The sequence below is a fragment of the Monodon monoceros genome, unplaced genomic scaffold (genome assembly GCF_005190385.1).
Source record: "Monodon monoceros isolate NGI ecotype Baffin Bay Population unplaced genomic scaffold, NGI_Narwhal_1 Super_Scaffold_11, whole genome shotgun sequence".
Taxonomy (NCBI): domain Eukaryota; kingdom Metazoa; phylum Chordata; class Mammalia; order Artiodactyla; family Monodontidae; genus Monodon; species Monodon monoceros.
Window position 1 is genome coordinate 105,409,444 of NW_021703767.1, and position 72,089 is coordinate 105,481,532.

General features: G+C 36.7%; 2 protein-coding genes across 3 annotated transcripts in view; both read right to left on the reverse strand.

Annotated features, from left to right (window-relative positions):
* Window positions 1-240: 240 nt before the first annotated feature.
* MLF1 (myeloid leukemia factor 1) lies at window positions 241-35,409 on the reverse strand. The gene is given in 8 exon segments (XM_029214845.1): window positions 241-540; window positions 2,082-2,220; window positions 3,802-3,961; window positions 5,988-6,116; window positions 7,211-7,294; window positions 16,988-17,135; window positions 35,181-35,316; window positions 35,319-35,409. Coding segments are annotated over 8 exon segments (993 nt in total). The 3' UTR covers window positions 241-434.
* Window positions 35,410-56,344: 20,935 nt separating this feature from the next.
* RSRC1 (arginine and serine rich coiled-coil 1) overlaps window positions 56,345-72,089 on the reverse strand; it is a 452,043-nt gene continuing 436,298 nt past the window's right edge. For both annotated transcript variants that reach the window (XM_029214049.1, XM_029214050.1), the window contains exons 8-10: window positions 63,983-64,089; window positions 57,646-57,798; window positions 56,345-57,000 (exon numbers count right to left, since the gene is read on the reverse strand). In XM_029214049.1, the coding sequence (XP_029069882.1) occupies window positions 56,908-57,000; window positions 57,646-57,798; window positions 63,983-64,089 (353 nt within the window). In that variant the 3' untranslated portion in view covers window positions 56,345-56,907. The remainder of the gene's footprint in view (window positions 57,001-57,645; window positions 57,799-63,982; window positions 64,090-72,089) is intronic.

Consider the following 72,089-nt stretch of genomic DNA (forward strand, 5'->3'; position numbering starts at 1 on the left):
TATAAAATTTGAGCTAAATAATTTTAACCTTTGTTAACATCACCTTATTATAGTGTTAGTAAAAACTGAGACTATTTTTTTACAGTTTATTCTTTTAACTAATTTTATATGATAGAACAGCTAACTGTACATTCAATCTTGAATATATAGGGGAATACAGAGCCAATAGGAAAATAATTGTGAAAGCAAAATCAGCATGTGTTATGTTTTAAAGAGTGTTATAGAATGTTTAACAGCTTGCACTATTGAACATTAAAGTTTTATTCCTAAAGTAGGGACAACATAAAGCTAGCACTTCCAAGGAAATCCAGAAGAAAGTTGCTAAGAACACAGTGTTGATTTAATAACAAGCAATTGGTCTTAGGTGTATTACTCAGCACCATTACTTTCTCTGTTCAAACAACCAAAACTAAGCAAATCAAGTGCAATGCTATTTATTTTTTGTTGATTTTCACAGGTGATCCTTTGATGTTGAGTTTGTCCACATAAACATTTGATCTTCTTCCACGTTCAATGGCTGGACTTTGATGCAGTTTCTCCCTGAGAAATATACATGTGAACATTAATACCATTTTTTAAATGGTCATTAAAAAAATCAATACAAACATGATACAGACCACTGTAATTTAAGGTGAGTTTTATCTTAAAGGTTCCTTAATAGCTTTGAAAAACATATGGCAGAGTATTTCACTTAACATTTAAGAAAGCAACAGCTGCTTTCCTGAGATAGATTTAACTGTTTACCGTTGAACCATGCTGTCCAACATGGTAGCCACTAGCCACATCGTTTACATTTAAATTAATTAAAATAAAATAAAATTTAAAAATTCAGTTCCTCAGCTGCATTGTTTACATTCCAAGTGTGATTCAATAGCCACATGGGGCTACCGGCTACCATATTGGACAGTACAGATGCCTAACATTTTCATCATTGCAAAAAATCATTTCAGAAAGTTCTATTGGACAGTGCTGGTTTACAGAAAATGCCACTGATAGGCCATAAATTTATAGATCATCTATAAAGAGCATGCTTTTCTCTAACTGGGACCTGGATTTCATAGTCAAACTTAGCACTGTTAGGTTTTTATCAATAAACTTTTCAAAGTGAGACAAATATTATCTAAAATTAATATGAGAGCAAGATTTATAAAGGAAACATTGGGGCTCTAAATTCCTAAACAAGTATTTTAAAATAAAAGATGCTAGCACATGAAATTCTGCACAAGTCTTCTAATTTACTTGGTACCCACTTGTCGACCGCTGGTTCTGGGAAGGCTTCCACCTTCTGCAGCAATTCTCCACTCTCTTAGAGCCTAGAACAGATTTCTGTTTTCAGGCCAGCTGAGCCCTCTCTCTCTCGAGTCTAATTTTCAATAGGATTTAGGTAGTGTTTTCAATTGTTCCCCCAGAGTATCAAATAAAATTGTAACTCTAGAATATATACTAAATGTGTCAAAATCTCTATAATCTCTATAAAAGTGTGGTATTAGCACGTTCATATTTTGCAGCTATTCCAAACGGTAATTCCAAAGGAGGCTAAAGTTTTTGCAAAACTCTTCCAAAATATTTGATATCTAATACGGATACTGTTACATATTATACAAGGGTCTAAAAACCTTTTTACCATTAAATGCTCAATTTTGACTTGTTAGGGAAGTTTTGTTCAGCCTTTTAGCTACAGTTCCTCTCCCCTTACCATATCCCTAAACACCAGTATCTTTACCTGGTACAAAATGTATGACTCCTACTCTATCCAGATGAAAATCTGTTTCACAAGAATAACTAGATTATAGTATATTGCTTTACCTTAGGAGGATTTTAGCCCCATTGTCTAAAGCATAATTTGCTAGTGAGGTACTAGTCATATAATCCTAAAATACTATTGGTTTTCAGATACAAATTTAAATTTGTGTTGGAATACTCAGAAATAATATAAAGTTATTACATCTTTCACAAAAGATATTATTGATACAAACAACTTGGATGTTAATCAAAACTTCCCGATAACAGAGGTAAAATTACATAACTTCTCTTCTAATTTGTCTTTAAAAAACACAGCTTAGTTTAGAAATAACTTTTACCTTCTTTTAAGTTCTCGGGATCCTGAATTCTCATGACCAACGCTTCGCATCCTAGAGTTTTCTAGATTGTGCCATTGTCCCCTTGGTTGGTACTTCAGAACCTCATTTTGCCACTCATCATCAAAAGCATGAGCATCACCTACATCCAATATCAAAATAAAGGGGTAAGTATTAAGGTATCAGCTGTCAGTAATTGCCTTGCTCCCCACACATTTCACTCTAGCCCGGTGTTTCCATCAGCCTAACCTTAAAGTAGAAGCAGGAAACTGCTTCAAATAAAAAGGTCTTTGACTCAGAGTAATATTTCCTTTTCTCTTTGTTCCTCTCCTATTCCTGTTGATAATTTGGTTATGGATGATCTGGTTTTTCACACACCTGCCTGGATATCACATTACTTATCCAATGGACCCCATGACCCAGCGACACTAACAGGCTTTCTTCCTGGGTCATCTCATGGTGATGCTACTCTTCCTCTTACTGGGAGGACACTCCTCCTGTGCCTAGCACTTCCTGTCCTCAGTTTGGCCTCACAAGCTTCTTTTTCAATTTCCTGAGACAGATTACTCATCTGACAGTTCATGTTGTTATGAAGAAGGTAATCTCAATTCCATAATAACAAAAAGTAAATGATAATACGTGTTCTTTCAGATTGCCTTTATAATAATGTGTTACTTTACTAAAATTTTCTTCAGTATGTTCATTATTGTGAAGTACTCTGTATATATTTAAATATGGCCAAATTACAAAGGTTAAAATTAAAGAGAGGTTAAGATATTGTGGCTTCCATCTCATTGCATAAGAATAATTTTATCCAGCTCCAAGAGAATTTCTTTTTCTAAAATCATATAATTTAAACCCTTTACTATGATAAAACATTTTTATTCAAAATACTTTCTAAAAACAGGAAATGAATACAGCTTAAAAACTATAATGAAAAAAGTTAGGAAGTCTTAAATGAGTTGAAGAATGAATATAAAATCTAAGAAATGGAAAGATTTGCTTGATATATATGTGATTTATTATCTAACAACACCAGAAATTTAAATCTTATCTATACAAAAGCCTAAGTGCTCCACAATACAGAATAGTTGAAATAAATTATGGCCAATTCATGATAAAACTTTTAGGTAACCATCTAGGATGTTTCTGAAAAGTAACATCATAGGTGACTCTTCACAATTATAGTGGGGAATTAAAATAAGCACAATATAAACTATATAGATAGTAAAATACAAATTTTGAAAAACAGTATGTGTGATTGTATGTTTATATATATCAATACATAAAACTATTAGGAAGAAATACACTAAAACATTAATAGTAGTTATTTGGGGTTGGAGTTATGAATAATTTTAATTTTCTTTATACTTTTTTATACTTTTCGAATGTACTTCTTTGATATCAGAAATAAATAAAAACTCGATTTCCTACTGATAGTCTTACTAAAAAACAATTCAAAAGATTCCATTTTCCAAGTATAAAATAAAAAAATAAATGATACTCAACATTAACAAAAATCACTATAAAAAACAGATCTACAATGAAACACTGAAACCACAATTTTATTACTATTTTGATAACATATTCTTTACATTTACAATTCATAAACTGTGTGAAACATCATATAAAATGTTTCTATAAAAAATATTCACCAAGTTCTATGGGTACAGCTGCTATTTTAACTTTGAGAGGAAGAATGCTATTTTCTCTGATAACTTACTTTCATTCATATTGATGAACTCTTGATTGACCTCTTCATCTCCAGTCTTCTTGTTCTTTGACTTTTTAATGACATGAGCTCGGTCACGGAGGTGATGACCAACAGCCATTTTTTCTAGTCCACTCTCAGAATCTCTCAGTGCTCTCCTAGTTTCCTTTACCTGTGAAAATGATGAAAATAAAAATTATTATTTAAATAAATATAGACTATAAACTCCTCAGAACCTGTTTACCTATAGAGGTAAGAATATAAATCTACTGCTCTAAAAATAATGGGTACTCAGTTCCACTACCAACTTGTAGTAAAATTATGGTAATAGTTCTCTGATATTTCCTGAACGGCTTACAATTAAAATGTCTAGGACAAACAGAACCAATATAATTATTAAAACAAAGGATAACTTAATTATATTAAACTTAGTGCCTTCAACACTGTCCTTGACAATTAATAGATGGGAGTACATACTAGCATTCCTACAAGAAAGGGCAACTAATTATTCAGCACTCGTGAAATGACTTATATATTCTATTTTCATTTAAGTCACCCATTAGACAGGCAAACCCAAATTTTCTTTACTATAAGTACTAACAAGGAAGTGGAGAAATGGGAACTCATACCAAAGTCTGTGGGAGCTAATCGTCTCAATCACTGTGTGATAATAACTTGGTGATTTCTAGGTAAGGATGAAGACACACGTCTCCTCCGATCCAACAATAGCATTCCTAGCTCTTTTGCACGAGCAGACAGGTATAAAGATGAATAGGTGAAAAATTATAAACACCTAATATCTATCAATAGAAAAATAGATTAAAAAACTGTGGTATAGGGCTTCCCTGGTGGCGCAGTCGTTGGGAGTCCGCCTGCTGATGCAGGGGACACGGGTTCATGCCCCGATCCGGGAGGATCCCACATGCCGCGGAGCGGCTGGGCCCGTGAGCCACGGCCGCTGAGCCTGCGTGTCCGGAGCCTGTGCTCCACAACGGGAGAGGCCACAACAGTGAGAGGCCCGCGTACCGCAAACAAAACAAAACAAAACAAAAAAAACTGTGGTATATTCATATTTTAGACATTTATATAGAAGTTAAAATAAGAAATCAGAGCTACACATATCAACTTGAATAAATCTCAGAAGCAATTACTGAGCAAAGTCAAGCTGCAGAGGACACGTGCAGTATGAAACCATTTATACAAAGTTTAGAAACCTGTAAAATAATTCACTGTATTGTATATGAAGCATACATAAGTAATAAAATTATAAAAGCATGCATGAAAATGATAAATTCCAGGTACAGGCATACCTTAGAGATACTGCGGGATCTGTTCTGGACCACCGCAATGAAGGGAATATTGCAATAAAGTGAGTCACATGATTCTTTTGGTTTCTCAGTGCACATAAAAGTTATGTTTATACTATACTGTAGTTATTAAGTGTGCAGTAGCATTATGTCTAAAAATGCAATGTACATACCTTAATTTAATAACACTGTATTGCTAAAAATTGCTATCATCTGACAACACAGGGTTGCCACAAACCTTTAGTTTGTTAAAAACACAATTTATCTGTGAAGTGCAATAAAGTGAAGCCCAATAAAACGAGGTATGCCTGTATAAGAAAATGGTTGTCTTTGGGGGACAGAGAAAGGGAAAAGGAGGAGGAGGGAGGAGTATATTGGAAGCTTTAACTGAATCTGTAACATCTTTGCTTAAAAAGGAAGCAAAACAAGAGACAACTTAAATAGAGAAAAGTGTTAATGATTTGACTAAACTGGATTGAAGGAGTATGGGGTACTTATATTATTCTCTATGTCCTTTCTGTATACTTGAAATATTTTATAAGTTAAAAAATTCATTTACTTCAAATAGAAACTAAAAGTAGACATTTATTTCATGAAACAAAGACTTCTTATAGTGTCTACTTACTTTGTCAACATGTAAAGCTAATAAACATCCATGGATATTAACATGAAAAAAGGCACCTGGGGCAGGGATGGAGGTAGGTGGGGGAGACAAAGAATGCCTCAAAATAAATACATAAATACAGTTAGTTTTATTGCTTTTCACACTGACCTGTGTTTTCTCCCCCCATCCCTTCCCCTGACCAGTACCAGGTCAAATTTTAATAGTTAAAATTTGATATAGGTGATCTATGATTCCACAACTTTATGAAGTTCCAAGAAAATACTTACTCCTCCTGGAGCCCTGCGGGTTTGAGTTGAGGCCTGGAAAACCTTTGGTGGTTCATCTCCTACTTTGGAATAAGTCATAACTGAGGAAGAACTAAACGAATGTCCATTTGGATCCGTTGAAAGGTGACCCTAGAGGTAAATATAAATTGTAAATCCAGTGAGTTCAGTCAAATACAAAGAAATAATGTCAAAGGATTCAAATTAAGTAACAACACTAGCTAGAAGTTCTACTAAAGATAGTATATATGATCAGTATGATGTCCAAATGGTACCCCCATGAAGGCACTAACCTCCTTCCATTTTAGGTACCAATTCACACTCTCCTTGTAAGGAATAATAAATAATAAGTGATTCATTTAGAAATTCTCAAATCTTTGAGGTCAAAGGCTTGTGGCTTAAATTTATAGATGCCGTACCCTGAAGCATGTAATACTTTTATAGTCAGTGGTTGACTTTTGTGTGCAATTTTGCCAATGTTGAGCCAATCAGCCATATGCCAAGAAGTTTTATACCTTCTGTGGGTACCAACTGCTACATTTCTAAAATCATTAATAATGTCCTAGATTTGGACATTCTGAAATGATCCTTAGATTTCAAACTGGATGACTAAAATAATATGGGTGGTCTTCATACTGAATCGAGTTATTTTGATTAATATCATGAGTAGAAAAGTAAGAGTATTAGTACTAGTTTATAAGTGTTTGGACTGTATGAATCTAATCCAGTACCTAAACATCATTCCTGAAATTTCTATTTTCAGAGTTATTTTTTAACACTAAAACTTAATTTCTTAGATGCTACAAATCTTTTTAAGTAGACAAGTTATACATAATAAAAAAATCTAAATTCATATAAAACATTCATTTACAATAGTGATCTTCAGCAGAATAAATGTTTTTGAAGTTGAATGTTTTTATTTTGAAAGTTTAATTAACGCTGCTTTTCAAACTTGCAGGTTCTGAGATCATTTTAGTAGGTTGTGACCAGGGTTTTTAAAATATGAAGTAAAATAGAAAATATCAGCACATGCTGTAAACAGTATGATTATTTTCTCATGAAATTTTTATTTCAGGTGTAAAATATATACAGTACACAAGTACTGTCATGATGTAAGATATATTTTTCAATCACTGTGGACCATGGTTAGAAAAAGGCTGAAAGCCACTATAATATAGGATACCAATAACTGAAAATAACATTCTCATCAATCTTCTAGTACTTACAAAGTTTCTTTGTAATTCCTGCATGCTGTTTCGCATATTTAACATCATTCGGTCCATTGCCTGAAAAGGGTTGACATCTGTACACTATAGGATATTAGGAAGTATGTTATTAACTATAAGCACAACACAAAGGAAGCAAATCAACATTCCCAAAACAGCTGAAATTTTTTTTTTTGATTTTTGCTGTGGGGTCTCATGCAGTGATCGACCAGGCAAAGATAATTATAAGGACTATATAATGAAAGTGATTTGTTAAAGAAGAATTTGAAGCATACACAATCCTAAACAGCCAACATACAAATGGTTAGGGAGTTGTAACACTATAAATACATGCATACATACATGTGTATATATCCACACATATATACATGCAAGAACATATAAATACACACACATAAAATTCAACTTGCTCATAACATAATCTGGTTAATATTTAAATACTGAGCGGTGTATCCTTGGCTGTGGGACAGCTCTAGCATAGACTAGTCTTCCAATTTTTCCTTCTTCCTTCTGGATATCCTACCAGGCAAATAAATAAAACCCAAGTATAAGATGACAGTGTTCCTTCCAGCAGTCCAACATGGGTGATAGAAGCTGCCTCTGGAGTAATCAGTCCTCCTTTCCATCAGACTTGGACCCAAGTGATATACGTTGATTCACTCCACTAACAGTCCTTGGATTTGCTGCCTACCACTCCAGCTCAGTAGGGCATACACTTGAAGCATGAGGTATGCTCATTTATTTATTTATTTATTTAATTTATTTATTTTAATAGACCTTTATTGGAGTATAATTGTTTCACAATACTGTGTTAGTTTCTGTTGTCCAACAAAGTGAATCAGCCATATGCATACACATATCCCCACATCCCCTCCCTCTTGAGCCTCCCTCCCACCCTCCCTATCCCACCCCTCTAGGTGGTCACAAAGCACTGAGCTGACCTCCCTGTGCTATGCTGCTGCTTCCCACTAGCTATGTATTTTATTTACATTTGGTCGTGTACAAATGTCGATGCTACTCTCACTTCGCTCCAGCTTCCCCCTCCCACCTCGTGTCCTCAAGTCCATTCTCTATGTCTACGTCTTTATTCCTGCCCTGCCACTAGGTTCATCAGTACTATTTTTTTTTTTTAGATTCCATATATATGTGTTAGCATACCGTATTTGTTTTTCTCTTTGTGACTTCACTCTGTATGACAGACTCTAGGTCCATCCACCTCACTACAAGTAACTCAATTTTGTTTCTTTTTATGGCTGAGTAATATTCCATTGTATATATGTGCCACATCTTCTTTATCCATTCATCTATCGATGGACGTTTAGGTTGCTTCCATGTCCTGGCTATTGTAAATAGTACTGCAATGAACGTTGTGGTACATGTCTCTTTTTGAATTATGGTTTTCTCAGGGTATATGCCCACGAGTGGGATTGCTGGGTCATATGGGGGTTCTATTTTTAGTTTTTTAAGGAACCTCCATACTGTTCTCCATAGTGGTTGTATCAATTTACATTCCCACCAACAGTGCAGGAGGGTTCCCTTTTCACCACACCCTTTCCAGCATTTATTGTTTCTAGATTTTTTGATAATGGCTATTCTGATCAGTGTGAGGTGATACCTCATTGCAGTTTTGATTTGCATTTCTCTAATAATTAGGTGATGTTGAGCAACTTTTCATGTGACTCTTGGCCATCTGTATGTCTTCTTTGGTGAAATGTCTATTTAGGTCTTCCGCCCATTTTTTAATTGGATTGTTTGTTTTTTGATATGGAGTTCCATGAGCTGTTTGTATATTTTGGAGATTAATCCTTTGTTGTTTCATTTGCAAATATTTTCTCCCATTCTGAGGGTTGTCTTTTGGTCTTGTTTATGGTTTCCTTTGCTGTGCAAAAGCTTTTATGTTTAATTAGGTACCATTTGTTTATTTTTGTTTTTATTTTCATTACTCTAGGAGGTGGGTCAGAAGAGACCTTGCTGTGGTTTATGTCAAACCACATATATGGTTTGTGTTTTCCTATGTTTTCCTCTAAGAGTTTTATAGTGTTTGGTCTTACATTTAGGTCTTTAATCCATTTGAAGTTTATTTTTGTGTATGGTGTTAGGGAATGTTCTAATTTCATTCTTTTACATGTAGCTGTCCAGTTTTCCCAGCACCACTTATTGAAGAGACTGTCTTTTCTCCATTGTATGTTCTTGCCTTCTTTGTCATAAATTAGGTGACCATATGTGCATGGGTTTACCTCTGAGCTTTCTATCCTGTACCATTGATCTATATTTCTGTTTTTGTGCCAGTACCATACTATCTTGATTACTGTAGCTTTGTAGTATAGTTTGAAGCTGGGGAGCCTGATGCCTCCAGAGGTATGCTCCTTTAGAAGAACAGTTAAGAATTCCTCCAGAACCGTAGTTTCTTAGCCAGGAGTGATTTTGATCCCAGGGGGACATTTGGCAATAATTATACTCATTTTTGTTTGCCACAGCTGGGGAGGGTATATGACCGGCATCTAGTGGTAGAGGCAAGGGATTCTGCTAAACATCCTACAAAGCATAGGACAGCTCCCAAGAACAAGAATTATCCAGCCCAACATGAAAGTAGTGGTGTCAAGCCTGCAAAACTCTGCTCTAGAAAGATCTGCTATTGATTTTGGGTTTCATCACTGGAACAATCACCAGGAATCAAAAAGTGAAGCACATATTCTAGTGTGTCACCCAAAGCATCATCTACTATTATAAGGAGTGTTTAGTTCAAGGAACTCCCCTGCTCAAGCAGGAGGAGTGTTTTGAATCCTGTAAGGCACTGTTATTCAATGCTGGTATTTCAGCCCTTCTGGATACTCTTTTGCTTTGTGCCAAGCTGGGACTCAGTAAAGAATCATCAAAGGCCTGTTTATGTCTCTGCCTTCTACTGGGTTTTTATTGCTAGTTACAATAGGAAATAGATGAAAAAAGCAAATTCCTTTTTAGAATCTGCACTTAGCACAGTAGGGAACAACAAAGACACATTTAGGAGATACTGATTCATCTTTAGGATGCAAAGGAGTACAATAGAATTAATCTGCATTTCAGAGATTCAACACAATTAGGAAATGTTGTGAATTTTTTGCTTCAACATTAGGTTGAGAATCAAGGCTGTATAAGAGAGAACAATTCAAGAGAGACAGAAGGGCTGGCCTAAGGAAGGAGAGGAGGAGGAGGAGGAGGAGAAAAAGATCCGATGTTTGGGGTATATTCTGTCTCTTATCAATTCACTATCAAATCAGCCATCGAAAGATGTATCTGTACTTGCTATGGGGTGGCCCAACGCCTTGACAAAAAAGTGGAGCTACAAATTAGAGCGGAGATTCCAGTGGGCTTTTGAGGCCTTCAGGAACTCTGTACAGCTGCTCTTCTCTGCCTAGAATGTTTTCTCCCGACTCTCAGTATAGTTTCTTCTAATCATTCAAGTATCACCTCCTTAAGAAGCCCACCTGTCTAATCTCCGCCTCACATCCACCTGTCACTATATCATTACTCCATCTCCTTCAGAGTACTTTGACGATCTGAAATTATTTTGTTGTTTATTGTCTGTCTTCCCACTCTGTAAAAATAATCTCTGTGAAGGCAGGGCTATATTCTCTGTCTTACTCACTACTAATTCCCAATACTTTAAAAACAACTCCTGGCACATAGGAGGGCTCAATAAATATTTGCTGAATGAATGAACTAATTATCTCTAATTAGTTAACTAATTAGCTCAGCTCAAACCCATATATCCAACTGTTTACCAGATAAATCCCACCTGGACGGCCTACAGATGCCTCAAATGCAAAACACCCAGAATTGAAATGACCTTTCTGAACACCCCTGCCCTCATACCTGCACTGCATCAATGCTCTGTTCCTAGCTCAGTGGCATTCCCATCTACCTAATTCCTCATGCCACGAAAATAAGCATAATACTTCCCTTCTCCCTCTCTACTGATCCATCAACCCAATTTATCAACAAGTTCTATCCATTCACCTATTTAACTCTTTCTCAAAGGAGATTATTTCTCTTTATCACCACAGCTATTACCTGAGTAGAAGCTATCACTAATACTTCCCAGCCTCCTAGTCTCCCTGTCTCCACTGTGATCCCTTCTAATCTCTCTCCTCCCTGCAGGCACAATGATCTTTAAAAAATGAGAACCTGGGGGCTTCCCTGGTGGCGCAGTGGTTGAGAGCCCGCCTGCCAATGCAGGGGACACGGATTTGTGCCCCGGTCCGGGAAGATCCCACATGCCACGGAGTGGCTGGGCCCGAGAGCCATGGTCGCTGAGCCTGTGCGTCTGGAGCCTGTGCTCCACAGCGGGAGAGGCCACAACAGTGAGAGGCCCGCGTACCGCAAAAAAAAAAAAAAAAATGAGAACCTGATTCTACTACTGTTTTGATGAAAATTCATCAATTGCTCCCCCTGCTCTTAAGATAATGTCCACAATCCTTACCAGGGCCAAAAGAAGTCCCCCTGGTTACCTCTCCATCCTCATCTATACACACTCTCCAACTCACATCCTAGGGCCAAATGACCCTAAACATCTTTGGGCTCCCTAGCCTCTAGGTTTTTGCACATGCTGTTTCCTCTGTGTTGAGCACTCTTCTTCTCCCCTCCCAGATTTTCCTGGCTAACTCTTATTAATCCTTAAGGTTCAGGAAGTGTTCTCTAGTTGACCTCCACTCCACCATCCCAAAAGGTCTGGGCTACAGGCTTTTTTCTGCCTGTGCTCCCACAGCATGCTGAACTTCCTGATCATTTTTACTGATAACTCTGTGCTATAGCTGTTTTTTTTTTCCTTCATCACTTGTCCCACTAAAAACTCTGGTCAGGAAGGACAAATGTTATATGTCAAACTTTAAGGAGAGAAATGGCTGAAGTCTAGCACAAGAGAATAAAAAAACTTTTTCATGAGAGCATAGGTGCGTCCATAGGAAATGTTCCAAGGTGATGCTGTTCTCTGTTACTCCTCAGATTGCCTTTAATGTGTTAGAAGCTAGAGCCACAGAAAACAGGACCAAAGGCCTGGAGAAACAGGGGTGGGAGAAAAGCTGGTTGCAGAGTAGCCATGCTTGAACATGGGAAAGGAAACGCATGAATGAATTGGCAATAGAGCCCTAGAGAAAGCAGCCAATCTGAGCTTTTCCAGATGTGCTTGTCTATCTACAGTTTGGTGGTTTTTCACCTTTTGAAAAGTCTTCATAAGCTTGGGGAAGTTTCCAACTTTTAAACACAACTGTGGGGATCCCTTTTGCAAATCAAGTGAGTAGTCATCAACTAAAATGTACTATTTCTTTTGGAAAACTGATTTTATTATGTTGATATTACTTACTTCACAAAACACAGGCCAAAACACTCTAAGATAAATTTAACACATGACACAAGTTTTCAGTAACAAATGCTAAAAAGCCATTATGAAATTGGGCATGCCAATTCAGTTTGCTTGAGTTAATGAAAAATAAATATTTGTCAGAAAATATTGCTCAAATGGTTTGTGTCTTATATGAACCATACTAACAAAACTGCCAAAAGGCACAAGAGAACTCATCACCTAGAAAAAAATCCAATTAATTTTGGTTATGATATTTATTATATAACAATCTCTGAAAAAGAGAGAAATGCACTGCATAATCACACAGTTCAGAGCTAACCAAATTACAGAACCTTTTAATCAAAAAGAATTCAACATATATTTTTAAAGTTATCTGCTTATTATTCATTGTAGAGCCAGACAGGATCCTGGCAGGCAAATAGAGAGACCATATATCACTTTTAAATAAGACTACTCTAGTATTTGTTAAAGGAAGTTGAAAGAGAAAGTATTTGCTATGGATTGAGACAAACATTTCTCAAAGGAAATGCAAATTCACACCAAAATTAACACATAAGGTACAATGATTAAGATTATATCATCTTTCCTTTGTTCAACTATTCCATATTTTTAAAAAAATCAGTTAATCTTTCCTTTAACCTGTTAAAAATCAAAAGTATCTAAATTAATAACATTTCAAAAAATTAGTAGAGATATTCGGCCAAAAATTTAATGAATACCTCCTAAGAACTAATTTATGGAATAAGTAATATGGACTTCAGAAAGGATCACACATAGATATTTAAAGATATTTGGAGTCTTCGATAGGAGAAAGAACATTAAGTATAATAGATAGAATAATCAAAATTAATAGTTCATAAATTATATTTCTCAATAGGTACAGATGAATGAAAATAAATTTTTAGATTCGTATACAAATTAAAAACTTTCATTACTTGTAAGTTTTAAATGTTGAAAATAAATTTTGAATTTCTTGGTAAAAGGTATATATAAAGTTTTACCATTATTCTGTGATAATTTTCTCCCTGTGTAAGTTATGACAAAAAAACTAGAGAAAACTGTGTTTATATTCAATTTTATAAGTTATATCAGTTGATATATACTTATACTGTATATGTAGAACAGTAATCTCCAAAGTGTATTGATGTACCAGTAAAATTCCTCTTTCTGTTTCTTTTTACTGAAAGGAAAAACAGATTTTACATTGACTCTGGCACCATCTCTCAATCTAATTGTCAAATGGTCACATGTCATATCTTGAATTATAAACTGCCTAATTAAATAAATTTACAGGTTAAATTATAGTTTTAAACAAACCAATCCTCTCAAAATGGACAACTGGCTTAAAAGTATCCCAATAAAGAAATCATGAACTGAAGAAAATGCTAATAGTACAAACACAGGAAAGCAGCAAAGCTGATGCTTCTTCTACTTCTGTAGGTGTCTCTGTTTTCCCTCCTAATAGGGCTGTTAAAGATGACAAACGTCAAGAAATGGGCCAAAAATAAAGAAAAAAGTTATCAAGTGTCTATTTGAAATATAAATTTTCATCCACTATGCTTAAAAGCATCAGCATATGGCTCGCTACTTAATCAAAATACTCATTTTAAAATTTATGACTTCATAAAAAGAGAATAAAAAGTTTGTGTAAACTGTTAATAAAAGTTCAAATAGAACAGCCAGCATGCTCAAAAAGTCTACTGTTTTCTTCACTGTGCTCTTTTCAAACTAGGCAGCCATCTTTTTCATCTTTTGCAGTCAATTTCTAACTTCTGTTTCTACTTTCACATCTAGTTATGAGACACTGACTTAGAAAAGTCAAGTTAGGATACAGGCCTTCTGTTGCTACTGTTGTTTGTTTGTTTTTGTTTTCTTTTAATTAATTTATTTAGTTTTGCTATTACATAACTCTTTCATACTGAGACATAAATATGTCAAATGTATCACACCCTAGGGAAAAAAAGGTGAGCCATATCTCACCAGTATAAATTATAATGTACCAGGAAAGAAAAAGTGTTTTGGCTAAAAGAGAAGCTGAATGTTCCTTGTAAAACTGGATGAAATTTCTATATTTAAAAATTACTACTGCCCTTCAACTGCCCTAGGACAGTGCTCAGTACTCTTGGTTGGCAAAGAGTTTTCATAGTTTGAACAAGAAAAAAACCCACTGGTGTTAGCTTTCTAAGACAGTTGATACAATATAATGTAACTGAAGAAGAATGTATACTACTTGATTTTAGATGGGAGAGGCAACTAAATACTACCTAGCAGTATTGACTATATAAAAAGTTATAAAACTCAAAGTTTTATGAAATGGTTTTGTCTAAATCTGATATAGTAAAAATTACCATTTACTTTTTATTTAATAGGTAGATGAGTACTGCAGTTTTTCTTGGGAAAATGTTTAAAGAGATTTTTATTAAATTAAAACATAAGACGATAGGTTCACATATAGGTGATTAGTGTACTTTACTCAGCATTGGTTTAAAAAAAAGCTAAAAGCTTTCCAGTCTATTTGAATATCATCATGCTCTCCATTAAGGTAGCCAATAGCCACGTGTGGCTATTTAAAATTAGTTTTAAAATAATTAGAATTTAATTAAAAATTCAGTAGCACTAGGCACATTTCAAGTGCTCGATAGCCATATGTGGCTAACCACACTGAACAGGGCAGATTTAGAACATTTGCATCGTCCAGAATGTTCTATTGGATAATGCTACAGACTTTAGCCTACATCTATGATTAACAATCTTACACAAAAGTTAATTTATGTCACTATAAACCAGACAAGGTAGCAACTATTTTAGTTTTTCATTCAAATGTTGTTCTTGGCCTTCCTTTATATTCAGAGTTGTTTTCCTGCTTGACTTTCCTTATTCAATCATCATATTTATGCAACCATATTACTTCAGCTGTGTAGGTGTTTTTGGTTCCCCAAAACTTGATTTCAAGCCACATTGGCAAGGTAAATATGAGGCAAGCTAAAATACAAATAGTTCTAAATTATGAATCGTATAAGCTACAGTTTCACAGAAATTTATCTCTTTATTTGGTTCCATATATTTCTTATTCCAGCTCATTAAACATTCCGATGTTTTAAGCACAAGTACCCAGGAAAGAAACATTTACTTCTACTTCCAATGGATGACCAGCAGAGTTACAGCTTAGGCATCCTCAATAAGAACTTTATAGCTGAATTATAAACAGATCTCCTTTCTATGCTTACAAGGGAATAAAATTGTCACTTCTTTTTCTACAAAGGCTACGAGTAGCTCATTTATGCACGTAAATACAAAGCACTATGTACAGCCCTACTCTTTCTTTGCTGTGGTTATAGCAGATATATAAAATGCTTCAATGCTCATGTGAAAGATAAAATTTCAGAATGTCATATTTGATTTTTCTGCTCTCTTTGACAATTTTTTCCTTTGACCTTAATTTTCAACTTTTATGGAAATTTATAGCCCTAACAGTAAAAAATATATATAATGATACCACATTAACTAATTTAAAAAATAACTGGAATGTAATTAATATATATATATTGGAATAATATGTATGGGAAAAAGAAGGTGAAGATTACTTTCATTTAAATGGCAAATGCAATGTTATCCATCAAACGTCTTAGGAGTATTTGAAACATTTTGCTCTATTTAAGACCACTGCAAATAGAAAATACGAAAACGTTTTCCTGGAAGATTTGGGAAGTTTCCCAACTGACCAATTCAAAATGTTTACTGAGTTCCAAATATCTACATTTCTATTGCAGAGATTTATCTTTTAGAAAGAAACTCCTGTGGATTTGTTGTTCTAGAACTGCCATTCCTGAGGCTGAAGAAGCAATAGAAATAAGCAGAAAAGAAGATACTTAAGGTATATAAATATCCTGTTTTTTTGGTTTTTTTTTTTTTGAGTTGAGTATGTTTGTAACCTTTTAGTTTTGCTCTCAGACAAGACTTCTGAATATATATTGTAGTTTTGCAAGGCTTTTGAATACAATTAAAAGTTAATCTCAGTTTTGAAGGTCCAAGGTAGCCACGCAGAAGACTGGTTTTTCCTGGTCCAATAGAGATAAAGCATTATACTATCATTTTTTATTTTAAAGTGGGAAAAAAAAGTGTTGTATGCAATGATATTTCCTTGCCTGTTCTAATGTAAGACATGGGAGTAAATGATGAGGTGAGGAAAAAACTATATACATATGGAAAACAATGTTTTAAGTTTGGCTTGTAATATATAACTTTATGGTGCTAGAAGTTTTAGTAGCACAGTGGAATTCTATACAATTAACAATTCATTGTTAAAGAACTCAGGTTTCCAACTGGTCCCTCCTTTTACATAAGTTATTTCTATAACATAAATATTAGTCATATCCTGTTGTCAGAGATATATTCTTCTGTAATACTTTTCTTTACTAACTTTAAAATAAAGAACTTACAGTCAAGGAATTTTCTCCATCCTCATGTCCCGTATGGTTACGAGCTCTTCCTCTGCCATCAGAGATGCTGAACAGGTCTCTTCCAAAAGGTTCAGAAAGATTTCTCATCATCTGTCGCATGCTTTCTTGGTGTGCCATAAAAGACTCACTGTTGAAAATACATATAATCATGTAAGAGTAAGTGTTGGAATTTAAATAGTAAGTAGGCAGCTTAATACCACAAAGAATGATTTTGGGCTAATATGCTTGTTAGAGAGACAAAAGAAGCGTTTAGGAGAATAGAATTATCTCATAAAGACCCACTATTCATGAATACAAAACCTGTTGTTTGCTATCTACCATAATTCACTTATGTATAATAGTAAAAATATACCTTTATTTATCTCATTGTACGAAATTGATAAACACAAAGTAACACATCTCAGGTAGCTTAAGCCAGCACTAAAGGAAATGGCAAAAAAGGACTGAAAAATATTGCTACTAGGTAGAGGCCACTTTGGGCAGTCTACATACATTCTAGTGAGAGCTAATAAAGAATGCTGGCTTGTTTATTTTTTAACTCTTATTTATTAAATATGAGCATTGAGAACTATAGCTATGTTATGAATACCATAAAAGATAAAACATTATTTTTTTAAAAACAGTGCTTTTTTTGTCTTAATGTTATGGAGTTGTAAGAGTTCTTTATATATTCTAGACATCAGGTTTTTATTATATATGTCTTGTAACTACTTTTTCCCCCAATCTTGGACTTGCCTTTTCATTTTCTTAACTTACTTAACTTACATTTTCAGCTTACTGAGCCACACAGCCAGGATCCTTTGTTAGGTCTTCAGTTTTCATCAGACTATGAACTTTGCATGGAAATTTTATTTCTGACTTAGTTTTCTATCTCTGCCTTTCATGTTTAACTAACTCCAACTCCTGTGACATTTTACATATCTCCATAAGCGTCTTTTGTTTTTAGAGGATGAGGAATAAGTAGAATTTAAAACATGAAGGGAAGAATTGTAATAGAAAGTCAGAAGTGGACAATCTGAGGGGAGTAGCGTATAAAAGAGTAAATTGTGTTGATTATTCTACCGTACCTTCTAAATTTCCTGTCTTAAAGTTAAAAGGCTTCCATTTTTATTTTACATCTTCTAACATGGGAGATTTATTTGTAGTTTTCTTTTTTTTTTTTACAAAATGTTCTAATATTACTGAATTCAGTTAGGTATATTATAAACTTGATTATCTAGTCTCTGATGAACCAATGAACTCACTAATTTATATGTGTGGTACCCAGCTTCTAAGATGGCCCCAATGATCACCACTCCCTGGTATTCATGCCCTCATGTAAACCCTTCCTCCCCTTAAGTATGGCTGGACTTACAGCCTTGCTTCTAATAGAATATAAGTGATGGGATGTCAATTCCAAACTTAGGTTTTTAAAAAGACTGTGGCTTCTGCTTGTGTGCTCTCTTAGCATGATGGCTCACTCTGCAGGAAGCAGCTGCCACACTATGAGGCAGCCCTGTGGGGAGGCCCACATGAGTGAGCTTAGGGGCAGGTTTTTGAGACCAGCCAACAGCCACGTGAAGGAACTTGGAAGTATATTCTCCGTCAGTCAAGCCTTAAGATGACGACAGCCTTGACTCACAACTTGACTGCAGCCTAACAGGGCCCGAGTTGGCACCACTAAGCTGCTCCTAGATTCCTAACCAACAGAAGTTATGACATAATCAATGTTTGTTTTAAGCTGCAATAGATAACTAATACATATTACATCCCAAAGAGCAGTGTATAACACATTTAAAACTGCCCTTATTCTGTCAATTTTGGTAGTTTCATCTAATGACTGGGAAGGAAATGAATACAAATCTATAAAAATAAGTAGGTCTGTTCCTGCATCATGAGAAAATGTTTTATAGATTTTCACCAAGTTTTGAGAATATGTTTGGGATGGTATGAATATATATATAAGCTTCTATGGCATAAAACAAACCTCAATTGAGGGTGGTGTTTCTTAGATAGGTTTCTTAGATAGGTGGTCTTACTCTAGAGCAGTTGAAACTGAGGTACAAGAAGCCACGGAACTTGTATTCTATTTATTCCTCATCTTCTAAAAACAAAAGACGCTTATGGAGATATGTAAAATGTCATAGGAGTTGGAGTTAGTTAAAGATGAAAGGCAGAGGTAGAAAACTAAGTCAGAAATAAAATTTCCATGCAAAGGTCATAGTCTGGTGAAAACTGAAGACCTAACAAAGGATCCTGGCTGTGTGGCTCAGTAAGCTGATGTTAAGAAAATGAAAAGGCAAGTCCAAGATTGAGGGAAAAAGTAGTTACAAGACATATATAATAAAAGCCTGATGTCTAGAATATATAAAGAACCCTCACAACTCCATAACATTAAGACAAAAAAAACCTGTTTTTTAAAAAATAATGTTTTATCTTTTATGGTATTCATAACATAGCTATGGTTCTCAATGCTCATATTTAATAAATAAGAGTCAATCAAAGGTCACTAAGGAAGAAGTTCGGAACTACAGGTACTGACTGCAACGGAAATGCTTCTCTATGTAGCATGCTCCCAGGTGAATGGAAACTTTATTTAAGAACAGTAAGCAACTCTCCCAAGAAATGGTGGCTAGACAATATGATATACAGGTTCAAGTTCAACAAATGTTTATTTTGTATATTGTGCATCAAGCATAAAGGTTGATTACTGGTCTGGAGGAACTTCTGGTCTGACAGAGAAGTGAGACTTTATGTTTTAAAATTAAGATTTTAAAACTTAGATATTATATTAGTTTACTATTGCTTCTGTAACAAGTCACCACAAATTTAGTGACTTAAAACAACACAAATTAATTTTCTTACAGTTCTGGAAGTTAGAAGCCCAGAATTGGCTAGAATCATTGTATTGGCAGGGCTGTATTCCTTCTGGAGGCTGCAGGGTAAAATCAGTTGCCTTTTTCTAGCTTCTAGAGACTGCCTGTGTTCCCTGGCTTATGGCTCCTTTCCCCATTTTCAAAACCTGCAGCATAGCATCTTCAAATCTCTCCCTGAGGCTTCCATATTTAAAAGACTCGTGTGATTAAATCGAGCCTGCCTGGATAATCCAGGTTATTCTCCTATTTTAAGGTTAGCTGATTAACAGAGTTAATTCCAACTATAACCTTAATTTCCCCCTGCAATGCAAAATGACATATTCACAGTTTTGGGGGATTGGGACATGGGCATCTTTAGGGGGGCATTATTCTGTCTACCACAAATACATTCCTAAAATCACTTTATTTAAAGCAATTTCCAATTGTTCCTGTCAGTCTGCATAAAATAGTCTTAGAAGATTGAAGAGCTATAAAATACAGCTTGTGATTAACCTGGCACTAGTGTGCTGAAGGGGATTTCTATGACTGATGATGAAGACAACAGATTAAAGAACTTGAACCTGAATTAGGACAAGCCAAAAGACATCAGCTCTGAAAGCATCAGCTCTTGAAGAAGTATCACCCCAGTGGCAGCATTCTCTCTGACTAATGGCCTGATTTGTAACTATTATTTCTTGTTATAATTCAAGGGGACTTTTGAGGTCCTTTATTAGACTACTAAATAATTACAATTTTTTAAAAGTAATTTATGAAATCCATGCCAATGCAAACTACCTTCTGTTCTTAAAGTACCAAAGAAAGGCTTCTGTTATACCTTGCCTCCCCCTTCCCCCAAACCCTTTCCTGATACTTTTCCAGCTACTGTCTCCTTTCTTTTAGCACTTAAAATCTTCCAATAGTCATCTATACTTGTGTCCTTTACTTCCTTGTAGCTCATTTCCTTTATTTCTTTACAAATGCCTTTTCCTTCCCTTCACCTCTGCAATAAAACGCCAATGATTCCCTTAACCTTCCAATTACTGAAACTCAAAGGTCATCCCTAGTCCTTGAATTCTCCGCAGCATCTGGAACTTTGGGGGCAATGCACTGTTCTCAGCCTTGTTTGATAAATTTCTCCTTTAAATTCTCCTTTCCTTCTCGCCCTTGATGGAGCTTCTTTAGTGTCACAGGTAGATTACTGATGTGTCAAAATGTTGATACCTCATCCTTGCGGCAGCCAGGTGGGGCCTGAACCTGCCAAAGTCCCTGGCGCTGGTTACTTCCAGCTTCTATCAGTCTCTCCTCCTTTGTACTCCAAGGTGCTTTGCAAATATTCTCTAATTGTAAATGATGTTAAAATGCTGAAAAGCACTGCCCCCTAAAGACATACTTCCTCTGGGCTTTACCTGGTCTTCTTTTCCCTGCCCTCTGTGCATTATTTCTTTTAACTTGACCATGCTTAAAAGTCACCAGAGGTACCCATTAAAATGCAGATTCCTGAGACATATGCCCAGGGATTTTTGATTCAGTATATCTGGAGCATGGCCCAGCAATCTGCATTTCAGCAAGCATTTCAAGTAACCCTAATGCAGATGTTCCAAGGACCTCAAATGAATAAACACTATAATCTGTCCTCTTCAACCACTTTATCAGGGACTGTAGTTCAATTTCTGCTTGTTTTGATGCAAATGGTCTCCATTTATTTAACAAATATATACTGAATACCTATATAGAAGGCCCTGTGCCAGGCAGTGGGTATAGAGCCCTGAACTTTGGAGGGCTAAAATCAATTTCAACATCCTATTGTCCAGGAAGTTGTAATACTTTTTGAAGTACTCAGAGTATAAATTACAATGATAAAGCAATTATTGAACATTTGCCCATTTCTATCCAAATAAGTCTGTGTTTACTGAAGTATAGCTGATTTACAGTATTATATTAGTTTCAGGTATACAACATAATGATTCAATGTATTTATAGATTATACTCCATTTCAAGTGATTATAAAATACTGGCTATATTCCCCGTGTTGTCCAATACATCCTTGAGGCTTATTTATTTTACACATAGTAGTTTGTACCTCTTAATCCCCTCTCCCCACCTCTCTTGCCCCTCCCCTGTACCCTCTCCCCACTGATAACCACTAGTTTGTTCTCTATATCCGTGAGTCAGTTTCTGTTTTGTGATAGTCTTTCATTTGTTTATTTTTTAGATTCCACATATAATGATAACATACAGTATTTGTCTTTCTCTGTCTGACTTATTTCACTAAGCATAATACCCTCCAGGTCCATTCATATTGTTGCAAATGGCAAAATTTAATTCTTTTTTATGGCTGAGTACTATTCCATTATACATATACCACATCATCTTTATTCATTCATCTGTTGATGGACACTTGGGTTTCTTCCATGTCTTAACTATTATAAATAATGCTGCTGTGAACACTGGCATACATGTATCTTTTCAAATTAGTGTTTTCATTTTCTTTGGATATATACCCAGGAGTAGAATTGCTGGATCATATGGTAGTTCTATTTTTAGTTTTTTTGACAAAACTTTGTAGTGTTTTCCACAGTGGCTACAAAAATTTACATTCCCACTGACAGTGTACTAGGGTTCCCTTTACTCCATATCCTTGCCAACATTTGTTATTTGTGAGCTTTTTAATGACAGCCATTCTGACTAATGTGAGGTGATATCTCATTGTGGTTCTGACTTGCATTTCTCTGGTGAGTAGTGGGATGTTGAACATCTTTTCATGTACCTGTTGGCCATCTTTATGCCCATCCAGTGAATTTTTTTCCTAAAAATACTGCATTTTTCACTTCTAGAATTTCTATTTGGTTGTTTTTGTTTTATAATTTCTCTTCCTCCACTGAGATTTCATATCTTTTCATTCATTGTAAACATATTTTCCTTTACATCATTGAGTAAAATTATAATAATTGTTTTAAAATCCTTCTTGGTTAATTCCAACATCTGGATCAGTTTGGGATCAATCTCTATTGACTATCTTTTCTCTGGAGAATGGGTCGCATTTTCTTGTTTTTTTTTTTTTTTTTTTTGTCAAGTAATTTTGGATTGTATCTGTAAATTGTGGCTATTATGTTTGGGAGTTATATATCTGTTATATTCAGGAGTAGTGTGGGTTGCTGTTGTTGTTTTAAGCAGGCAGTTATTCTGGCTGGCCTTAATATTAAAATTCTGTCTCTTGAGTGGCAGCTCAATTCTCAATATTGTTTTTATCCTTGGCTGAACTGCTTTATGTCTCTCCCACGTATACAGGTGTAAGGCTCAAATGGAGACTTGTGCAGAATTTATTAACAGTTCTTAGAGATCACCCTCTCTGATTCTCTCCCCTTTCGGGACTTCACTCCTCATTTTCCTGTGACTGTGGCTGCACTGAACTTTGAGCCTGCTTCTTAGCTAGACAGTTTCAAGTCTTCTATCAGAGTTTTAGCCACCCCTACATAGCACAGATCAAGCTTACCCATAGGCTACCATTGCTTTCCCTTCTTCCAACTGTTGAGTCACCTCCAGTGTATGTCTGATTTTGGTCATTTTCCAGTACCTTCTACAGAAAGCTGTTTTTGTGTTTTATTCTGGCATTATACTGTTATCTGAAGGAGGGTTGGTACAACTGGAGCTTTCTTGGCTATGCTAGAAATGAAGGTCTCCTGAAGATATTAATCTCACATTCTATAGTCTTTTTTGTTTCATTAGTTTTGTTTCCTTAAATGTTGGTTCTTCTGTTTGGTTAGTGTAGCTTCTGTCTTTCATGATGTTAGTTTTCCTCAAATGTTTGCAGTTATTTACATATTTTGAACAAGATAAAGAAATAAATGGATGCAGGGACGTGAGTGGTTAAAAGTATTTTAAGTGAGTTTATAGATCTGAATTAGGAGGGAGAAGCTGCAATGTGCGCTTAGTCCTACAGTTTGGTTCAGTATTTGAGATTTCCTGTTTTAACCTCCTCCCCAAACCCTTTCAATCCAAGGCCTAATAGACTAATTTCTCTTTCTTCTATTAAATTAGCTTCTCTAGCTTTTTACAATTTTCTTTTATTTTTACTGTGGTAAGAACATTTCCTATGAAACCTACCCTTCTAAGAAAATTTTAAGTGTACAATACAGTACTGTTAACTACAGGCACAATGTTATACAGCAGATCTCTAGATCTTATAATTTTCTTTTTCCTTCGTTCCTGAGACACAGATCAGCAAAGGAGTACCTCGGGAGCAATAATTTATCCCCCTAAAAAGGAAATGAGGGGAGTGTAGCGTGACTGTAGACTTTAATCCTCCCCATCATGTATAGTTATTTTCACTTACCTGCTTTAAAATAGCAACACAAAGGAGAAAAAGACGTTGGGGTTGGAAGGGAGCTACAGATTGGAGGAAGGGGAAGAGGATATAAAAGACAGATTGGCATTCAATCATTTCAACTTCCTTTTAATGTGCCTTTTTATACTGCAGAAGCTCAAAAGGTAAAATTTAATTTCCTAGACCCCACTGCAGCTAAGATTCTGGATTTAGGTTCTGCCAATTATGGACAATGGATAACTGGAAGGTAGAGATGTGGGAGAGTCTGTATGTACTATTACTTCTGTTTGTTGGTAAACATGATCACAGAGCTATGTAGTTTTTCTGTAGCAGTATTAGCAACTCAGAGTGTCTCATCACTAGAGCTTTATGGGTATTGGGGGACAGGAAGTGAAATCCATTTCGCTGATATGGTTGCTAGCAGGTACACAATGGCTTTGGAGTTAGGAGTAGCAGCAGCTTCCCAATTTAGTGATCCCTAACTTGGGAAGTGGCAGTTGCTTCCCCAGTGGTCTGGATGTGATGGGACTTTGAGGGTCATTCCTGAAAGTTTAACCTAGTCTCTTTCTTCAGCCATCACAGTGATTCTCTAAGCCATCTAATGCCCTGTAATAAATCATTTTCTGCTTCAAGTTGCTAGACTAAATTTCGCTTTCCACAATATCAACGTAGGTGGGAAGGTTTACTCCTTTTATTTTCGTCAGCCTTAATCCCATTGCAGCATGTCTGAACAGTACTGACTGTTTCAACTATTTTATTATCTTTCTTTTATGTACTCCTCAATATTTTTTTCTACTTTCTTTTCTTTCCCTTGAAGGGAAGGCATAGGTTACCATTATAGGGAGTCAAGGGGAAATTTTTTTTTAATTTAAGTTAAAAATAAAGTCTTGCTATTTGTGTTAGTCCTCTTTATAAAACAAAGACATTTGAAAATAGAATATCATACAGAAAATATTATTTGTCTTTTCTGCCCAATTAGAAGCTTCTTGAGGAAAGGGGACACATCTCTCTTGCTCCCTCTACTGTACAAAATTATCTGGCCCACAGATGTTTCTGGACTGACTGATGGAACAATAACCAAAAAAGGATAGGAAAAGAGCCACTGAAGACTTTTCAGCACTTTAAAAGCATTCAGATGGAATATAATGCCACCTTTAAAAGTGCAAGGCAGATATTTATGTATTGATATAGAAGGATTAGCAAGATATGTAGTATACCTCCATTTATATTTTAAAAATTCATGTACATATGCTTATAAATGTATAGAATATATCCCTAGGAGGCTATGCAGCAAACTGGTCATAGTGGTTGCATTCTGAGAGGGTGGCTAGATGTTTGAGGGCCAAAGGTGGGAGGGTCTTTTTTTGTCTTAAATTATTTTATTGAAGTATAGCACATATAGAAAAGTGCACAGATCAATCACAACTGTACAGCTCAATGAGTTTTCCCATTTTTAAATGTACAGTTTAGTGTTAACTATATTTGTTTTGTTGTGAGGAGGGGTCTTTTAATTATGTACTCTTCTGTACCTTTTTGAGTTTTTGCCACAAGCATGTTTTACACATTCCAAAAACACATTTTTGAAAATGTAAAGCACCTTGATACTTTATAAAATAAGGTATTAATTGCTGGATGTTGGATGTTTTTAAATTTTAAGAGATTTTCCTCATTTTTTAAAGTCTTATAGTGCATGTGTAAACATGGAAAATTGAAATGGGAAAAAAGTTCTACAAAAGTTCTACTCCCACTAAAATGCTGTAAAATAAAGTACACCAATTTATTTCTGTGAAAACCCTAAAGCTTGTCAAATTTTGGTATTCATGGTAAGATGTTACTAAGTTTTTTACTTCAATAAATTAATATTTCCCATCTGTTTTCAGTTAGGCATTAGTTTTAATTATATGCTAAGACAGAACTTTACTCCAAAAAATATTGTGTAGTTCTGAAGTCTTATTGCCTTAATTCGACTTGAACATAATTTCTGAAAATTGAATGTAGAAATTTATGTCGAATGTTTCAAATGATTAAATTGATTCTACAATAACTGGTGTAAAGGTGAATGTTTTTAAGTTGTATAAAGGATTTCCAGCAATTATAGTCTTCTACTCAGAAAGCAGTGCCATTTCCCAGGTACATGTGATGATATTACAAAGTATTAAAATAAAAAATAAAAAGATGAGGGCTTCCCTGGTGGCGCAGTGGTTGAGAATTGCTCATGCCCCTGTCTGGGAAGATCCCACATGCCGCGGAGCGGCTGGGCCCGTAAGCCATGGCCGCTGAGTCTGCACGTCCAGAGCCTGCGCTCCGCAAAGGGAGAGGCCACAACAGTGAGAGACCCGCGTACCGCAAAAAAATAAATAAATAAAATAAAAAAATAAAAAATAAAAAAAGTATTCTCTAAATATATCTAATAGGGAGGCTGTTTATGAGAGTGTTTCCTGACTGTTTTGTTCTGCAGATCTGTTTACTCTTGTGCAGTATCAATTGTTTTAAAGGAAACTGGTTAAGTAGAGAAAGAAATATATTTATGAATGACAAATAGCAGGTCCTCTGCATACCTGACCAAAACGATAATTTTCAACCACCCCTGCATTAGGACCACTGCTGGTCTGGATGATTGATCCATATTCTTAAAAACTGTAACATGTCGGTACTCTTACTTCTTCATTTGTTCTCCTACTGTCACTCCCTTGTCCTTTACACACCAATCCACTTGCGGACATTGCTCTGACTACTTTCCAGCCTCCTTCCTGCTGACAAACTTTATGCAAAGTCATAAAAGGAAAGTGCTCTCCAGTGTGTGCAGGTTGAGGATGCTCTTAGTGCAACAGAACACAAAAATTTCAACAGGAGTCCAAAAATTAAACTGTTCTTAACCAAATTAGTAACCGAATCTCTGAGAATGAAGAGTCTCTTTAGTTGAACGTTCAGTATTAACTACAGAAATGTACTTGTACTAAATTCATTTAGGAAATAGGATAAACTGAAGACACTAGAGCATTAGGTTTATTTAGAGATTATTCATATTTCATTCTTTCCAACTAAAAACAGACTCTAACATATTACAAATAATCAAGTAAAGATATTATACACACAATGAAGAAAAATATCATAAATAATTTTCCCATGAATTCTTACAGAATTTTTAGTTTTGGATTTTTGTCTTATTAATAGGAGCGATGGGCACGGAAAATTTAACAGACTACTATTCCTAGACCTGCCACCTGTTAAAAGTTTGAGAATCACTATTTTAGCAGAATTATAGGCAACTGGTACTATGCGGAAGTTGTGACAATTTAAAAATTAAGTGGGTCAATGGCACACAATGAGAATAGAGGGCAGAAACAGTTTCCCAAAATCAAGTTTCCCAAATCAAGACATGAAGATCAAAAGTTAGTTTACAATTAAGGAATCAGAATTTGGTGTATGTATCTCCCTACTTTTTACTTAAAGAGACAGAGTTTCAAGTAGTTCTAAGACAAATAAATGAGTTGTCTAAGAAATAATTTCTAGTTTTTACCTTAAAAACCAGACTGTTCCTAAGTATTTCATATCTAGATGATATTCAATGCCAGATGATACCAAGAAATTGGAATTATTTTTAATTTTGTTAGATGTAAATATGGCATTGTGGTGATGTAAGAATACAACAATATTTTTCAGAGATGTATTTAGAAATACATATGAATAAGATGACAAGAAGTCTGGAATTTGGTTTAAAACACTTTGGGGACTTCCCTGGTGGTGCAGTGGTTAAGAATCCTCCTGACAATGCAAGGGACATGGGTTTGAGCCCTGGTCCGGGAGGATCCCACATGCCGTGGAGCATCTAAGCCCATGCGCCACAACTACTGAGCCTGTTCTTTGGAGCCCGCGAGCCACAACTACTGAGCCCATGTGCCAGAACTACTGAAGCCCGCACGCCTAGAGCCCGTGCTCCACAACAAGAGAAGCCACTGCAATGAGAAGCCCGCACACCGCAACGAAGACACAATGCAGCCATAAATAAATAAATAAATAAATTTATTTAAAAATACCCAAAACGCTTTGGAGACAGCAGCAGTGATAGAGATGGGTAAAGCAGGTGTAAATTTTGAAATTCTGGGTGCGGGGTATGCAGTATTGTTATACTGTTACACTTTTGTAGTATATATTCAAAATGTTTCATAAAAATCTTTAAAGAATAAAAAAGAAATAGAACTATGTAGAGTTAAAGAATTTCATACCATCTGATGTTTTTAAAATGGATGAGTCAAAAGAGAGTCCTTTTGCTGAGATCTCTATACTCACTGGACTTTTAGAGCTTAGAATATGGGTACAAGTATGAAGATTAAAATATTCATTCTAATTAATATGCAGTTACTTAAGAAAACCAGTCAACTTCCCCTTTAGATACGTGGATGACATTCAACTGCATGAAGAAAGATACTTCAGGGAATACTAGTTTTGCTCAGTGAATAAATGAGTATTAAATGCTATTATTTTCCTATAGAAACATAACATTCAGTAAGATTTATTTTTCTGATTGCATTATAATTGGGTTAAAAATGCAGCAACTAAATGTGGCTCATTTAAAATGTTGCCCAGGTTTCTCTTTATTTAAATAGGAGTAGGTATATTTATACATAGAGCAAATGCTAAAAAAATCTTAATTTTTTTATTGACATGAACAAAAGGCTGCTTGTTGGAAAAAGCATTAAGACAAAAGTGGGCTCACAGTCTGGCTTTTGCACCTGTCTGAACCATTCAGGAAGAAACCTGGCTGGACCCTGAAGTGAGTTCAACTCATGTCTACCCAAAACAGCAGCTGCTTGGAAATAGGACTTTAAGATTTCTCCTGTTCAAGCTTGAATTTTTTTCTTTTTTAACAAAGGCAAAATCTCTTGTGGTAGCAAGAAGTTATTTTAATATTTTAAAAATTAATCTAATAGAGTTTGTTTTCTCAGGGAGGAAGAGTTTTTACATTTTTCTACATATTCATATTGTTCTCTTTTGAAAATTAATGTTTAGGGACTTCCCTTGGTGGTCCAGCGGTTAAGACTCCACACTCCCAATGCAGGGGGCCCAGGTTCGATTCCTGGTCAGGGAACTAGATCCCGCATGCAGCAACTAAAGATTCCACATGCCGCAACAAAAGATCCCACAGGCCATAACAAAGATCCCACGTGCTGCAACTAAGACCCGGTGCCGCCAAATAAATAAATAAATATTTTTTTAAAAAGAAAGAAAATTAATGTTTTATTCTTCTAGGAAAATAAACTAGAAATATGATGACACTTTACAAAGCTAATACCCTATAAACGGGTCATACTGTGTACATAAACTGGTCTAAAGTAATAACTTGAAATGTGGTTAAAGATGTATATGAAAAATATTCTTTGTACATCCACAGGATGCAGTATTTTGCATCCACTAAATTCATGCTTTAAAGAATACCTAAAGACTAGGGAAATGCTTATGGTATATGTTGAGGAAAAGCACAGTATATTTATTTTTATAAATTTATTTATTTATTTTTGGCTACATTGGGTCTTTGTTGCTGCGCGGGCTTTCTCTAGTTGCGGCAAGCAGGGGCTACTCTTTGTTGTGGTGCGCAGGCTTCTCACTGCGGTGGCTTCTCTTGTTGCGGAGCACGGGCTCTAGGTGCACAGGCTCAGTAGTTGTGGCGCAGGGGCTTAGTTGCTCCGCGGCATGTGGGAGCTTCCCCTACCAGGGCTCGAACCCATGTCGCCTGCATTGGCAGGCAGATTCTTAACCACTGCACCACCCGGGAAGCCAAAACAGTATATTTATAACCATAAAGTTTGGTTCCAATTTTGGAGAAAAAAATTCATATATGGAAAATAGAAACGAAATACACCAAAATAATGATAGTAGCTAAAATCTTGAGCTGCATGATTTCCTTTACCAAATTTTCTATAGTCTTCAGATTTTCCATGAGAATGCATTTTCATTTAAATGAGGAAAAATTTACGTATACTATTATAATGGCCATACTACTTCTTTCAGCATTGCTGACACAAACCACAATCAAACAGAATGAAATTTAGCACCAAACATATGTTTTCTACTCCGTTATATTTGCCTATCAGAAGCTAGGAAAAATTGTTGCCCCCTCCCCCGACAAAAAAATCTTAATTCCTAGATTGATTCTGGGTCTCTTGGGATAACCTCAACATAAAAGTGTTTTTTTTTTTAAGGGCTGGTAATGTTTCACTTCAGAATAAGTTTTTTTTCTTTAAGATTCTCTCAAATATATATATGTTGTATATATATATATAAAAATATATAAAATATTTATATTATATATACATGTAATATATATTTTTTACCAGAATTACAATTTTACTGGCCTGTACAAGAATATAGATATTTGTGCTTCTAAGTAAAAAAGCAGTACACTATTCTTTATTACACAAGGGTCTTAGATAACTGATACGGCAGTCCCATTCATCAAGGGAAATTCCTTCCTTCCACTATACATGGTAGTGGCATAAGCAGATTGCTATGGGTCTTTGATCACAAAAAAATGTTTCCTAGTCTCAGTAAGGTGTATGGGTCCATAAAGAAAATAGATCAGATGATATATTTTCAACACTAGAAATAATGCATACAACCTTCGTAAGAGAATCTTTTAGGGCATGGACCATGACTTCTACAAATTTATAACAAAGTCCATGGGACTGGGCATATAGTAGAAAACTAAGAAATACTTGAAGAATGAATTACATTTCCCTAGGCAATTTTATTTGCCTACTGTTTAGAAGCACAGTTTAAAATGGTGGTGTGGCAGAAGGCTTTGATATTGTAAGAGATGTAGGAATGACTATGGCTCCTTCCCATCCTGTAGGTACTCCCCTACTTCTATGTGAATGCTTACAAAGTCACTGATAGAACTAAGCATTATGATATGATCAGATGGTACCAAATGGCATTCTTTGACTATGTCATAATCATGTTGTGCTCCTTGGCTCCTAACTCAATGGTTCGTACTTAACGAGCCAAAGAATGCCCCGAACAGTCTAGCTTATTTAATAAGGTGATTTTGTTTTATTTTCTGCCGTGGCAATATTCTCAACCAAGAAAATATCAGTCAATGCCTGTCTTGTATGTGTAATACATTCACTTTCAACTCAGTAAATAGGTCAAAGCAGTGTCCTCTGACTACCTCCAAAGTGCAAAATAAATAAATTTTTAAAAATTAAAAATAGAGATTATAGATATGTAAATTTTAGCCCCTGATGAGAGCGAGGAGATATAAAAAGTAACATCCTAAGAATATATGCAGGGCTTCTCTAACCAAAGACTGGTCATCACAATATGGTGCCCACATGAAGAGTTTGGGTGGCTTAAAGAAATGTTAACAATTTACTATGAAAAATAAGGCTGATTTACCTTATTAAAGGCTGTTTAATGTCTAATAGCTGATAAGTAGTAACATAGCTATTCTTTGTAGACTTGCACAATCAGAATTTCATTTCCGTAGCTCAGAAGATTCGAAGTTCATGTTTCTGTACAAAGCAGAAGTTTCTAGATTGTACTAAATATATGTAAACTTTTACATTTAATAATCAATGTTTTTTAGGGTGTAGGATAGATGCCAAAATCATTTTATTCTCAAATTAATTTTTCTGTCCATACTTGCATATTTCTATTCTTAAGAAAATGCAAACGGGAGGAGAAAGTAGTATTCTTGAGAGAAAACTGCATGCCAGGAAGTGCTAGTTTTTAGCCTTTGTGTTTTTAACCAAATTACAAGTATTATTTGTTTAAAAAGGTATATGTGAATGTATACTGTGAGGCAATTTTCACTGAAATAACTTCAGCTCTGAAACATATTATGACACCAAAAATGTCCCAAATATATAATAAAACAACAAACTTTAAAATATCACTTTTAAAGTTTCCCTTTAATTTTCTAATGAAACATTTAATATGTGCTATTATAGGAAGGTAACCATTAAAAATGAATATATTTGAATTCAAAACTAGACTTTGTTTTTTACTCAAATCTCTAAAGTGTTTGACAATTTGACACTGTATTTTACTAGTCCTAATTTATTTAATAATTCTAATTTTATATCCAAGAAGTATATACTTTTTGTCTGCCCACTTTTAATTAGTAAATTAGTAGAGTGTGCTTATTATTAATATCCCTGATTCTGAACTAATGAATTATTTAGAAAATGGTAGTATTTAAATTAGAAAGTGCCAACATCGACAATGGCACCTGTTGAATGCAAATACAGATCTTCCTCTACTTGTGATGGGGTTACATCCTGATAAACCCATCGTAAGGTGAAAATAACCGTAAGTCAAAAATGCATTTAATACATCTAATCTACCAAACATCATAGCTTAGCCTAGTGTACCTTAAACGTGCTCAGAACACTTACGTTAGCCTGCAGTTGGGCAAAACTAACACAAAGCCTACTTTATAATAAAGTATTGAATACCTCGTGTAATTTACTGAATACTGTACTAAAAGTGAAAAACAGAATGGTTGTCAGTGATGGGTTATTCACTCTCGTGATCGTGTGGCTGACAGAGCTGAGGCTCCCTGCCCCTGCCACTGCCTACCTCATCACAGTATTGTACCACATGGCGCTAGCCCGGGAAAAGACTGAAATTCAAAGTATGGTTTCTACTGAATGTGTATTGTTTTCTCACCATGGTAAAGTTGAAAACTCTTTAAGTGGAACCATCGTAAATTGGGGACCATCTGTAACTACTTTCAGCAATCCAGCAATCAACTAAATACCACATTAACTACAAGACAGAGTAAAAGACGCCAGATTGTCATTAAACAATATCTCTTGAATACTTTCTACATGTCAGACATTAAAATAGCCACTAGTGAACCCAATGACCAGACACATAATGTTAGCAATAGGGATAATATTTATATAAAAGATGGTGGGCATGGAACCCTTCTGTGTTCCTTAAGGTCAGTGGATGATTTAATAAGGAGTCTGTCACCTTTATCAATTCCTTATGCTTGACTTGTATTAAGTAGTGGATTCTCATTTTGTTTGGGGTTCGGGTAAAAGGGGTGGGTCAAATGACACATTACTTGAAATAAATATAAACTCACATTCTCTTTCTCCCTTGTCTCCCCTAATTATGTTTATTCTCTATATTGTTAATTGTGGAGCAAAGAAATTATAAGTCAGTTTTATAAAGTTAATTAATTTTATCCCAGATTTCTATGATATGGCTGCCTACATCTGAAGAAGGCTACGGAAAATGATGACTGAAAAACCTACTGACATGTAACTGATGGTCCTATCCATTCTAAGCCCATGGGAAGAGTGTTCTTTGATGTATGCCTACTACTTGTGGTCTGTTACTATTTCTGACCCTGACTCTTGGGTTCATTGCCTTTGCTCAGAAAGCGTCACCCAAGAGTTTAAATTACACTTTTGCTAGACGTTTTAAAGAAGGTACTAATTATACATTCATGGTTTAGTTTAGTTCATTGCTCTTTTGATATAATCAAAGACAATACAACTCAAAAGTTGTCTGTCATAATCTTCTTAACTGTCGCCCATTGTACTGATGTCACAATTACATAAGAGCCACTTCAACAGCTCAACTAATCTATGGATATATTTAGTCCCTACTCTCAGAGGCTTTTAAAAGAGCAAATCATAATCCAAAATTTGAAATGTGTTAAAATGACACTGGTCATAAGCGTCCCAACTGCTCCTAAACAAGTTAAAACAGCATGATAAATTTGCTAGAGTCCATACACCCCTTAATTATAATCAATAATCTTTAGAATAAAATATTAATCATTTAACTTTTTCTAAATTTATCATTTCATCTTTCTACTGTTAATTTTCTTTCAGTTATTACTTTTATGTTATTTGGTTTTAATATAGTACTAATACATTTAAGCCAATATAATATTTTTCTTTAAAAACAAACAAAAAAAATCGATGTAGTAAACTGTTAACATTTTAACTTTTTAAAAAGATGGTCCCCAAGCTGCACAGATAGAGAATTTAAGTGATCAAAATAAATTAGGACAGCAAGTCAAAATTCAAACTGACAAAACACTTGGGTAAAAAAGTAACACAAATCTTCCTGTTCTAGGGATCACTAGATTGTGTTATTACTTTTATATAATCGACAAAGGAAGAACTAAAGAAAAAACAAGACACAGCAAAACCCAGAAAATTAGATCATAATGAAACAACTAATTTCTGGATGCCTTTGTCTTAAGGCATCATATTATTTCACTTGGAACCATTCACTGGGTTGGCACTTGTTTACCTGAGGTGTTCAGTGCACCTCTCTCTGCTTCCCTGTCCTATTTGTACTTTTGACAGAAAGAGGAGTCTCTCTCCAAACAAGGCTAGCTTTGTAACAAAGCAAGCAAAGGAAACAAACAGGGCACTTGGCAATTTCCAACCACTTCCAGGGAAAGACAGCAAAACTCTCCAAGTGCTCTTATAAGCACGTATTATGGAAAATACTTCTTTAAAAAAAAAGTTTCCTTTTTTGAAGACTTATTAAACATTCCCTGCCCCTCATTTGGAATAGAAGCAGGTGTGGAAAGGGTCCTGTAAGTATAATTCTCTGCAGAAGTTCCACCGAGAGGGCAGTTACCGTCGTCACCTGCAAAGCCTCTGCGGCTGCGAAGACGGGACTCCCAACACCAGAAGCACAGGGGTTGCGGATGGGGAAGTATCCGAAGTCTGGCCAAGTTGAGAGCAGCCGGCACACGGGTTTGTTGGGCGGGGAATCCCCCCACCTCACGCCCGGCAAATTTCTCTCCCCTCCTTCTCACGTCCCGAAATCCTCCTCTCCTCTCCCTCACACGCCCCTAAATCTTCTCCGTTCCCTCTCACGCCCCCCAAGTCTTCCTCTCCCTCAAGCTGCCTCCTGGAGTCACTCGAATTCCCTCTCGCCCTCTTGAGTTTTAACTGACTCTTTTCCCTTAAGATAGCTCCGTTCAAGATCCCCGAGTTCCCGCGCGACCGCCGGCTCCCGGCCCGCCGACACTCACGAGAAGAAGGGATCATCCTCAAAGCTGCTGCTCAGCATCCCGAACATCCTGGCTCTGTCTCGGGCGGCGGCGTTTGCGGACAGATTGGAAAACGATGTAACGCCACGGCCGCGACCCGAGCCAGCCGGTCCAGCACTGTCGACGCTTGTCTCCCAGTCGCTAAGGCAGTGCCCGTCGGGAAAGGCGGTGCTTGACGCGGAGCTGCTTTCCCATTGGACGCTGGTCCCATAACGTCACCAAGATGAGGCGGGGAAACAATGTGCCACTGCCGTAACAACCGCCATCAACACAGGAGACTGGAAGTCTGGCCACGCGTCAGCCAGGCAACCCATCGTGAAGCCTCGGGTAGCACAAGATAGCTTGTTCTCTGGGCTGCAGGAACACAGAAATCAGTCTACCCCCTGCGTGACCTTGGGCAAATCCCCCTCGGCCTCGAACCCCAAGTCTCTTTTCGGGAAAATGGAGATGGGTCAAGATTTAGGCCAAATGGCGTCCAAAGACCCATTCACCGGCCACATTTTGTGATCCACAGCAGAGTCCTATATCCGAAATGCTCTGTGGTGGTTGGTCGGACACTGTGAACAAATACTAAGAAAAGATATGCAAAAAGTTTTTGAGTACAGTTAGTAAATAGTGTACCCAGTACTTGAAGGAAATGGGATGAGGCCTATCAGATTTCAACAATCTTTGCCTTTTGTGAGCCTGAACTGAAAGCGGTGTTTCCCAAAGTGGGAAATGCTTAAGTTTTACGTAGACATGTTATTTAAAAATAAGATGAGAATCTTGCTCTCTTCCATCCTCTTTCCAGTCCCTATTTCAAGAAGCAAGTCTCACTTTGATGCTGGTATGTCTTTAACACCTTCACCAGCATTCCTTAACAGAGTAGGACTCAGGCACAAGGCCTGCAGCAAGCAGCCATAGCCAACTAAAATTCCATTACTGTATATTTTTGTTTTAATTGTATTTATATCTGAGCCTTCTGTTTATGGCAAGTGAAACTGGTTTTAAATTTAAAGCAGTAACTAGTCTTTAAACACTAAGTGAAAAAGTGAGCTAATTTAAGGAAACAGTACAGGTGGGATTTGGATATGTTGGGGGGGAGGGGGGAGGGCATCATGACAGTGGTTCTCATACTATTGAGCTTTGGAAAACACTGTCCTGAGAACTTGCAGGAGCCTAGAGAAAGGTGGAGAAGAAGAAAGAAAGAACATTAAAGAAAGAGAAGAACAATTGAGTCTAAGAAGAGAGATAATGCACCTTGTATGTCCATCCTTAATTAAGTGGGCTCCCCAGCCTCTCTAGAGGGCTGTCATGTGGAGACAGAGTGTTATCCATGGCTCCACAGGGCCTCCTGGGATTGGGCCAGAGAAGTGGCACTCTGCCAGAGTGAAGAAGCGTGCAGGGCCTGATTTGGAGGTGGCAGGAGTACTCAGGGTTATTTTGGGAGCCAGAAATTTAATCCTTTGGACCTTTTACCTCCCCACCTTTAGCCAAGTTCTCTGGCAGCCCCCCTTTCCCGCGACTGGTGACACGAGGTTGGGCAGCCTTCACAGCCCAAGTTGAGATAGTATAGCCCTTCCGGGGAAGAGGATATTTTCTTCCCCAGCCTCAGAATGAAGTTCAGAGAGCATATACATATTAGGGATCTTCTTGATTAGTTTCAAGGCAAAAAAAAAAAAAAAAAGTTTTAGAAGACCTGAAATTATTTTCTCTTTAAAATAATACAAACCAAGATGTTAAGGAGGCCACGCTTTAAAAAAAAAAACACAAAAAACTTAAATGAAATGGGGTAAGTTATTGGTGATAAATGATAGGGTTAAGATAGTTCTGGATTAAGGTCAAATAAAGCAACTTGTGAGAAGTTTTCCCCTCTTGTTGCCATTGGGATTTTTCTTAGAATTGCACTGTTAAAACATGAAAACTTTAGTCCAGGCACAGGTTAGTCAGGGAGTTACCTGGAGCTTCTAAAAACAGTTTGGGCCTAATGGCCAATGCTTAAAAAATAGTTAGTAGAGGAAAAAGGACAGTTGAAGCTAAAGAGACCTCATCAGTTTCAGATCAGATAGGTAAAGAGGGAGGAGGTGAAAGACGAGGTGAGTGGGCAGAGGATGAATACCAGAGGAGGGGAGAATAGAGATGCAGAGCAGGACTAAGGGGAGAAGGTCCTGGACTTGGCTGTAGATAGAAAAACAATAGCTCATATTTACTGAATGTGTGCCAGGCACTGTGATAGGCACTTCATGTGTATTAACTCATTAAATCCTCACAAGAGTTTTATGGAGTAGCAATGGTTTTTTATCTCCATTTATAGGAAATGCAACCAAGACACAGAGAGGCTAAGAAAATTGCCAAAGTTCACACAGCCAGTAATTGAACTGGGTAGGGTGCCTGGAGTTTTCCCTGGTGGGGGCTACTTACACCAATGTGGGTGATGGGCCACACTTAAAGATGCAGGATGAAAGCAAGTTATTATTTCTCAAAATTATGCTGACAAACTAAAAAATGGACCCAAATTAAACAGTATAAAATTCAGTGGGAATATATTAAAATCAATTCAATTCAATTGTACAAATATCTACTGAGTGCCTACCTTCTGTCAGTGATTGATCTAGACACTGAGTTGTTGGTGAACAAAACAGACAAAAATCCCTGTCCTCCTGGAGTGTATATTCTTGTGAGGGCAGAATGAAAATAAATAACATAGAAAGTAGTATGTTAAAAGGTGATAAGTGTTAGGGGAAAAAACCAAGCACGGTAAGGGGGATGGAGATGTGTAGTTATAAACAGGGAATTCTGTGTAGGCCTCATCGTGAAGGTGAATTTGAGCAGGCTCACTGGAAGGAAGTGGACATGTATTGGAAGAGCATTCCAGGCCAGTGCAAAGGCCCTGAGGTAGCATGTGCCTGGTGTATATAATGCACAGTCTATTCATAGGTCCTGAAACTTACCTTCAGAGGAATGAGGTAAGTCAAATAAAGTGAAAATTACCTATTAGGATAATAGCTCCTGTTTGTACTTCTTATGTTCCAGGCATTGTATTAAGTGCTTTGTATACATTTTCTCATTTAATCCTTACAACAACTCTGTATACTAAGACAGAGGTCCCCAACCCCTGGGCTGTGGACCGGTACTAGTCCGCGGCCTGTTTAGGAACCGGGCCACGCAGCAGGAGGTGAGCGGCGGGTGAGCAAGCGAAGCTTCATCTGCTGCTTCCCATTGCTCCCATCGCTCGCATTACCGCCTGAACTATTCCCCACCCTCCATCCCTGGAAAAATTGTCTTCCACAAAACCAGTCCCTGGTGCCAAAAAGGTTGAGGACTGCTGTACTAAGATGTTTATCTCCATATTTCATATGGAAAACCTGAGACACAGAGAAATCTGGTGATTATCCAGTCAATTCAAATTCAAATTAGCCCTATTCCAAAGCTAGTATTCTTGCCACCACCCTACTTTATCTCCCTATAAAAAATTAATCATTTACTGAGTATCTCTAAGTACTAGACCCTTTTACATATATAATCTCTAGAGAAGCAAGAATAACTACAATTCTGCAGCCTGTGGAACGAAAACCAAATTCACAGAAAGATAGACAAAATGGAAAGGCAAGGACTATGTACCAGATGAAGGAACAAGATAAAACCCCAGAAAAACAACTAAATGAAGTGGACATAGGCAACTTTCCAGAAAAAGAATTCAGAATAATGATAGTGAAAATGATCCAGGACATCATTCTGGAAAAAGAATGTAGGCAAAGATCCAGAAGATGCAAGAAATGTTTAACAAAGACCTAGAAGAATTAAAGAACAAACAGAAGAATTAACGAACAAACAAACAGAGATGAACAATACAATAACTGAAGTGAAAAATACACTAGAAGGAATCAATAGCAGAATAACTGAGGCAGAAGAATGGATAAGTGACCTGGAAGACAGAATGGTGGAATTCACTGCTGCAGAACAGAATAAAGAAAAAAGAATGAAAAGAAATGAAGACAGCCTAAGAGACCTCTGGGACAACATTAAATGCAACAACATTTGCATTATAGGGGTCCCAGAAGGAGAAGAGAGAGAGAAAGGACCCGAGAAAATATTTGAAGAGATTATAGTCGAAAACTTCCCTAACATGGGAAAGGAAATAGCCACCCAAGTCCAGGAAGCGCAGAGAGTCCCAGGCAGGATAAACCCAAGGAGAAACACGCCAAGACACATAGTAATCTCTAACCACACTACAACTTAGGTTTCACTTGGAAAGTCACTGACCAAGTTGAGAGAATACAAAGAAGAGCATGAAACCCACGACAACGCTACAACTCTATTAAAAATACCAAGAGTTTGAAATGTCAGTGTGCCCTCTTTTCTTTCATCTATTAATTCATCAACTATTTATTAAAAAATAGCTATATCCCGAGCACTATTCTAGGCATTGAGGATTCACAACTCCCTGGCCTCTTGGATCTTACATTCTAGCAGACAGCTCTTTTACCAGCTAACTCGGCAAGTATTATTGTTATAGCACTTCAGAATTTTCAAAATGCTTTTGAAGACATTATCTCAAGTGTGCAAGAAGAAGTAAACAGGTTCTTGAGTGCTGGACTTTCAGACTTAATTCTAGCTCTGCAGAGCCATGGGTGTTAGGCCATGATAAATATCTTTACTCCAGTTAATTTCAATGTGTCTAGGGTTTCACTGTCTTAATCCGTTTGTCTTAAACTGTGCTCAGAGATGCTGCAGGAGAGTTACAGCAAATTCACAGGGGGTGCCATGCGACATTTAAAAATTTGAAGAAGGACTTCCCTGGTGGTCCAGTGGTTAAGAATCTGCCTGTCTATGCAGGGGACACGGGTTCAATCCCTGGTACGGGAAGATCCCACATGCCGTGGAGCAACTAAACCCGTGCACCACAACTACTGAGCCCTCACTCTAGAGTCCGCAAGCTGCAACTACTGAGCCCATGTGCCTCAACTACTGAACCCCACACGCCTAGAGCCCATGCTCCACAACGAGAGAAGCCTCCACAAATGAGAAGCCAGTGCACCACAATGAAGAGTAACCCCTGCTCACCACAACTAGAGAAAGCCTGCATGCAGCAATGAAGACCCAGAGTAGCCAAAAATTTAAAAAAATTTTTTAACTAAAAAATTTCAAAGGAAACAGAAACTTGGCATCTGTCAGATGTTGTGAATCTACTGGCTTGAGATAGTTCACATATTTCAATACTGTGCTACATTCCTTAAGGTGATGCCATAGCTTTGGAAAGCTAGGTTTTTAGAAATTACCATGATGACAAGGAAGTACCTTGTGAAAATCAATGTGGAAAAGGAAATGTCGATGGCAAAGCTCAATCTGTTCCCGAAGTTAAGCCATGCTAGAGTGGCACACATCTGTCAGTGTGATTATTTAAGAATGATATAAAAATTTTTTTCTTTCAATGTATGTAATTTTTAAGGTTACTGAGTTTCTAGGACATACATATTTAAGTTGTTTGGACTTAAGTTGTTGGTAATAAACAGAACCAACTACTGAGTATTTCTTCAGACCTAGGGGGCACAGTGAATACATTACTGAGGCACTAAGGGCTCATGACTTGAGATCATTTGGGGACATCTGTCTTAACCCCATGATCTTTCTTTCTTTCAAATTTTTAAAAATTAAAAGTTGTATCACAAATCCAATTTTTCTAAAAGGTATGATTCATTTTCTTTTTAGTGTTTATTCTCTTTTCAACTAGCCATCTTACCAGCCCTCTTACAAGTTTGCTTTATATTTTTATGAAAGATGGGGAAATCATACATAGTGATAAAAGACATATAATAAAACATAGGTCCAAGGTGTTCAAACTCCCTGTTGGGGCCACCTCTGGTCCCTACAGCATCATTGTTCAAATTAGGAACAGTTGCCTCCCTCTCAAGATACTTCCATTAAATGGGACAATTGTTTAGTAAATTTATAAATCTACAATGTGTACGGTATGACTGGTGCCCCCTTAAGTGTTGCACACTTGATCACGGTAGCCCCCTCCCAAGCATGAATTCTTTCTACTTGTCAGAAGTTAATGTACCCAGCTCATCCACAAATTCATGAGCAAGAAATGTAATTTTATTTTCCTGTAGCTGAACTTGATTTATATTCTGTGTTCCCATTCTATTGGGGGTGACCCTTCCTTCTCTCCCAGGGAGACAATGCCAAGGTGGAGTTAGTTGCCAACTGTGCTGCATCCCTGAAGGCATCTTTATTCCACTCGCTGGGTGGAGTCAGGACACTAAGCGTCTCGCGATGTGTGGCACAGTCTGGCACAATGAAGAACCGTCTTGTCCTAAATGTCAATAGCATTCTTCTCCCTTGAGAATCATACTCTCTAAAGCAAGTTTTTCCTCCAGTGAAGTAAACCTTCAAAGCAAATTTGACTTCACAGAGAAAAAGTTTCAACGCTAAGTCCTCCTTTTTGGTGCCTGCTGCTGAGGTGAGAGCCAGGAGTTTTGTTCACAGCACGCCACGAATAAGCAGCACACTTTTCCAGTGGTGTTTACGTTTATAGCTCATTTTCTCTGTGGACACGTTATTTTGCACGAATTGTAATTGTCATATTTTATTTAGAAAAACATTGAGAAAATGTCACCTCTGAGGTATTGGTAACAAGAGATCTGCCTCTGCTGAAAGGTGCTTTAGGCAGCCCCTTGGGGGCAGAATCCGAGGCTTTAGTCCCTGGGCTGGGGTCCTAATGTTCAGGTGGCAAAAAGGAAGTTTGTAGGAGAGAAGCAGAGGAATGTTCTGTCCTAGTGATGGAAGGCCAGAGAGGACAGAAAAACACTGGGGAGGGAGTGAAGGCTCATTGTAGGGTCAGGGCTGAACCATGGATTATACTGTTGTTAAATATGGGCAAAACTTTGGCCTTTCCCACATTTCTTAGATGTAAATCTTTGAGACTTTGATATTTTGAAGCACGTGCCATGTTCTTTTTAAAATATAGTCTTAGCTAAGGGCTCACTTCCACTTACTAACAGTTTCCACCTAAAAATTGTCTACCAGAAGTTTTACAAATTTTATGCTAATTCTCTCAGTAACCCTGTGAGGGAGGCGCCGTCTCCATTCTGCAGAAGTAGAACACAGATTCAGGGAGGTGGAGTGATTTGCCAGGGTCCTCTAGCTGGAGACTGGTACAAGAGGGATTCTGATCCAGATGGGGCCACTTCAAGGACATTTTCTTCTCACTACACCCCTAGGTAGTTCTCATAACGAAAAAGAACCTGACGGAGTAAAACGGCATATATGTGAAGCTGCCAAGATTGTCCAAACTTTGGCATAGCTTGTTTGGTTTAAGTACATCAAAACTTTGGCCTGTGTTTTGAATTTTCTTTAAAAACAAACAGTAGCAAAAATGTTATTTAATGAATAAAATGAAGGCTATTTACTCCAAAGACAAGGAATCTGAATGACAATGTCAAGTAGAAATATGTTATACTAATTTTTTTTTTTAAGTGACAAACTTTCCACAGAGACCATAACAGAGCCATGTGTAGTTATGGAAATCCACACCCGAAGACTAATACGTTTTTTAACTTACTTTTTAATTGAGGTGTAACTTAAATATGGTAACGTCCACTAATTGTAAATGCACAGCTCAATAAAATTTTACATATGAATAAACCTATGTAGACACCACCCAGTTGAAGATACAAAGCATTTCAAATACCCCAGAAAATTCCCTAGTGGTCCCTCCCAGATCATCTCTCTCAAAAGTAACTAGTATTCTGAGATTTGCTTCTTTTGCTTAACATTATGTTTGCAAAATTCACTCATATTATTGCATGTAGCAGTAGTTTATTATTTTTCATTGCTGTGTAATATTTTATTGTATGAATTTACCACAAGTAATTTACCCATCTACTGTTGATAGATTTTTGGATTGTTCCTTTCTTTTTTTTTTTGGCATTTGACTAGAGCTGCTATGACCATTCTTGTACATGACTTAATTTTCTTTTTTTTTGGCTGTGCCATACAGCTTATAGGCTCTTAGTTCCCTGACCAAGGATTGAACCTGGGCCCGGCAGTGAAAGTGCCGAATCCTAACCACTGGACTGCCAGGGAATTCCCATGACTTAATTTTTAAAATCAATTTAACATTCAGCTGTTTTTTCATCTTTATTTTCACTGAAATTCGGAAAGCTTTCTACAGACAATAATTTCATAAGGAGGATTTTTCTATTGAGTCAACTCTTTGATGTTTGCAACTGTCTATATTTCTTTTGTGTCTAAAATAGAAGGAACACTTTGTTGCGTCTTTACAAAATTGAAAAAGTTTAGAATCACGAAGCCTAAAACAAGTTGAATAGTAGGTAGCATTCTTTAAGAAACACCGTTGAGCTCATCTGTTCTCAGGAACTGTTTAATGTGACTGTCTAAAGCATTATTTTCAAAGTTATTTTTAAACCTTTGATAAGATTTGGAGAGAATTCAAGCTGTGGGTGGATGTCCCACTGTGAAGGCAATCATATGAGAAGGCTGTCCAGGGCTTGAGGGAATTATTTTGGAAAACTTTAAGAACTTGAATGCCTTCATCCTGGTCATATGCTTCGATGCTTTTACTATTTGAAGTGTTAGAAAAAATTTGCTTCCATCTTAGAAGAGGTGTTTTTAATTTCAAGGCCATGCAAGTTCTAATGCTATCTGGGGTACATACTTGGGCATAACAAGATAAAGGGGTGACAGGGCGTTAATCATAAGTAGCTCCAAGCTATACCTGGTTTCTTCCTAATTCATTCATCACCCTCAGACATGGAATCTCCCTTGGGATACAGCCTCCAGCAGGGCTCATACTATGGAATGGCACTGGAGCCTGTTGGGAGAAACTGAGGTGGGCCAGGCCTGGGGTTGCTGGTGGGCAGGAGAATGCTGTGGTCTGCTGCATGTTCTTAATGATAAAAGCTAAAACCTACTATGTGCTAGGCACTTTAATTCACAACAGTTCCATTACTCTTTTATAGAAGTAAGTAAACAGGCTTTAGAGAGTTAATATGTGTAAGAGCATATTGCTAGAAAGTAGTAGAGTTGGGACTGGGAGCCAGGTTGTCTGGCTGTAGAATCTGGGCTCTTGATCGATGCACTGGTATAACCCCTGCTGCCTTGCTGTCTAGCACACAGGAGACTAGCTGTCTCCTTTATCTCCAACTGAGGAAGGGGCTTTGCCTGGAGCCACAGTCAAAAACACAAACATCAATAAGGACCAGGTAAGTAACGAAAGTGAGAGAAGTGGAATAGGTAAGATGATAAGGAGAATAAGAACAAACATTTATTGTTTCCACTGTGTGCCAGGCACCACTCTAAGTGTTTTACATGTTTAAACTCTCTTAATCCCAAAAACAATCTAATGAGATAGACACTATTATTACACCCATTTTACATGAGAGGAAGCTAATGGTCAGAGAAGAGCACTCATGTGTTCAAGGTCACACATCCAGGAGAACGCTGGGAGTCTGGCTGGGAACCCACACTCTTATCCCTGTGCTGTATGGCCATGGGTGCCTGGAAGGGCGTGACAGTGGGCACTGGAGGGGGCTTGTCTCCAGCAAAGCGGGGAACTGCTACTCAGCTCCAGATGACTGCCCTGCAGAAATTCATGCCCACTGGTAGTATGGAACTTCACATGAAATCTTCCAATTTTTTAAAGTTAGCAATTAATTAAGAACAAGATACCCTAGCAGGCCAAACAAAACAAGGCTGTGGGCTGAATCTGGCCCGCAGGATTTGAGTCTGTGATCTAGTTACTGTGAGCTTGAGTTGTCATGGTAGGAAAGGATACTTGAGCCCAGTAGCATCCACGTACTGCCTTCTGAGCATAGCTCAAAGCTGCGCTGACAGCAATGCCTGTGTTGTGAGAGCTGAGAAGTGCCCCGACTCCCAGCTGAAGGCCTTCGTGAGTGGATGCCAGTTGCCACATCACTGGCTGTCCATATCTTAAAATACTGGCACCATAAAGCTGTAGTTTCATTTCTGCAGGATATTTAGATTACAAACTAATGTTTTTCATCTGGTGTGCAAACATTTAGCACAAGTTTATCAGTTTGGGGTATTATATTACCTTTCTAATTCTGTTGTCTTAAAGTAGACCTGAGATAATCTTGCCTGTGCTCTAAAATGCTTGCATCCCAGTTTTGTAAGTTGAAGTACTTGTGGTTTTTGACTCTAGCTCTAGGTTAGGCCCTCCCTCAATTGGAGGTAAATGAAACAGCTAGTCTCCTCTGTGCCAGAGAGTGGGTCAGCGGTCCCTGTATAGCTTTGGGAAAAATCAGACTTTCATAGTGTATGCAATAAAGTATCAAAAGCCCATTTATCCATATAAAAGCAATCTGTTAAACTAAATGTGATTGGATGCTTCCAAGAGCTTTTTCCCCCTTCTTAATATTTGTTACTTGTTTACTTGCTACTTGTTTTGTCACTAGCCAGAATGTATAGGAGAGCTATACATTTTAAACAAAAAGCTTACTAGGCAACATTTTTGGAATTTTATTTCCTTTACTTAATTTTTCTCCCTTCGAATCCTTATTTCCATACTGGGCATGTACTCCGGGTTCTTAGAAAGAAAAATGTTTAAGGGTTGTATTAGTTTCTTGGAGCTGTCATAACAGAGTATCTGGGTGGGTGGCTTAACAGCAATTTACTCTCTCACAGTTCTGGAGGTTAGAAGTCAAGCTGTCGGCAGGGCCGTGCTGGCTCTGAAGTCTCTGGGGAAGAATTCTTTCCTTGCCTCACTCCTTGGCTTGTCCCCATATCTCTCCAGTCTCTGCCCCCATCATCAAGTGGCCTGCTCCCCTGTGTGTTTCTGAATCCAAATTTCCCTCTCCTTATAAGGATGCCAGTCACTGGATTTAGGGCCCACCCTGATCCAGTATGACCTCATCTTAACTTGATTACATCTGCAAGGACCCTATTTCCAAATAAGGTCATATTCACAGGTTGCAGGTGGACATGAATTCTGGGGGGATGCTATTCAACCCAGTGCATGCATCCATTAGTAACTTGTACAGAAATAATCAGAATAGGCAGGGAACATATTTTTCAGAATTAATCATTATATAAAACTTGGAATATAAGCCAACAATCAGCTGGCAAGCTTGAAAGTTATATAATTTTACAGAACTTTACAGCATGTGTTTAGGGTATTAACCTCATTCCTTCTAATTTCTTCCTGCCTTTTCTACTCTCATTCTCTCCCTGGCCCTAGTTTTTTCACTGACTTGTTAGGATTTCTCTTTTATCTGCTCATAGTCTTTGAATTATTATAAAATACCTGATGCTTCTCTGGAACAAAGAATGGAAGGAATAAATAAATAAATAAATAAAATAATAAAATAACCACCATTAATTTAATGGTAGTGTTGAGATATTGGCCTCCATTTGAGAACAAACTCATTATGAGAAGCTTTCTAACATGAGAAAATGCCAGTGTAGATCTCTAATTGCCTAGACCTTTTTACATTAGGTATCTGCATGAGTTATAACTCTTTTGTGAAGATAAAAAGGCTGCTGCAAGAAATAGCCCCAGTGCTGTAAGGGCTGTCAGACAGGAGGGCATCTCAAATGAGATTAATGATGTCTGCCTTCATATAAGAAGATTTAGCATAACCAAGATTATGGATTCTGCAGAAACCTGCCAGCACTCATTTATCTGGAATAAATACTATTTTTAATTAAAGTCCTAAGGTAGGTTATTCCTGAACTAATGAGATCTATAGCGATTACCTTTGCGAATTAATTTTCTTTCTTAATTCTCAGTCATTTTGATGATTATGGCTTATTCAGTCTTACTCATGGCAGTCAGCTTGTAGGACAAGCCGATTTCTAGCTAAAGGCACTAAATAACTCAGTATTTGTTTTTACATGGTACTCTCATTTTCTAATTATATTTATCATTTAACCCAAATACTCTTATAGATCTGTCTGTCCAACTGAGCTTTATGAAATAAGATCATTCACAAGAGCATAAAGCTTCAATCCAAGTGAAATGGTAGGGAATATAAAATCAGAAAATTACAGCACTGCTATTCTTAACTATTTGTTTAATTGATTCTGGTTCTTTGCTAGGCACTGTACTTTTTGAGTGTTGTACACACATCAGCTCTAATCCACATACAAACTCTGCAAGATAGGAATTACTATTCCTGTTTACTAGATCGTGGAACAGAGGCTTAGGGGGTTTAGGCTTAGGTTTAACTCTATAGCTCATTTCATACCACCATGCCATGCAGTCTCTGCTAACAGTGGCAATCACCCAGCTTTCAGCAGACCTCCATATAAACATCAGTGTTTATCAGTATGTGGTTCAACCAGGTTTTCAGTGACTCAATAGGGTTGGTTACTCTTGCGGTGTTAACAAACCACCTCAAAACTTTGTGGTATGGAGGTGCCATTTTATCACATTCATAGATGCTGTGGGTAAGGAATTTAGACTGGGAAATGAAGATGGCTTATCTGAAGGGCCTCAGCTAGGGGGACTGTGGCTGCAGGAGTCTGCACTCACATGCTGGTTGTTGGCTGGAACCTCAGCTGGAACTGTCAGCCAGGACATCAACATGCAGACTCTCCATATTGCCTGGGTTTTCTCACAACACGGCAGCCCTTGAGTAATTGGCATCTTGTATGACAGCTCAGGGTTCTGGGGTGAGTATCCCAAGAGAATTAGGCATAAGCCTTTCCTGAACTAGTCTTGGAAGTTATGCTGTGTCACTTCTGGTGTGTTCTGTTGGTTAAAAGCAAGTCACCAAGATTGACCCAGATTCAAGGAAGGGGATATAGACCCCTCCCCGCCCCCTCAACGGGAGAAGTGTCAAAGAATTTGCAGACATGTTTTAAAGCCATCACAGTGGGTAATAAATACTTAACTACATATTGTTACCTGTGGCTTACATGTTAGAGTTGAGGTTCTCATCTATCTCCCTGCCCCTTCCAGACGGCTCACCTGGTTGCCAGAAATATAAGCAAAGGCACGCTCCAGGCAAATGCACCTCTATTACTAGTTGGGACTCCTGCCCCTAATTTCTAGCTGATCTACGACTTTGATATATTGGCTGGGGAAGAGTTGAAGCACTGGGAGCCTCCTTTTCAACCTTTCTTCCTAAGACAGAGAGAATCAGACCATGCCTCTCGTTTACCTTAGATGGTTTTGCTTGGCTTTTTGGGAGTGAGAGCAGGCTGAAAAAATTCATATTTATTGCTTCACTCACATGAGATCACACACCTGGTTAATTCAATTTTTTAGTAAGTTAAAATATTTGTTGACAGGAAGATCCTGCTAGTGGAGACAGAAATCATTGATCAAAGGTTGGCTGGTAAATGTAGAATGAGAATTGAATTGAGCATTTTCCATGTGCTTACAATATAAGATGAATGAAAGGTTCTTTCTTTCCCTTCAAGGAGAAGAAGGTGAATAGACATGGAAACTACTTAAATGGAAAAGGAGGTGATTAGGCACATGAGTTAAACGGATGATTTGGTGCCTCCTTTCCCCTGGGCCCTCACCTCAAGACATCATACCATTTTGACACGGAGTCAAGCTGAAACATTCAAGCCAGACCTCTCTAAATGGGATACATTCAGGCTCCGAGAACTACTCTTAGCCGATGAGTACTGGCCTGGGATAAAGAACTGAGGAGCAATGGTGATTAGGAATTCTCAGGGTTGAAATGCCACTCACTCACTTCATGTTTAAAATGTTTGTACATAAAGCTACTGCTGTCACAGCTTACTGTAACTTCATGAAAAGGATGCTTGTCAAGCGGCCTTTGGAGAGCTGGAAACGGGAGTATGCCACCCAGCAGCATTTGATGGAACTATTTTCTGAATTAGCAAAAATTTGAATGGGCAGATGTGCTGTGTAGCCAGGTTTCTTTAGGATCTTCTATATTTTTAAAGGAAATAGGAAGATTCATAATTATCAGGCTATTTTCTGCTCTGACAAGCTGAAATACATTTCCTAATCTCTCTTGCAACAGGAGAGTAGTCAGGTGACTAAGTTCTAAGGGATGACATACAAACTTCCAAGTTTCCTTTAACTTCTGAGTCTTCTTAAGAGGAAAGGAGTAAGTACATCCTTCACACTGCCCAGAATGTGGGCAGTGGGATGTGAGTACGATGGCTAGAGCCGGACTGAATCACATGGTGGAAGCCACCTACATAATGAGGATGTTAGAGCAAGAGCCAGGGTTCCTCACATGTGAAGCCACCACACCTGCCTTTAAATGTCTTTCATTTGAGAGAGAAATAAACGTTTTTCTTACTTAAGCCACTGTTTGTTGTTACTGTTATTGTTTATGAAGCTAAAACTAATTGCTATAATTAATCCTAATTGATACACTGCCCTTGCAGATAATTTTATCTGCTTTGGTCCCAGCAGGAAACAAATGACATACTCAAAAGAGTTTAACGAAGGCAATATATACAGAGATGTGAGCAGGGTTAAGGAAGCCAATCAGGGACTAACAGCTACCGCAAACTGCCCCAGCCTCCAGGTCAGAAGGCAGGAGGAGGGAGCTGTTACTATAACATGGTGGGAACTGTATCCTTGAGAGAGGGGCTAGCCACACTTAGGAAAGCAACCACAACTGAAACAGCAGGGGTACAGAGACCCAATTCTCTCTCCTCCTTCCTGTGATTTCCTGCTAGTGCCTACTACTGGCCGAACCCAACCAGAAGCCAGAGGGCAAGGGAAACTGGGTGATATAGTCTGTAAAGGTCAGCCTCCTGGGACACTGCAGAGAACAAAATACTGAAGAATGATTCTGATGGATGATGGCGAGAACTAGCTATATATAATGTCCTCTCATTATAAAATGACTTTTTAGTTCTTGAGTGATTTGAAGATAATCTTAATTTGCATGAAATCATCCAATTTGAAAGTTAACTTATTGTTGCTGTTATTTACTAGTTAAAATGTGAAAGGTACATACCCTATGTCCTAGCGATTCCACTTTTAGGGATCTACGCAGCCATTAAAAACAATGAGGCATATAGATGTACTGCTCAGGAAAGTTATCTAAGGAATATGATCCGGGAAAAAAATTAACTGGAGACAAATCTGTTTTCATGGTCTGAAAAGAGAGCCCATGTGTCAATATCTCAACAGAGCCATATTTGTTCAAGCAGAGGGAAAGGCTGGGAGGACTGTTAATAATGGTCACCAGAGGCGACAGACAACGCAGCAGCCGACTAAGAAGGACAGATAATGTTTACATTCAAAAACTCGTTCCACATGGATGACCTTCCTTTTTGTGTTTTGTTAGTATTTTTCAATGAGAAAAAAAAAACCAAAAAAACCCAAATCACAAAATGTGAACGATATCACTTAAGAAAAAGCTTAATTCTTGACATAACTCTCATTTTGTGTACACTTTTTCTAGCAAATGAGCAAATTTAATAAATTATATGTGGCCATTTGCTAGCTGGCATAAATTATATAATTTATAGAAAAAAATATATAAATGAATATTGAGAAAGTTTTGAAGTACTTATCAGAAAGAGAATTAGTTTAGTAAAATGGTGGCCATTGATATTTAACTTACAAATTTCACATTTGAACTAGAATCCAATATTCAAATCCCCCATCGACATTTAAACATTATATTATTTTTTAAACTCCCAAAGCAAAAATACATTTCAAATCTATGCTGTCTCTGTTAGTGAAAAGACAGAGACTTTTGTCATCGATTGTGGTAAATTCTAAAATAGGTTTTTCAAAAAATAAGAACTCTTTGATGAGTTTTGTAACCCTTTCAAAGCTCTCTAAGGTCTGTGTAAATGCCTTTCAAAGGGATTTAGAAATTAATTGAACAATGCCTTTTGGGAATTATATTGCAGTTAGTATAGCAAGATAAACATATTTAGAAATTGGAACTTCAAATTAAGAATCCCAAATGGAAACTGAGTCTCTGATATTTTCTAGACTGTGTCGAATACTAACCTATTTACCAGTCACTTGTCACTTTCTCTTATTAATTGTAAAAAAAGTGAGTTAAAAGTCTCTGAGCACCTTTGCTGAAAACGGCCCACATGACCTTGGAAACACAAGTGTGCTCGTAGGGGAACAAATGTTAATGTGAAAATGGTTTACTTCCTGAAAGTTTAAGTGTTTTAGATGGAACAGCTATTACATAACACAGGGACTGGGCTGCTAATTATGCTCTATGGTAGGTATAAAATTTTTTTGAAATGAACTATTTCAAACATGGAGAAAGTATATTTATGGGAGATTATAATTTTGGATGACTCCTCATTTTCCCTGCATGTAGTAACACTGCGGCTGATTCAAATACAAAGCGTTCTGAAAAAAGTATTTTTTCAAACTATTAATAAATGAGTTATCTTATGAGTTATCTTCTCCAGGTCATTTAGATTTGCTATGGCAGAAAGAGGAAGAAGAAAAGCTACAATGGGGCTATATAAATAATCCAGTTACAGAATTTGTTTAAAAAGTCTACCCAATCTTTGATATAGGCATTCAAACCATTGTGCTGGTATGTGGTAAACATTTATTTATTTCTCAATTGTTTGTTTTCAATTCCATTTTGAGCTTGTGATATTTTCATGGAACATGAACAGGTAGATAAACTGTAGTTACAGATTTTATTCAAGACATGGGATTTTAGCAGTTCATCTTTTAAAAGATTATGAAGGGAGCCTGCACTATACTAGGTTTTGTACACTGGGATTTAAGCCTGAGTACCATGTTACAAGATGTGAAGAAGAGAGGGTCAGTTCAGTTCATCATTCTCTCCTAGCACTGCAGCAGGATCATTTTGCCATTCCTTCTCAAGACCTAAAAATAAAATGGTACATTGTTGAGTTAAAAGTGTTGTCTTACTACATTGGTAGACTTTACTTCTTTAAAACTGACCTATCATTTGCAAGGAGAGCAGTCACAGGAGCCAGTGGGTGGACCTTGAATGACCACATCTACATCATTTAAAATATTATTTATATAATATAAAAATTGGCCCAGAAAGAAAGTCTAGGCAAGTGAAGACTAGTAAGATCCTTGCTTAAACTCTAGCCCCACTGTTGTTAGTCGCTAATGTAATAGAGAAGACCGGTGTACTCTATATTCCCCAGGAATTCCAAAGGCCTTTGTCAGCTCAGAGACATGTGGAGACACAAATCACAGAAACCAAACTAATCTGGTCACAAAACTCATCTATTTTTTTATTTAGTATTTTTTAAATAGATTTTTAAATTGTGGTAAAATATACACAGTTACCACCTCAACCATTTTTAGGTGTACAGTTCAGTGGTATTAAACATAGTCATGCCGTTGTACAACCATCACCACCATCCATCCCCATAACTCTTTTCATCTTATAAAACTGAAACTCTATTCCCATTAAACAATAAACCCATTTCTCCTCACCCCAGGCCCTGGCAACCACCTTTATACTTTTCCCCTTTATGATTTTAATTACTCTAAGTACCTCTTCTAGGTAAATCATATAGCATCTGTCTTTTTGTGACTGGATTATTTCACTTTGCATAATGTCCTCAAGGTTCATACATGTTCCTTCCTCTTTAAGGCGGAGTAATATTCCATTGTGTGTGTATATATATATATGTGTATATATATATATATATACACACACATATATATATATACACACACACATTGCATTTTACTTCATCCATCCATGGACACTTGAGTTGCTTCCCTGTTTTGGCTATTATGAATAATGCTGCTATGAACATGGGTGTACAAATACCTCTTTAAGACCATGCTTTCAATTCTTTTGGGTACATACCTAGACACCTATTTGTTTTTGCACTGGCTCCAAATAGCTTGAGTATTTTAAATAGCCATACTGCTAAACAGACTGCCCATTTAAGATGAGCAAATTCATTTTTCCTTCATTGACAAATATTTATTGAGAGACTTCTTGTGTCAGGCATGGGCTAGATTCTGGGGATACAATAATAGCAAAAATGACTTGGAAATACATGACGACAGAGCATTTTCTTTGATTTGGGAAAGAACCCACCAAATAGAATATACTGATCAACATCCATCTCTATGAAAAAAGGTGAAGATGATTAGAGAAGTCACAAAGAGTTCTTTCTTACCTCCGTTTTTATCCTTGTTCTTCTGTAAAGACTCAGGTATTTTCTTATCAAGATGACCCGCTTTTCCATTATTCCATAAAGGAGTTCCAAAGAGTAATAAGCAGGGCTTACATTTAAAGGATGGCATTTAAACATTTTCTGAATAATTCAAGCACTGTATCCACTGAGTAATGGCCAGGAGCTGGTTCAAGGCCTCTTCCGTCATGCTCATGAGGAATTTGGGGGTAGGAAAAGGGGGGGAAGGAAGGAGTAATATGGGTGTAAGAATTCCAGATCAATTCATCCATAGTTTAGTGACCAAAAATGTCCCGTGTCTTGTTTCATTTCTAGCTTTTGTTACTACCTTAGTTACTCACTTGATACCAAGATTTTCACTTGATACCCAAATCAAAGGAAAATTTGGAGACAGACCTAACCACAAGGAAATGAACTATATCTTTTCATTCCAAAACAATGCTTTCTGTAATAGCACACAATGGAAAAACAGAGGATTAGGGAACACGCCGTTGTCCCCACTGCTGTGCAAGCCTTACTGGCAGATGTAATTCTTTCTTAGAAGTACTGGAAGTCTCCTTCAGCTACCATTACATGTCTCACTCAAGTCATCTTGGCTGACAAGTGGTGGTGGTACAAGACTGGTGATAGTGGCCAAATCAGCTTATTCAGCTGATTCTCCACCAAAAGGAAGAAATGATCAGAGAAAGCCAGAGGGCGACCAGGAACCTAAAATTTTGCTTGGATTTTAATAGGATCGAGAGGGCAGGGCCACTTGGGTCTTTCACAAGAGGGACTCTTCCTTGGGTTGGAAGTGCAACAGTTCCCAGACCCCTACAGCAGCTACCAGGAAGGTGGAAGTGGATAGCTGTGAGTTCCTGTGGCTCCAAAGGCTTCCTTAATTTTCTAGCTTGCAGTAATCTCTCTCTTTTTTGCAACCATGTCCTCTCCTCTGCCACTAAGTATTATATGTCTTATGTCATATACATGTCTGGGCTTCATAACTAAGCCTCTTGAGGGCAGGATCCCCACTGGATTCACCCATGTATACCCAACTGCCCTTACTCTGCCTAGCACAAACTAGGTAGTCAAAAAGACGTTAATGAGTAAGTGGGTAAATCTGATGGAAGAAGCCCTGAGATCCCCCAGTAAGCAGATAGTAGGTCACTAACTGAAGAGCAATCAGGGCTTCTTGTGGTCTTGGCAGGGAGCGACATCAGAGAAATCTGGGGACAAAGCTGGGGTCTATTGGCCATGGCAGTTCAAACACATACATAAGGAGTACACTGAAGTTGGAGTGTAGTTTTTCAAATAATTACCCGTGCAACTATTTGTTCCATATTTCCGTTAAGATGGGCTACCATGCCAAAATGTTCCCTTGGCATAAACAGTACACTTTTTCTACCACGGGCTTTCTTTTGTGTTATTTTACTGAAAAATCAAAATAGGCATGAAAAATGCCTGAAAATCAAAAATACTGAAAAATCAAAATAGTATCCTCATTTAACCTGCTGAGATGCTGAAGTGAAGTAGGTGAAAGACTCAGAGTGTTCTGTGCTCATATTCCTAGGTATCTGCCTCCTCGTAATTAGGGAGTGCCAGAAAAAAAAAGTCCTTATTCCATTTTCCCTGAAAATGCACTTGTTCAGAAATGAAAACTTGTATTATTAGTACTCATCATTTTGTGTGAAGTCAATGTTTCAAAAAACACTCTGAGGTCTCATGTAAGTCCAAACTGTTGCCACTAGTCAACTGACATGAAAGGGACTGTTCTGTTTTATAGAGTCATTATATTAGGATATTAAAGAAGGCCCACATGGATCGCCTACCTTGAGTTTGGTGATATGTTTGATAGTGGTCTATGAAGTCTTTCTCATTAAATTTGATTTGGCTTATGTGGCAATATTGTAGTCTTCAACAGGATGCAGGTAAACAAAGTTAAGTAATATATTAAAATGAATCACATTGGAAATCAGGAAGAAGGGGAATAGTCATTGAGTTTAGCAGGGACTAAAGTTTAGTTGATTAAAAAAATAACTTGATTCTCTATCTCTATGAGAAATTTAGCTTTAAAATATAAATCTATTGCAGTCCAAGCATCTGTATTTGGGCTACTTGCCAAAGAGGAACTCTGGTGTGAAATATAATTAAAGTGGATCATAATATTTTCACTATGTTATAAATGAGGAACATCAAGCATACTGAGAAAAAATGCCTAGTCTAGCTTCTCTGGAGAATCACTAGTGGCCCAAATGACAACCCATATTCTTGCCTAGACCACTAAAATATAATTCCCCAAAGGGTGATAGTCCTTTTACTATTTATAAGTTATGTAATAAAGGAAATATAAAATTATTCAGTACCAGTAATCCCTTTTAAAAATCACTAAAAATTTGTGTATGTTAAAAACCACACACACCTGAGTTCATACTGGGCACTTCCACTTATAGCTAAGGAAAAGAAACCCACTAGCATATATTTAGAATATGAAAACATGTTTGTATAAAAACAAGTATTTGGTCATCAGTCTATTTTTCATCCCTTTTGCAACTGATTTTACGTTCTTTATATTTTTCATTTTTAACAGGGATTACAACTTTAGTAGTTTCAGAAATATAAAAAGATGGCATCAAAATGTCCTATATATTGGTAATCTTAGCCCAAGAACTTTTCATGCTTATCTTGTGTTCTGGGCTACAGTCTTCATAGATACAAATTCGAGCAGAACAAAATAGAAAAGGGAAATAACTCATGTCAGCTGTTGAAGGCAGTTTGTAAGGCAGGCCTAAAAGTCCTTATCTCTGGCCTGTTCAGTATGGAATGCATAGTTGATTTTCATTCAGCTACCAGAGAAAGGTATTCTACGATGACAGATAGCCTTACCAAAACTACAATTAGCTGGCTTCCTCTGCAGGGTTAAGTAACACTGAAGTGAGAGCTCTTACCAGTTTTCTCAGAAACAGTTCCCCATCATGAGTATTTGGCCAACTGCTTAGGTCTAGCGTGAACATGTAATTTTTGAAAGAATGAGCTGGGACCTGCTAACATGTTTCAAAGGATCACCTAGTAAAAGCTGGTCTCTAAGCAAATAAACCATCAGTTTACTGAATTTTCAGGTAGTTTTTTACTAAATGTATTACTGCTCTAAGAGTAACACGGCTCACGCTGCTTAAGTTGCTTACAGTGCTTTTTGTTGTGCCTAAAATTTTTCAATAAGGTGAAATAAAAGATTCAAATATGGTTTTATAATACGTGGAAGATAAAATCTCATATTTATAGCATATACTTCGACTCTTTTATATGCATGACTAGTCAAAATTGTGTCTTTAAATGGCAACTTGATATTTTTCAAATTGTACTCAGAAACACTACTGTGTACCATTTGCCTTAATACCAATATGTTCAGGATTAGCTTTATTATCAGTATGACATTTTCATGCGTTCTTAAACTTTACACTAGTTTTAATATTCACGATGTTTGATTAAGTTCAACTCAACAAATATTCAAGCCTACATGAGAAAAGAATGAAATGAGGTTACCTTTTTATATAATAAGCTACATTATTTTTAAGAGTTAATACTGGGATTTAAAAACCTAAATTTCCAATGTTACTGTTAATTCAACCAGATGAACATAACTTTAGGCCACAGGACTGCCCATTAGCCTTTCCTGTCGGAGAGCAATTAATCTCTTGAACCACTTTTCTTCAGCATCAGCTTTCTCAATAAATAACTGAAATAAAAAAAGAAAAAAGAAGAAAAAATGTTATTGTCTGCCAATAACTTAGATTTGACCTTATAAATCACTTGTATAGAATACATCCTTCAGCACAAGATTTGGATACTATTTAAATCTTGATGACCTCTTAACTGAAGATCATCTATTTGGAATAATGCTCAGAAAGTTTTAGAGTAAAAGGACTAACATCAAAATCATTGGTTAGCAATTTTACATTTCATTTTGTAAAGTTTATTTCCTACAATCTTTCTGAAGACACAGTGGTATGACACTAATTCACAGAAGACAGCACGACGTGGTGTTAATGACATGCTCACAGTCCATGAGCCAACTGGAGCAGAGCCAGAATTAGATCTTTTAGTGCCAGAATAAAAATAAAACAAAACTTCTTTTTGCCCATTTTTCTTTCCCATAGAAAGAATCTCCTAGAAGTCAGGTAACATGAGTTGGTCCAAACCAACTTGAAATACATGTAACAGCTCTAAAGGCTGGGGGTGAGCTGCCTATTTTTAGCAAATAGGAACATATGGATCCATTTCCTCCAGTGGTCTTCTTGTCACCAGCCCAAAAGGACAACAGTTTGAATTAACTTCAGTCAACTAGACTTAAACTGACATTCTTAAGGTTTAAGGATCTTACATTTGGATGGGCCAGAGAATTGTCATCTTGGTACTTGATAGCAGTGGGGATGCTGCTAGGGTCTATTTCTTTTTCATTACTCGGTGGGTCAGCCACTACTGATGCTGGTCCTGATGTTGCAGCTGCATGCTTCACTTCACTAGGTTCCACTGACTGAAACATGAAACACATGCTATTAATTGGATAACAATATACAATTAAAATGTTGCTTTAATAATATTTCTGATTTTGAATAATAACTGCTCAATTGGCCTCCTTTGAGATGATACTAACCACAAAATGGCCCTAGGTTATTGAATAAGAAACAACTATTCCTAAAGTAAGCAAACAAATACAAAAACACTGTGAAAATGTTATTTCTTACAATCAGCATATTTTTCTTAAGAAGTTGGTACTTATGAGTCTATACTATTGCAAAAGTACATACATTTCACATATCTAAATTCCTACTTAGCCTTTTTTTCTACCCCTATTGGTTCTACACATATAGTTTTTCAATTTCCATTTTCTTTTGACTTTTTTACTTCTGAACATCCACTTCTCTGAATGAAGTGCAAAACAGAGGTCACTGGGGAAAACATCTAGAAAATGAAATATGCATGAATTAGTTGATCCTTTATTAGAGTAATTTATCTCAGAGTTGGAGATCCATCTATTTAACCAGTATTTACTAAGCACTACTAATTGCTAAGCACTGGGTACATGAGGGAGAATAAGAAGATATGTTCCTTGTCCAGGACACGGGTTTGAGCCCTGGTCGGGGAAGATCCCACATGCCACGGAACAACTAAGCCTGTGGGCCACAAATACTGAGCCTGCGCTCTGAAGCTCGCGAGCCACAACTACTGAACCCGCGTGCCACAACTACTGAAGCCCACGTACCTAGAGCCCATGCTCTGCAACGAGAGAAGCCACCACAGTGAGAAGCCTGCACACCGCAACGAAGAGTAGCCCTTGCTCGCCGCAACTAGAGAAAGCCTGTGTGCAACGAAGACCCAATGCAACTAAAAATAAAATTAATTAATTAAAAAAAAAAAGAAGATATGTTCCCTGTCCAAACTGGAGATTACATTTTGCTAATGGGATGACAGATCTCTAACAAATACCAAAATATATACATAATCACAAATTGTAACAAGTTACCTAGAGCTGTTTAAAGAAATATTTGGTAAATTTGATTTGGCAGTTTTCTTCTTATATTTTGGAGCCAATATTTTTTTCCCCAGATCCCAAACTTTTCTATGTCTCCAACATAGTGGTCATAGAAGACTCATAGCCCTAAGTGATATTACACTGACCCCTTATAAAACTGAAGACACGTAACAGTAAAGCCCAATATTCTGCACAGGGGAAAGTGGGAAGTATGTTAGCCCAGTGAGGTCCAGGACATAATTTTTTGGTACTCTATCTTGCCATGCAGGGAATGTAAGAGCATGCTATTCTGCATATCTAGGCCATGCTTTGATAGGGTTCAGCTAGGAGACTGGCTGTCCATATGGAACTACCTCGAAAAATTGTGAAGTGCTGTTATTCTAGTTGCCAAACATGTGGATTGCACATGTGCAGGTGGCAGAGATAACATTCTATTACAGAAACCAAGTAATCTCATTTTGTTTTTACCTACACAGTACATTAAAGTTTTTTTTGAAAAGTGCTTATATGCACAAGAGGTAAAGTTCTCAGGGGTTAGGATCAGAGTGTAGAAGTTACTATTTAATAATGGGTAATTTAAAAAACGTGTGAGGAAAACCATCAATTGCTTCTTGATTTAAGTGAGGAAAGCTGTTAGAGAAAATTTGACTATTAAAAAACCCTTAGCATGGCCACTATCAAACATCTGGCTTTGAGTAGCACTGCCACCTGGTGGTTCAGTTTGGAAAAACTTGTTTTAACACGTACTTAAAAGTATGAAAGAACAAATGACCATGCTGCTTAGAGTTATTTACCCTCTTTTTGAACATAGGCGGATATCTGCCAAATACAACAATTTTTGGATTGAATAAGTGGTAATAAGCTTATTTGGGAGAGCAGTCTGAAAACAAGATTGGTTCCTTAAGTTGATGATACAGCAGGAACTATCAGATCATCTTTCTACTCACACCAGAAAAATACGATTGCACAAAGTTAAACTAGTTAAATCAATATGTGTTGCAGGAGACAAACTGTCTAGCATGTCATTGGTAATAGCCACTTTTCTGGTAATAGTTCCCTAGCTAAATTAGTGGAATTAACACAGCTAAAGAATCTACCAACAGAAGGGGTCACTAGTTACAGAAAAGCCTTTTTCAGAGATATTACAAACTTTATACCAATGCATGTAGCACTGTCCAGGAGAGAAGGATGTTGAAACTTGGTTCATAATTTAGTCCTCAAGAGAGTCAGTCTTTGCTATGCATCAGGAATAGCCCATCACATCTGCCCATGACCTGGATGAAATGGTCCTCTAGATAATTTACCTCTTTTGCTAAGTCATCTCCTGATAAATAATTCATCTTCTTGGGCATCCTGAATCCTTACCTTATACTGTAGACACAGACATTTTAGAAACTGGAAAGGGATACCACTTTCTAAACTAATAAATTGGCCCTCTGTTTTATATTACAGTCCAGTGCGAATTTATTCTTTGTTGGCCCATCACTGCTCTTCTGATCGTTTTGAAACGCGATGACTAATGTAAGTCTAGTGTTGGATGGCTAATATCTTATACTACTGTACATTCACCAAGGTAAATGCCATCTTCTGTGGCCTTTTAGCATATTCTTTATATTTCAACAGGGAATATGTATTGAGTTCACAATTATGAGAGATTGATTAGTTCTGGAGTTGGACAAATTTGGTTTGGCTGCTGCTTTCTATCATTTATTAGCAGTTTGACCATGGGTTATGAAATTTGCTGAATCTCAGCTATAATTAAGGGTTATTAGGATATTAGTTAAATTATAAATGTTAAATGTCTAGTATTAATGGTAGTCATCATTATTTTAGTTATTTTACATTAAATATATACAAAAGTGGGGCTATGATACAACACTGTTTTACATCATTTGCTTACTGCTTTAACATTTCCAAATGGCTGTGTTGAAACAAATTGGTTCAAAGCTTATGTCTATACATGAAACCAGAAAGTTACTGTGTAAAGTAATTTTTAATTTGCTTGGTCACCAAGCCTCAAATAAGGAGCATTTTAGGGTCTATAGACCATAAAAAATTACATAAAACAGTCTCTGGCCCAACCAAAACAGGAATCCTTGTATCTACAATCCCTCTGAAGGAAGCCACAGACAAATACAGCCCTTGGTGGCAGCAGCAGGAAGAGGAGGAGTAGTGACAGCTTTCATTTCTTGAGCACTTACTATATGCCAGGCACTTGGTTAACTGTTTTATGTAAAGTATCTTGCTCATCCTTATAAAAACCTCTGCTACGGGTATTATCCCCATTTTAAGGGACGAGAGCCAAGGTTTAATGAGATTATTATGTAGTTTAAGGACATATGACCAGTAAACGGCAGAATCAAAGTGTGGTTCCAGATCTGAGTCTACATCTCATGCTTTTGACCACTGCTTCCTAATTGCTAAATGCAAGATTTATTGCAATTTGGTTTGAATTTTAGAGGAAAGAAACAAAAATGTTGGTAAAATATTTTAACTAAATGTATTTCTAAGGGGCTCAATTCACAGTGCTGGATTAACATTTCTAGGCTGCTTCTGCTTCTCTGTCATACTTATCCAACCAAGAACGAGCTAGTTCTAGGCTTTCCAGATTGATTTTGATTGATTTTATTTCTTTCTATGAATTACTGTTAAGGGGAACCTCTTTTTGAAAGATAGTTGAAACAGAAGGTGGGTTTCCCTCACACAGATTTATGAAGGTTGCTTACAAAATGAAGAGCCTCCTGTTCCATCCTAGACCTCTCAATCCTTAATGGTGGCATCTAAGTTGGAAGTACAAGAAAAGCTACATTGAAGCTGAGCAAATTCCAACTCAGCACTAAAAACTAAAGCAAACAAAAACTAATTATTAAAATAATTAATAATGGTGGTCCCTTTGATGAGAGATGTAGGTGAAATTCCTTTAAACTGCTCCCAAGGGAAGCCCATTTAACTATATATAGGGTTTTGTTATAGATATGGGAAGAAGAGTTTTTCTCTTGGATTTAATCAGTTATCTTAAGATTAATAACTATAAGAAATAATATTTTAAAACTTTTCTAGAGAATATAAACAAGGTAAAAAAATGACTAACCTTGGAATTCAAATATATGGATATTATTACATTTAAAAAATCTTTTAAGGTGCAACCAGATATCTAAAGAATTTCTGTGTTTCTCAGCAAGGGGTCTGTCTTACTGGTGAGCATGGAGACTCAGGGAAAGTAAGGGGCATATTAGAGAAATGTAAATGGGGTAAGGTTTATACTTCAGACAGTCTGAATGCCTATAGTAGTAGAAGTTTTCAAGCACCATACTTAGTTTATAGAATATACTTAGATATCAAATAATTTAGATGCTAGAGCATATAATTTTAAAACAAACATTTTATGGATCAAGAACCATGCTACATATTTGATAATCATTATATTTAACCCTCGGTTACTCTAAAAAGTAGGAATTATTAGCTCTATTTTATGAATTTGGAAACTGAGGCTTGGAAAGAGGTTGAGAGGTTTTCTCGAGATCATCAATCATGTTAGGAAGTGTGAAAGTTAAGATTCAAACTCAGATCTCCTTGAGTCCAAAGCCCATGCTCTTTCCGCTATATTAAGCAGGCTTTAGATCAATTTCCTTACTCACTGCCAATTTTACTAGTTACTGGAAGAACTCTTAGTATCTTGGAGGAGAGGAATGGAATTAAAAATAAATTTACTATATTAATAATTAATACCAAATGGGAAAAAGTTGTTTAGAAGAAAACCTAGTGTATTAACATAGAGGAATAAATATTTCCACAGAAAGAAAATGCTAGGTTATCTTAAGTGTGTGCAGTGAGAACTGGGAAGTCAAGGTGAACTCCAGAAAACAAATACTATGCAAGTAAACTTCAAAACAAATTACAATTCTTTTAGGACTTCTTAATAAGTACAAGTAAGATATTTAATAAAATGGGCAACTGTATTTGTGAATGTCCATTTCACAGCTCCTTTTTTTCAGGAGTTGTGGTGGCAAACTACAAAATATTCAAATGAAATCACCAAAATAACAGGGCAAGGACCATGGATTAACCAAGGCTGTCTAGTGCATCCTGGCATCCTGCACATGCTCAATTCATGTCCCCATAATGAATTATTTTAAAATACATATGGTAATTGAAAAGGTGTCCATCTCACTAATAACAAAAGAAATGCTAATGGAACAACAAAAGGTCAATTTTTACCTATCAGGTCAGTAAACATGAAAAAGTCTGATAAGACTTGGTGTTAACCAGGGTGTGAGAGACAGACATCTCCCTGCATTTCGAGGTGGAATTTGAATCGATACAATATTTTGGGTGAATGACTTTGGGAACAGGTATGAAAATAAACAATATTAACCTTTAACAACTCCATTTTGAAAATTTTATCTAAGGTGATAATAATGGATATTCACAAACATGTATGCAACACCTCCAAACTTACAACTACTAAAATATCTATCAGAGAAAAAAAATTATGATACATTCATCAGAATACTATACAATCATTAATATATCTACAAATATAGAGTATTTTTGAATAAGTGATAGCTATACCATGTCTTCATTAGATGTACGATATTGAAGAATACATGTATTTCACAGTAGACAGCTTTTTCCAACTAAAGGAACACAAATTCCAAAAAGCAGCCCTGACAATGATTGAAAGAATACATGAAATAGTCAACAGAAATAAAATGCCAATCAAAGCTCCTTTTATTAGAGTTGAATAAGTGATACCCATATGGGCAAAGAGTGTAAATATATGTTACTATTTGGGTAATCATTTTATCGTTAAAGTTCTTTTCTAACTTTTCTCTAGCAATGTCAATTCAAAAAGTAGATGTATACATTTGAAAAGAAAACTGTGTACGTTCATGAAATGTGTATTACTGTTATAGAACTGTATGTTGACATCTTATACTTTGCCTTCTTGGTGAATTTTAAAATAAAAATGGCATCAGATACATTTTCACAGTTTTTTTTTAACAAGTTAAACTTGAACTGATTCTCACTGATTCATTCTCTCTCTCAATAACATGCTGATACACTCTCACCCTACTTCATCTATTAGAAGAAGAAGCACTTACATTTAAGTAAAATCCATTAATAAAGCATCCCTTTAGTTGGAATCTAAAGGCTTATTCATAATGCCTGGATGAAAACTTACCTTTTTGACTTCTTTACTTGATCTGAATGTTTGCTGAACAAAAGAATCACTTTCAATGGCTTCAATTTCTTTGACTCTTTTTACTTGTTCTACCAGGGTGGCTTGGTCTAAAAAAGAGGGTATTATGTCAGTGTATTCTGGTTTGTCAGCTTGTTATCAACACTATACCTAAGCAATGTTCTTTCTATGAAGTAATTTTATGACTTATGAAATTTAACTGGATGGAAAAAAAAAAGACATTATGGTTAAGTTATAATAGAAACTTTTTGCCCCCCCTGGAGACCCACAAAGATAACATTCCTATCCACTAAGACTCTCACCTAAAACCTAAAACATTGCTGAGAAGGTACTGCTAAAATGATCCAAGCTAATCTGTGCTAATCTGGAAGGAGGACTTTACATTTTTTTTCCAATTTTACTATGGAAATACATAAAAGGAAAAAGGAATAAGAGCACAATGAATCCATCTGCTATTCTTATTTAATCTATCCATGCCCACTTCAATTTTGGGGGGTGGACCTGGAGTATTTAAAAGTAAATCCCAGACATAATGCCATGTTACCCCTAAATATTTTTTTAGGCATCTCAGATAAGGGCTTAAAAAAACAAAACAAACTAGCAACATAACTACAATACCATCTTTAAACCCAACGTTATCAGTAATAATTCCTTAATATCATCTTATATAATCCATGTTTAATTTTCACTGATTGTCCAAGTGCTTTTTTTACAGTTGGTTTGTCTGAAAGAGGATCCAAACAAGGTCCACACATTACACTTAGTCGACAAGTATCTTAAATTCCTTTTAATCACATATGGTCCACCATCCCTTCCTTTCATTGTCATTTATTTATTGAAGAAAATGGATCATTTAGCCTTTACAATTTTCTACATTCTGGATTTTGCTGATTTTATTCTCATGGTGTCATTTAACATGTTCTTCTGTCCTTCATATTTTGTGTAAACCAGCAGTTAGATCTAGACAGGGATAAGATTCAGGTTCAATTTCTTTTGGTAAAGAATACATCACAGGTGGTGCTATGTAATTCCTATTACATCATATCAGGATGTGCTTCTCCCACTTCTAATGATGTTAAGATTGATCAGTGTGTCCAAGGTGATGTCAGCGTGACCCTAGTTCTCCACCAACCTTTCACTTCATGGTTTTAGCAGACAATGTTTGTTGCTTAGCTCCATTATTTTATTAGACATTGCAAAATGGTCATTTTTTTCTAATTCTATTATTTGTCCTGCATTTATTAGCTGTGATTCGAAGAACTTCCTTCATCGACTACTTTGTAACTGTGAAATATAGTCTAGAGGAAAAGGCAGAATAAATATTTAATTTTTTCCCTTAATTTATCAATTTTGGTCCAAAGATGACCATTATGAGCTCATGAATATTTATATATGTAATGTACTTCAGTCCGTCGTAGTCATTTTCATATTTTGATTCTACCTTTGGGTAGTGGGAGCCTCTTCATGTTGGTCCCTGCATCCTTTTGATATGATCTCTTTTGTTAAAGTGTGATAAGATGTCCCAGGTTCATCCTGTACAGTTCCTGTCTCAGACTTGAAATCAGCCATTTCTCCAAAGGGCCTGGATTCCTTTTAGTGGGGAATGATACTTAAAGACAGTAACCTGAGCAGTAGGGGTGTTTGTTGTTACTGGATTGTCACCGCTTCTCAGCTTTTTCAGTGGGTGGGGTAGGAAATACATACATTTAGAAAAGAAAATCGAATGTGAGTTATATTTGTATATCTTTTCTCTTATTCTAAGAATATTAGGCCTTAATGATGTGATCAAAAGTACTTAGTTATTTTTCCTAATATGTGAGTTGAATATATATTAGTTTCAAAATAATAAGACAAATATTACTATTAACAAGATGAATTAATAGTTTAAAATTACTTTATGGCTCTTTTTGATCTTAGGATTTATTCCACTGATGAATTGTCAAAACACTATACTCTAAAGTCACTTGAAATGATTCTCCATGTGATTATGCTACCAACTTGATATATAGTTAGGTTCATTTGTTTCAGTTTTTTTTTTTTAATACTTGTTTTGCTCTACTGTTTTCATAATTAATATTTGTTTTTTAATTGCATAAAACACTTACATGCTTTCAAAGTCAAAATTAAAACAACATCATTCAGAGAAGTCTAGGTTTCCTTTCCTATCCCATTCCCCCAATCCATAGGTAACCATTTTTTATTAGGTTTTGATTTTTATCCTTCCATTACTTATTTCTGAAAATATAAGTATACATATTCTCTTCTTTCTTACACAAAATTATCATACTATACGTTCCTATGTATATTACTTCTCTCACTTTTAACACTATGTTTTCCAGTATAGAGACTTCCTCATTTTACGCTACAGCTATACAGTAACCTATTTTATGGTTTTATGATAGTTTTTTCCTACCAATGCCCTGTTGATGGTCATTTGAGTTGTTTCAAGTCCTTTGTTTTTACAGTTAGTGCTTTAATAAATAGCCACAGGCATGTATCATTTCATACTTTTGTATTTTTTTTCACATGCTAGCTGGGCAAGAAAAATGCAACATTATGGTTCACAACCTTACTGTTTAAACTCTTGGTCTAAGCTGAAACAAACACACACCTGAATTAGGAGCCACTGAATGCTCAGCTAAGGCATCTAAAAATGCCGGGGTTTTAGCCTGTATGAATAGTAACTGAATTTATTTTAAAAAAAACTGTAATAACTGGTTTAGCAAGGTAGAGTTATTTGCATCAAAGTAATTTTTACATACTAAGTTGAAAAGGTTAAATGATATAGACAGTATGAAATCTGGTCTAACACATTCAATAAAAATTAACATTTTATGAAAAATCTCTGCTTCAATTTCTGGCCAATCACAAATTATAAGCATACAGTCTTATGCAAGTTCCAGTTTATTTAAGAGAAAGACAGTGCTTCTGAGATGTGTCCCTGACAGCTGTAACCAGTCTTTTCTCAGGTGAGAAATCTTGCATGGAATGTTTGGAAGTAAGAGCTGTCACAGCCAACACTCACATCTTTGGAAGAATATATTTTCCTATATAAAAAGCAAACACTGTCAGAGTGTCATGGAAGAGCAAATAGTTCCACATGCTTTAGAATAAAAGCTCCTTTTAATTATGCAATGTACTAACTGAGCATGTGAAATGAGAGAAGACTCTTTGCCCAGCTAACTTATTAACATGTGCCGTAACAGAGGATAATATTTTTACTAGTTACATGTATAATGGCATTAATATAGCAGAGAAAAATCATAATGGATACCATTCCAAGTGATTCAACTTTAACTGGTCAACATGAAAACACATTTGTTTGTGTAGGTGTTAGTTTCACAATTATTTCACAATCATTAGTTCCCAACCAAAAACAATATTTCTGACTTCAGGATGATGTCTCATATGTATCAACTGTTTGACCCCTCGGATTTTTTCTCTAACATATTCCCTCATTTGGATTTACAAAGCACATCATTAGTATTAAATGTCAGAGGTGAGCTCACAAACAGTACTTGATGTCTAAAGCTTGCAGTGTTTGTAGCTTTAAATATGGGCATACAACCAGCTCCTAATACAAATAAAAGTGTTATCACAGAAGCTGGCCAAAGGGCCAGTATATTTAACAAAATAGCACTGGAGAAACTGCAAAGGAAGGAAGGAGAAGGATTAGAGGAAAAACAGAACATTATCTTTGTGTTTCTTTAAAGATCACTTCAGGACTAACAAAGTGACAGGGCAGATAGGGGAAAGCCTGTCTGCTTGACTTACAATATGAAAATAAACCAACATAGCTTTTACCTTTCAATGTGGGAACCATTTTACTGGTGATATTTAAATTAAAGAATGTGATATTTAAATTAAAGAGTAAGAGAGTGATATGCAAATTAAATTTCTTTAACATCTTTATTGGAGTATAATTGCTTTACAATGCTGTGTTAATTTCTGCTGTATAACAAAGTGAATCAGCTATATGTATACATATATCCCCATATACCCTCCCTCTTGCGTCTCCCTCTCACCCTACCTATCCCACCCCTCTAGGTGGTCACAAAGCACCGAACTGATCTCCCTGTGCTATGTGGCTGCTTCCCACTAGCTATCTGTTTTACGTTTGGTAGTGTATATATGTCCATGCCACTCTCTCACTTCGTCCCAGCTTACCCTTCCCCCTCCCCGTGTCCTCAAGTCCATTCTCTATGTCTGTGTCTTTATTCCTGCCCTGCCCCTAGGTTCATCAGAACCATTTTTCTTTTTTTTAGATTCCATATATATATGTTAGCATGCGGCATTTGTTTTTCTCTTTCTGACTTACTTCGCTCTGTATGATAGACTCTAGGTCCATCCACCTCACTACAAATAACTCAATTTCATTTCTTTTCATGGCTGAGTAATATTTCATTGAATATATGTGCCACATCTTTATCCATTCATTTGTCAATGGACACTTAGGTTGCTTCCATGTCCTGGCTATTGTAAATAGTGCTGCAGTGAACATTGTGGTACATGACTGTTTTTGAATTATGGTTTTCTCAGGGTATATGCCCAGTAGTGGGATTGCTGGGTCATATGGTAGTTCTATTTTTACTTTTTTAAGGATCCTCCATACTGTTCTCCAGAGTGGCTGTATCAATTTACATTCCCACCAACAGTGCAAGAGGGTTCCCTTTTCTCCACACCCTCTCCAGCATTTATTGCTTGTAGATTATAAATTAAAATTTGAAAGATGCATGGGAGATTTCATTTTTAGCCTTATAAATAGCTCAGCTCCATGCTGTCTGAAAACAGGCATAAAAAATGTTTTAAACTGCTTCATACTCAAAATTCTAAGATCAATGTCCACAAATCTATGTCTTAAGTATAACCCTGTCATTTTGGGAAGCAGAATAAAACACATCAATAATATATAGTAAATTGTTTTATTTTTAAAAATATTTATTTATTATTTGTTTGTTTGGCTGCGCCTGGTCTTCGTTGTGGCACGCAGGATCTTCATTGCCGCGTTCAGGATCTTCATTGTGGCATGCGGGATCTTTTAGTTGTGGCAGGCAGGCTCTTAGTTGCGTCATGCGGGATCTAGTTCCCTGACCAGGGATTGAACCCAGGCCCTCTGCATTGGGAGCGCAGAGTCTTAACCACCACTGGACCACCAGGGAAGACCCTATAGTAAACTGTTTTACATTCAGGCTCTTAAGTTTAACATGCCAATTTGTCATTTAAAAATTCTGTACCAATTTTAAGACTGGGAAGAATGTGAATTAAAACTAGTTATTGTTTATATATATATATATTTTAAACATTTATTTATTTATTTGGTTGCGTCTGGTCTTATTTGTGGCAGGCAGACTTCTTAGTTGGGGCTTGCTGGCTCCTTAGTTGCGGCATGTGGGCTCCTCAGTTGTGGTATGCGAACTCTTAGTTGCGGCATGCATGTGGGATCTAGTTCCCTGACCAGGGATCAAACCAGGCCCCCTGCATTGGGAGCGCAGAGTCTTAACCACTGCGCCAACAGGGAAGTCCCCTAGTTATTGTTTATATGCTTGGCATGAATGCCTAGCATACAAAGTATCCTGTATTCATCAGCCATGAGGTAAAAATGAAAACAAGTGATAAAGTTACTGGGAGAATAAAAATTACAGGATGTTTCTGGGGCTTCCCTGGTGGTGCAGTGGTTAGGAATCCGCCTGCTAGTGCAGGGGACACGGGTTCGAGACCTGGTCTAGGAGGATCCCACATGCCGTGGAGCAACTAAGCCCGTGCACCACAACTAATGAGCCTGTGCTCGAGAGCCACAACTACTGAAGCCCGCACACCTGGAGCCCATGCTCCGCAAAAGGGGAAGACACCACAATGAGAAGCCCATGCACCACAATGAGAAGCCCACGCACTGCAACGAAGAGTGGCTCCCGCTCACTGCAACTAGGGAAAGCCCATGCGCAGCCAAAAATAAATAAATAAATTTTTAAAAAAATTACAGTATTATTTCTAAACATTAACATGGTAAACATGAAGTAAACATATCTATTTGCACTTGATGCTTTTTGATGCTTTTACATTATTGGTTAACAAAATGACTTCCATAGGTTGCTTGCAAGATGTCCGTAGAATATTTCATATTTCATAATAAAAGAGAAAATAATGGAGTCAGAAAGCTAAGTCACTACAGACTAAAAAAGTCAATAACTCACTACATGGACAATTATTTTGTTCTTTTTGTGATTAAAAATTAAAATCAAATATTTTATTAGTTACTGTTGATGTTATATTATAAAAATTAGGTTCACCTGCTACTTTGAGTTATATTTGACAATTTCACATGACACATTTACAGAATTTTCTGTGTTATCAAAAGGTACACAAATTTAAGATTAGTAGATAAAGATGACAAGGTTCAGTATAAACCTTTTATTTGAAAAGGCAAAATTTAAATATGTACACCATTTGCGGATTACCAACAAGCCAACCTCTCTAAACTGGCAGCAATGCTAGGCAGAGAACAGCAGATGGCACTATTACCCAAAATGTAATGGGCTAAGTGACAACATGAGTTTCATGAAAGGTACCTTACACATTAAAATCTCATCTCCAAATGACTACTTTTGAATATTAATAATTTATGAATTTCCCCAAAGTTAAAATGCATTTTATATTACAAAGAGTTTGGGTTGGTTGGCTTCATAGTTATTGAGTTACTTATGCCACTTTTCTCTCCCAAGGGGAAAAAAAATTTATATACTAATACTACTGCTACAAATACATGAATAATACAAGAGAAGATCTTATTTTCAGTTTAAATGGATTCAAATTTTAGTCAAGAATGGAAATATCTGCAAAATTTCCTTTTATGGTACAATATAGACACTGAAAACAAAGTCTTTGAAAAATAAAGCACTTTCAAGTGCTTTGCAAGAACAAAAGAAAAAAAGCAAACAATAACAAACTGGCTATTCAATAAATAAGTAAATGGAGATGGCTGTTCAATAAAATCTGTAGACAAATAAAACATACCATAAAGCTCACTTGGAATTCTAAAGTTAAAGCAACTCCTCATGAACACAAATTTTAATGAAATATAGCCCCTGCTTTCCCTTCAAAACAGTTCAAAACAGTGTATTTTAAATAAGTTTCTTTCATTAAAACATATAAAACATATATTAGAAAGCCATCCAACCGTAACATTTTAAGGTTGTTCATAAATCTCATATCCCTGGGCACCAATTTCCAGAACTGATATCCACAAATAACGTGAAAGATGAGAAAACTTCTTAAGTAGAATGTGGCTTGTCTATCAGCCTTCTGGAAGCTTATGATACAGTACCAAGTTATATATGTCAGTGAGGCTCCTGGAGTGTCTCTAATAACAACCCCCCCTTGGATGGGGTCCAAGACAGACTCATAACAAACTGCTTTCCATGTCAAATTAAGTAATAAGAATAAATTTAATGTGACTGAACCAGTGAAGAATTTCTGATAAACATTTTAATAAGTGCAAGTGAATTGAGCATCAGACTAGGTTTTATGAAAAACAAAATCCATACTGAAAATCCACACAAATTCCACCTCATTTAGTTCCTCTCACCTAGAATGCTCTTACCTTTTCTGAATCCTCCCTGTCACTTCCCTTGCCACCTCTGAGAAAAGGGGCCTCTTCTATAATTCATTTGGCTCTCAGCATATGTTAACTCCCACTGATATTAATTTCTTCATGAGCAAAAGCTTCATTTCCCCGGGCAGAGGGGACATACCCTTCTGTGTCAACTCCAGGAGTTAGTATAGTATACTCTATTATTTAGTAAGCAGTCAATAAACATTTGTTGAAAACTTAAAAATTAAGGGGCATTAAAATAACCATTAAAAAACATTATGGGGAGAAATGTCAAATTATAAAAGGTTTTGTAACTTCAAGAAATTAAATGTCTCTAAGTGGTTAGTTTTAACAGCTCTGGGTTCAGACTATCTGGATTGAACAGTCTTTTCTACTTACTAGCTTTGTAACCTTGGGCAAGTGCGTTGTGGTGGTCTCAGTTCTCTCCTCTGTGGCATGGGGATAATAGGTGAAACATCGTAGGATGGTTGAGAGGTTGCC